This window comes from Neovison vison, chromosome 7, assembly GCF_020171115.1.
Source record: "Neovison vison isolate M4711 chromosome 7, ASM_NN_V1, whole genome shotgun sequence".
NCBI lineage: Eukaryota > Metazoa > Chordata > Mammalia > Carnivora > Mustelidae > Neogale > Neogale vison.
Window position 1 is genome coordinate 77,189,925 of NC_058097.1, and position 72,089 is coordinate 77,262,013.

Genomic DNA, 72,089 nt, shown 5'->3' on the forward strand with positions numbered 1-72,089 from the left:
ACCACACCCAGTGTTCCATGAAAGCCGTGCCCTCTATAATACCCACCACCTGGTACCCCAACCTCCCACCCCCCACCACTTCAAGCCCCTCAGACTGTTTTTCAGAGTCCATAGTCTCTCATGGTTCACCTCCCCTTCCAATTTACCCAGATTCCCTACTCCTCTCTAACGCCCCTTGTCCTCCATGCTATTTGTTATGCTACACAAATAAGTGAAACCATATGATAATTGACTCTCTCTGCTTGACTTATTTCACTCAGCATAATCTCTTCCAGTCCCGTCCATGTTGCTACAAAAGTTGGGTATTCATCCTTTCTGATGGAGGCATAATACTCCATAGTGTATATGGACCACATCTTCCTTATCCATTCATCCGTTGAAGGGCATCTTGGTTCTTTCCATAGTTTGGCGACTGTGGCCATTGCTGCTATAAACATTGGGGTACAGATGGCCCTTCTTTTCACGACATCTGTATTTTTGGGGTAAATACCCAGGAGTGCAATTGCAGGGTCATAGGGAAGCTCTATTTTTAATTTCTTGAGGAATCTCCACACTGTTCTCCAAAGAGGCTGCACCAACTTGCATTCCCACCAACAGTGTAAGAGGGTTCCCCTTTCTCCACATCCTCTCCAACACATGTTGTTTCCTGTTTTGTTAATTTTGGCCATTCTAACTGGTGTAAGGTGATATCTCAATGTGGTTTTATTTGAATCTAACTGAGGGCTAATGATGATGAGCATTTTTTCATGTGTCTGATAGCCATTTGCATGTCTTGACTGGAGAAGTGTCTGTTCGTATCTTCTGCCCATTTTTTGATGTGTTTGTCTGTTTCGTGTGGGTTGAGTTTGAGGAGTTCATTACAGATCCTGGATATCAACCTTTTGTCTGTACTGTCATTTGCAAATATCTTCTCCCATTCCGTGGGATGCCTCTTTGTTTTTTTTACTGTTTCCTTTGCTGGGCAGAAGGTTTTGATTTTGATGAAGTCCCAAAAGTTTATTTTCGCTTTTGTTTCCTTTGCCTTTGGAGACGTATCTTGAAAGAAGTTGCTGTGGCTAATATCGAAGAGATTACTGCCTATGTTCTCCTCTAAGCTTCTGATGGATTCCTGTCTCACGTTGAAGTCTTTTTTCCATTTTGAGTTGATCTTTGTGTACGGTGTTAGAGAATGGTCGAGGTTCATTCTTCTACATATAGCTGTCCAGTTTTCCCAGCACCATTTATTGAAGAGACTGTCTTTTTTCCACTGTATATTTTTTCCTGTTTTGTCGAAGATTAATTGACCATAGAGTTGAGGGTCCATATCAGGGCTCTCTACTCTGTTCCACTGGTCTATGTGTCTGTTTTTATGCCAGTACCATGCTGTCTTGGTGATCACAGCTTTGTAATAAAGCTTGAAATCAGGTAAGGTGATGCCGCCAGCTTTATTTTTGTTTTTCAACATTTCCTTAGCAATTCGGGGTCTCTTCTGATTCCATACAAATTTTAGGATTATTTGCTCCAGCTCTTTGAACAATGCCAGTGGAATTTTGATCGGAATGGCATTAAAACTATAGATTGCTCTAGGCAGTATAGACATTTAACAATGTTTATTCTTCCGATCCAAGAGCATGGAATGGTCTTCCATCTTTTTGTGTCTTCTTCAATTTCTTTCATGAGTGTTCTATAGTTCCTCAAGTACAGATACTTTACCTCTTTAGTTAGGTTTATTCCCAGGTATCTTATGGTTCTTGGTGCTATAGTAAATGGAATCGATTCTCTAATTTCCCTTTCTGTATTTTCATTGTTAGTGTATAAGAAAGCCACTGATTTCTGCACATTGACTTTGTATCCTGCCACGTTGCTGAATTGCTGTATGAGTTCTAGTAGTTTGGGGATGGAGTCTTTTGGGTTTTCCATATAAAGAATAATGTCATCTGCGAAGAGAGAGAGTTTGAGTTCTTCATTACCAATTTGGATACCTTTTATTTCTCTCTGTTGTCTGATTGCTGTTGCTAGGACTTCTAATAATATGTTGAACAAGAGTGGTGAGAGTGGGCATCCTTGTCTTGTTCCTGATCTCAATGGGAAGGCTGCAAGCTTTTTCCCATTGAGGATGATATTTGATGTGGGTCTTTCATAGATAGATTTGATGAGGTTCAGGAATGTTCCCTCTATCCCTATACTTTGAAGCGTTTTAATCAGGAACGGATGTTGGATTTTGTCAAATGCTTTTTCTGCATCAATTGAGAGGACCATGTGGTTCTTCTCTCTTCTCATATTAATTTGTTGTATCACATTGATTGATTTGCGAATGTTGAACCATCCTTGTAGTCCAGCGATGAATCCCACCTGATGATGGTGGATAATATTTTTAATGTGCTGTTGGATCCTGTTGGCTAGGATCTTGTTGAGAATCTTAGCATCCATATTCATCAGTGATATTGGTCTGAAATTCTCCTTTTTGGTAGGGTCCTTGCCTGGTTTGGGGATCAGGGTAATGCTGGCTTCATAGAAAGAGTCTGGAAGTTTTCCTTCTGCTTCAATTTTTTGAAACAGCTTCAGGAGAATAGGTGTTATTTCTTCTTGGAAGGTTTGGTAGAATTCCCCAGGGAATCCGTCAGGTCCTGGGCTCTTGTTTTTTGGGAGTTTTTTGATAACTGATTCAATCTCGTTAATAGATATCGGTCTATTCAGGTTGTCGATTTCTTCCTGGTTCAATTTTGGTAGTTTATATTTTTCCAGGAATGCATCCATTTCATCTAGGTTGCTAAGATTTTTGGCATATAACTGTTCGTAATAACTTCTGATGATTGTTTCTACTTCCTTGGCGTTAGTTGTGATCTCTCCCATTTCATTCACAATTTTATGAATTTGGGATTTCTCTCTTTTCTTTCAGATTAGAGTAGCCAGTGGCTTATCGATCTTATTGATTCTTTCAAAAAACCAGCTTCTAGTTTCATTGATACGTTCTACTGTATCTCTGGTTTCTCCCTCATTGATCTCAGCTGTAATATTGATGACTTCCCTGCTTACGTGTGGAGTTGGTTTGATTTGTTGTTGATCCTCCAGTTCTTTAAGGTGTAGAGACAGCTGGTGTGCTCTGGATTTTTCAATTTTTTTCAGCAAGGCTTGGATGGCTATATATTTTCCCCTTAGGACCTCCTTTGCTGTATCCCATAGGTTTTGGACCGAAGTGTCTTCATTCTCATTGGTTTCCATGAATTGTTTCAGTTCCTCTTTGATCTCCTGGTTGATCCAAGCATTCTTAAGCAAGGTGGTCTTTAGCTTCCAGGTGTTTGAGTTCCTTCGGAACTTTTCCTTGTTATTGAGCTCCAGTTTCAAAGCATTGGTGATCTGAGAGTATGCAGGGAATAATCTCAGTCTTTTGGTATCGGTTAAGTCCTGATTTGTGACCCAGTATGTGGTCTATTCTGAAGAAGGTTCCGTGTGCACTTGAGAAGAATGAGTATTCTGCTGTTTTAGGGTGGAATGTTCTGTATATATATATGAGGTCCATCTGGTCCAATGTGTCGTTCAATGCTCTTGTTTCTTTATTGATTTTCTGCTTCGATGATCTGTCTAATTCTGAAAGAGGCGTGTTAAGATCTCCTACGATTAGTGTATTCATATCAATATGACTTTTTATCTTGATTAACAGTTTTCTTAAGTAATTGGCTGCTCCCATATTGGGAGCATAGATATTTACAATTGTTAGATCATCTTGGTGGATAGTCCCTTTAAGGATTATGTAGTGTCCTTCTGTGTCTCTGACTACAGCCTTTAGTTTGAAGTCTAATTTATCTGATATGAGAATTGCTACCGCAGCATTCTTTTGAGTCCCATTGGTATGAAAGATGCTTCTCCACCCCTTCACTTTCAGTCTGCGTGTATCTTTAGGTTCAAAATGGGTCTCTTGTAGACAGCATATGGATGGGTCCTGTCGTTTTATCCAATCTGCAACCCTGTGCCGTTTTATGGGTGCATTGAGGCCATTCACATTGAGAGTGATTATTGATAGATACGTTTTTATTGACATCGAGTTACATTTGAAGTCTTTCTTTCTGTAGACTGTCTCTATATTTCTGTTCAATGCTATTCTTGGGATTTTTCCTCTTTTATAAAACCCCCCTTAATATTTCCTGCAGTATCGGCTTGGTGGTTGCATAGTCTTTTAAGCCTTGCCGGTCTTGGAAACTCTTTATCTCCATCGATTTTGAATGTCAACTTGCTGGATAAAGTATTCTTGGCTGCATGTTCTTCTCATTTAGTGCCCTGAATATATCTTGCCAGCCTCTTCTGGCTTGCCAGGTCTCTGTGGACAGGTCTGACGTTATTCTGATGGGCTTCCCTCTGTAAGTAAGGAGCCTATTTGCCCTGGCGTCTTTCAAGAGATTATACCTACAATTATAATTTCTCAATTTGACTATCAGGTGTCGTGATTTTTTTTGGAGTGTATAATCTTGGGTGGAGACCGTTCAGCCTCTAGTACATGAACGCTGGTTTCATTCGCGAGATTCGGAAAATTTTTATGAAGTACTTGTTCCACGATATCTTCTAGACTTCTCTCTTTCTCCTCCCCTTCAGGAATTCCAATAATTCTGACGTTGGAACGCTTCATGGCATCATTTATTTCCCTGATTCTGCTTTCGTGGGATCTAAGCTGTTTGTTCCAGGCTTCCTCCTGATCCTTTCTCTCTATCTGTTTGTCTTCCAGATCACTAATTCTATCTTCTGTCTCAGTTACCCTAGCTTTGAGAGAGTTTAGATTAGATTGGAACTCATTGAGAGCATTGTGGACCTCCTCCCTGGTAGCTTTAAGCTCCGCCCTAACATTGTGAACATCCTGTCTGGTCGCTTTCAGTTTTGCTCTAATCAATTCTGTTTGGTCATCCATGGCTTTCTCCAACCTAGCTATTGCCGGGATAATTGTTAGCCTGAATTCTCTTTCCGACATATTGTCTATGTTGATAGCTGTTAGCTCTCTTGCAATAGGTCCATCCTCTGTATTTTTCTTCTGTTGGGCATTCCTCCTCCTAGTCATTTTGGTGGGAGAAGACTGAACAGATGTAGCTGGATGTATCAACTCTGGTGCAGACAAGGTGCACCCTCGAACACTTCTGAGCAATCAGGATTCCCCACCCAAATGAGAGACAAAAGAAAAGAAAAAGAAAAAGAATAAAAGGAAAAGAAGAAAAAGAAGAAGAAAAAAAGATAAAAGAGAGAGAGAGAGAGACAGGGAAGATGAAAGAGAAGGTTCAGCCCAGATGGGCCCCAAGGTAAGATTTATGAAGTAGACAAACAAAAAGAGATAGAAAGACTGATACAATTATATGGCAAGAGAAAGAAGAAAAGAAAAAAATTATATATATATATGCAAATAAAGAAAAAACCTCGTCATTAAGAACCACAAGTGTAAAATTTATATGCTATCAGGACAAACTCAAAAAACACAGAAACACTGGTGGAAGAAGATGGGAGAGTTCTTATAAATTCTCAGTGTGTGCGAGGAAGGTTGTTTTGATTCTTCCTGGATGTATCCTGATATCTTTGTTAAAGGACTCAACTTTCCTAAGATAAAGGGGATTAAAAATTGGTTTACCTATAGGGGTAGTGTTGATTGGGGAAAGGGGATTACTTTGAAGTTAACTCTATATGAATATTAGAGGATAAAAATAAAAAGGAATATACTAGACTAAACTAAACTAAAATTTTAAAAAAAGGAATTCAAAAAATAAAAATGCAAAAGAAAAACATAGGTGTATGTATCAAAAAGTTCAGGTTAGAAAGGTATTATGGAATTTGATGTATTGTGCAGCTCGCTGTGGTGGTAAATAGGTTAAAAAATTACCTATGGGTAAATAAAATACATATATATATATATATATATATATATATATATGAACCGGAATAGTGGAAACGAGTGAATAATACAAGTTTTCCTATGAAGTAGTGGTGGTTCTCTTGTAGTCCTTTTTTTTTCTTTCTTGGTTTGTTTTCTGGGGGAGGGGCCTGCCACATGGGTTGTCAGTCAATGATGTTTCCTGAGTTGAGTCCCCCCGCCCCCGTCAAGGGGGTGGGCTCTGGGGAAACTGTTTTTTTTCAGGATTTTGTTCCCTGGCAGTTTTTTTTTTTTTTTGCTTGTTCACTTTTTTTCCTCTCACCTTGACCGCCTTTGATGGTTTTTGTAGTATTAAAAGAAATCAAACCGCACCCTGATCTCTGTCTCAGAGAGAAGCCTCAGTCTGGTTGCAGAAGCTGAATAAAATCCCCCTTGGACGCTGGCTGCGCAGGTTCCAAGTTTCAGACCCTGGGGGCGCAGGATCTTTTGCTCGTCCCCAAAGCCAAGGCAGTGGCAGCTGTCTGGGAGCTTCTGACCGCCAGAGAGGTTCCAAGCAGCGATCGCACACTGAGATGTTGCCGCCGGCCCGGGCTGGGAGTGCCCGGCTTGCGCGCACCTCTTTTCAGAGGCGGCTGTGGGTCGGGCGCGCGTCTGGGGCACTGAGAACAGGGCGCTGGTCCGGAAGCTGCAGGTTGCACTTTTGCGCGCCTCTGTCCGGGGAAGAGTTTCGGGCGCACTCGGCTTAGACTTTGAAACAATGGCGCAGGTCAAGAAGCGCCCCCGGGCCTTAGTAACCCAGGAGAGCTCAAAGGACATGTGCGCGCATCTCAAGCTTTGTGGTAGGGCTAGCGCGCATTCTGCAGACCAGCGCAGCTCCCATCCCCTCACAGGAGCCGGAACCCACGAGCTCTGGGGCGTGCTGGTGGCTTAGGGTCCAGGAGCTGGTTTCTCCGCCGCACTCTCTCTGCCTCCATGCTGGGGAGGCCGTCTGGGACCGGGGACTTAAGCCCCTGTCCCTAGCCGCCCCGATTCCCACAATTTACCCCCGCAATCCTTTGCTCTTTTGGAGTGCTTTCAACCAGTATCCAAGTTAATGCTGGTCCCCAGACGCAGGGCACTCTCACTCGTATTGGGGTATTACTTTCGCACCGGTCGCCTCTGGTGGCTCCCTCCCCCTTTTGTTTATCTTCTGATATCAGTCCGCCGTTCCCATTCCGCTTTACCTGCTCACTGGCGTCTTCTGCCCCTGTAGAGATCCAGACGTATATAATTCTGATCTCAGGCTGATTTCATGGGTGATCGGAGTTCTTTGGAAGGTAATCAGCTCACTTTTGGGTACCAGCAAAAAAGACGCCTCTTCCTAGTACCCCACCATCTAGTCCCCCCCATAACCCTACTTCTAACCCTAATCCTAACTCCAAACCCAAACCTTTCCCCCAAACCTAACCCTGACACTGAACAGAACATTGACCCTAAACCAAATCCTGACCCTGACCATAAACCAGACCCCGGCCCAGACCTTCACCTGACCCTGACCCTAAACCTAACCCTGACAATAGCACTGACCCAAAACTAACCCTTTCCTTGAGCTGAACGTGGACCCTAAACCAAAACCAGATCCTGACCCTAAACCTGACACTGGCCCTGAACTTCACCCTGACCCTGACCCAGACCCTGAACATAAACCTAAACCTGACCCTAACGGTGACCCTGACCCTGACCCAAACACTAACCCTGAAGTTGACTGTGATTCTGACCCTAACTGTAACCTTTAACGTAACCCTTATCCTGACCCTGACATGGACAATGACACAAAACATAACAATGACCCTTCTCTACAACTAACCCCTAAACCTAACGCTGACCCTGACCCTAAACCGGTCCAACCCTAATACTCAAATTAACTCCAATACTCACCCTAACCCCATACTTTAAACCTAACCCTGAACCTATCCCTGAATCTGACCTGAACCTAACCCTGAACTTTGCCGAAACTTGACACTTATCCGAAACTTGACCCTAAACAGAACCCTGGCCCTGACCCTAAACAGAACCCTGGCACTGACCTAAACCTGACCCTAATACTTTCACTGACACTGACCATAAACCTAACTCTGACCCAGACCGTGAGCGTGTCCAGAACACTAACCCTAATGCTAAATTAGTCCTGACCCTAATCATAACTCAGAATCTAAACATAAAGCAGACCTTACCCTAAGCTTGACCCTAACCCTGACCTTGAACCTGACCCTCACACTGAACCTGACACCAAACCTATCCCTGACACTGACCCTTATTCTGACACTAACCCTAACCCTGACACTGACTGTGAGCCTGACCATAAACCTAACACTGAACCTAAACCTAACCCTACCCCTACCCTACGCCTAACGATAATCCTGAACCTAACAATGTCTAACTCTAACCCTCAACCTAACTCTAATCCTAACCTTAACCCTAAGCCTAAAACTAAATGAAAACCCTGACCCTGACTCTGACTGGGAGCCTGACCATATCCTTACCCTAACCCTAACCCTAACTCTAACCCTAAACTTAACCCTGACCCTAACCCTAACCCTGACCATGACTGTGAGCCTAACCCTAACCCTAAACCTAAATGTAACCCTAAATGCTGACTCTAGTATGGACCCAGAACCTAAAACTAATGCTGACCCTGAGTAAAACGAAACCCTACCCAAACCCAAACTCTAACCCTGACGCTACCACAGTCTAACCCTAACCCTAACCGTAACCGTACTTCTAACCCTAATCCTAAAACCAAACCCTAACCTTTCCCTGAACCTAACCCTCTCGCTGAACCTAACCCTAACCCTAACCCTAACCCTAACCATAAACCTGACCAAACCTAACTCTGACACTGACCCGAACCTTGCCAATAAAACAAATCCTGAATATGACCCTAAATATATCCCTGTCCATGAGCTTCACCCTGAACCTAACACTGACGCTGACCCTAAACCAAACGCTCACCCTAACACTGACCCAGACCCTGACGCTCACACTAACACTGACCATGCCTGTGCGCCTGACACTAAACCTAACCATAAACTTAAACCTGAACCTGACCCTAATAGGGGCCATGACCCGAAACCAAATGCTGACCCTAACCCTAACACTAACCCCTAACCCTAACCCTGACCCAGAACCAAACACTGTCTAAACATAGCCCTCAACCTAACTCTAACTGTAACCCTAACCATCCAATGAGGTTTGCCTGCAGGATGAGAGCTCCTCAGAATCTTGGGGAGAGCTACCCACCCTTTCCCATGTGGGGACATGACCTCGGACATCCCCAGAGAGCAAGAGGCTTATGTGTTTGAGCGCTCGCATGCACACACACACACACACACACACACACACAAACACACACATATCTCTGCCCAGCGAGGATTCAGAGGTGGACACCAAGGGAAAAAGGTGGGTAAAAAGGGTGAAAGAAGAAAGAGGTTGGAGACAGCTCGGCCATGGGGACAGCTGGCCATCAGGACTCCTGGCCAGGAACGAAATGCAAAGGTGGGGGAGGGGAGACAGGATGGGATGATGGTCAAGGGGTCCCCAAGGGGACCAGGGGCTTTGAACGGGCACTGGATAGGGACAGTGTTTGGGGTCTGGTGTCCATCACCACCCTGGACTACTGGAGGATGGAAGAGGTAACCAACCTGTGTGAACAAAGCAACAACACGGAAGGCCTCCCCTTACTCTTTTATCAATGGGGCATAGAGACAGGGTGTCCCTAGTCTCCCACAGGCTTGCAGAAGAGCCTGTAGACCTTGAATCTCTATCCAAGACCCACTGTGCTCCCAGTCTTGGGTCAATGCTTTCTAATACCTGGAGGTCCTTCTGAGCAGAAGACAGGCTGGAGGCTCGGGGAGCTGACATTGTGAGCTTGAAGAATGATGCAGAGCACTAGGCCCTTGGCCTGGGGACCAAGGTTAGTTCCCTCCTTGTTGCAGCTTCAGGGTTCCCTTTGGGAAGAGGTTCCAGAGTCCGTGCTCTGCTCAGGGTGACAAGGCCTTACTCAGCACGGAACCAAGCACCAGCACAGGAGAGGGAAACAGGGACAACGGAGAGCCCAACGGAATTGGAACGCACGTATCCAGGCACCCACATTCCAGAGAAAACCACCCTGCCCAGCTCTTTTCTGGAAACAGCTTGAAGGAAACGACAGGTTCTTCTGCTGTCTACCGAAGCCCAGAGAATGCAGGCAGAGGAGAGCTCGCCCGCCAGACAAGTTCCCTCACTGGGCAGGTCATGTCAGGCTTCCCCGTCGCCTCTGGCCCTTTTGGCAAAATAATCGCGAGGTCACATCAAGGGGCTCAGATTCAGAGAATCCCACACCTTCTGATTGACCCGTGTAGCCCTAGGACTCCTCCCCGAGTGTGTGTGTGTGTGTGTGTGTGTGTGTGTGTGAAGAGAGATCATCGGGGGTGGAGATGCCCTGAGCAGGAGCAGGCTTATGAGGGGACTGATGCCTGGTTGTCAGGTCATGTTCACGCCCCAATTTAGGGCAGACTGCTGGGAGCAAATGTGTGGGCTGCACCCTTTTGCCCAGGGTTTATCCTGAGACCCTACAGGGAGGGGTCAATGACCCAGTTGCGGGGCTAAGCCTAATACTAACCCCTGACCCTGACCCTGACTCTGACCCTGACTGTGAGCCAGAACCAAAACTTAAACCTAGCCGTGACCCTACTCTGACCCTTACCCAGATACTGACCCAAACCCTAATCATAAATCTAAGCCTGATGCTGACCCTGATCCAGACCCTGAACCTAAACCTAACCTGACCTTACTCTAACCCTGACTCATCCATAACCCTGACCCTGACTCTGACCCTAATCATAACCCTGACCCTAACCAAATCCTGACCCTAATCCTAACACTGACCAAACTTTGAGCCTAACCTTAACCGTAACCCTAAAGGTAATCCTAACCCTGACCCTAATAGGACGCTGAACCTCAAACTAACGCTGACCCTAACCCTAACAATAACCCCTACCCAAAACAACGCCAACCGTGACACTACGCTGTCTAACCCTAAAATTAAACATAACATTACTGCTAACCCTAACCCTAACCAAAAACTCAAACGGCTCCCCTGGAACTAAACCTGACCCAGAACCGAAATTTGACCCTAAAACGAAGCCTGACCCTGACCCTAAACTGACTCTGGCCTTGACCTTCACTTTGACCCTGACCCTGACCCTGACTCTAAACCTAACCCTGACCCTAACACTGACCCAAAACTAACCCTGCCCCCGTCCCGAACCTGGACCCTAAACCAAAGCCTCACCCTGACCCTTTATCTGACCCTGGCCCTGACCTTCACATTGACCCTGTCCCTGACCCTAATCCAAAGCCTGACACCCTCCTAAGCTTGACCCTATCCCTAAACCTGACCGTGAATGTGTTCCCAACCCTAACCGTAATCCTAAATGTAACCCTATCCCTGATCTAATACCGACCATGAACCTAAACCTAATGCTGAGGCTAACCCTAACACTAAACCCTACCCTAACCCAAACCCTAACCCAGACCTTTATGCTGTCTAACTCTAACCATAACCCTACTTCTAACCCAAATCCTAACTCCAAACCCAAACCTTTCCCCTAAACCTAACCCTGACACTGAACCGAACATTGACCCTAAACCAAATCCTGACCCTGACCATAAACCAGACACCGACCCAGACCTTCACCTGACCCTGACCCTAAACCTAACCCTGGCAATAGCACTGACCCAAAACTATCCCTGTCCGTGAGCTGAACGTGGACCCTAAACCAAAACCAGATCCTGACCCTAAACCTGACACTGGCCCTGAACTTCACCCTGACCCTGACCCAGACCCTGACCATAAAACTAAACCTGACCCTAATGGTGACCCTGTCCCTGACCCAAACACTAACCCTGAAGCTGACTGTGATTTTGACCCTAACTGTAACCCTAAACGTAATCCTGACCCTGACCCTGACATGGACCATGACAGGAAAAATAACAATTACCCTAACCCTACCACTAACCCCTAAACCTAACGCTTACCCTTACCCTAACCCAGTCTTACCCTAACCCTCAAAGTAACTGTAATATTCACCCTAACCCCATTATTTAACCCTAACCCTGACCCTATTTCTGATTCTGATCTAACCTTAACCCTTAACTTTGCCTTAACTTGACCCGGATCTGAACCTTGAACCTAAACAGAATCCTGGCCCTCACCCTAAACCTAACCCTGGACCTGACCCTAAACCTGACCCTAACACTGACACTGACGCTGACTTTAAACCTAACTCTGACCCAGTCCGTGAGCCTGACCAGAACCCTAAACCAAATGCTAACCTGGTCCTGACCCTAATCATAACCCAGAATCTAAATGTAAAACTGACCTTATCCTAACCATGACCCTAACACTGACCCTGACCCTTACACTGAAACTGACCCGAATCCTAACCCTGACCCTGACCATTAATCTGACACTAACCCTAACCCTGACACCGACTGTGAGCCTGACCATAAACCTAAACCTGAAACCTAACACTAACCCTGACCCCTACCCTAAGCCTAACGATAACCCTCACCCTAACAATGTCTAACCCTAAACCTGACCCTAACTCTACACCTAACCTTAACCCTAAGCCAAAAACTAACCGAAAATCCTGACCCTAACACTGACTATGAGTTTGACCCAAACAATAAGCAGCCGTTATCCTGACCCAGACCCTGACCATGAATCAGACCGAACCCTAACCAAAACCAAAGCCTAACGCTGACCCTGATTCGGACCCTGAACATAAACCTATCCCTGACCTTACACTAACCCTGACTCAGACCCTAACCGAAAGCGTGACCCTGACCTAACCTTGAATCTACCCCTAACCCTGACCATGACAGTGAGCCTAACCCTAACCATAACCCTAAATGTAACCGTAAATGCTGACCCTAGTACTGACCCAGAACCTAAAACTAATGCTGACCCTAAAGGTGAAACGAAACCCTACCCTAACCCAAACCCTAACCCTGACCCTAACACAGTCTAACCCTAACCCTAACCATAACCGTACTTCTACAACTAACCCTAAAACCAAACCCTAACCTTTCCCCTGACCCTGACCCTCTCCCTGACCCTAACCCTAACCCTAACCCTGACCCAAACCAAACCCTGACCCTGAACTGAAACTTGCCCCTAAACCATACCTGACACTGACCCTAAATCAGACCCCGTCCCTGACCGTCACCCTGACCCTGACACTAACCCTGACCCTAAACCTAACACGCACCCTAATACTGACCCAGGCCCTGACACTCACACCAACCCTGACCCTGACTGTGAGCCTGATTCTAAACCTAACCATACACGTAAACCTGACCCTGACCCTAACACGGGCCATGACCCGAAACCTAACCTTGACACTAACCCTAACACTAAACCCTAACCTTAACCCTGACCCAAACCCTGTCTAAACCTAACCCTCAACTAACTCTAACCCTAACCCTAATCCTCCCATGAAGTTTGCATGGAGGAAGAGAGCTTCTCAGATCCTTGGGGAGAGCTACCCACCCCATCCCATGTGGGGACATGACTTCAGACATCCCCAGATAGCTAGAGGCATATGTGTTTGAGCGCTCGCATGCAAGACACACATACACACACACACACACACACACACACACATAGACAGCGCTCTGCCCACCTAGGGGTCAGAGGTGGACACTAAGGGAAAATGGAGGGTAAAAAGGGTGAAAGAAGAAAAAGGTGGGAGACAGCTCGGCCATGGGGACAGGGGCATCAGGACTCCTAACCAGGACTGAGATCCAAAGCATGGGGTGGGGAGATAGGACGGGCTGATGCTCAAGGGGTCCCCAAGGGGACCAGGGGCTTTGCAAGGGCACTGGGTGGGGACAGTGTCTGGGGTCTGGTGTCCATCACCACCCTGGACTACTGGAAGTAGGAAGAGATAACCACCCTGTGTGGACAGAGATACAACACCGAAAGCCTCCCCTTACTCTTCTATCAATGGGGCCATAGAGACGGGGTGTCGCTAATCTCCCACAGTCTTGTAGAAGAGCCTGTTGGCCTTGAATCTCTATCCGAGACCCACTGTGATCCCAGTCTTGGGTACATGCTTTCTACTCCCTCGAGGTCCTTCTGAGCAGAAGACAGCCTGGAGGCTCGGGAGGCTGACATTGTGAGCTTGCAGAATGTGGCAGAGCACTAGGCCCCTGCCCTGGGGACCAAGGTCAGGACCCTCCTTGTGGCAGCCTCAGGGTCCCCATTGGGAAGAGTTTCCAGAGTCCGTGCTCTGCTCAGGGTGAGAAGGCCTTACTTACCAAGGAACCAAGCACCAGCACAGGAGAGGGAAACAGGGACAAGGGAGACAACGGCGGTTTCGCCCATCAGCCCTGGAGCCCACAGATCCTACTCCTGTGAGACACACACGAACAGAGACAGACGCAGACGCAGACACAGAGACAAAGACAAAGACAGAGACAGACACTGAACACAGGAGAGAGGGAACCAGCAGAACTGCCAGACGTACCTCCATCAGCTTGGAAATCACAGCCAAACATTTTGTCCCCTTATCAGTCCCACGGGCCATCCATCCTCGGAGGACGGATCCAGGAATGCCCGTGGACCACTGTGTGGGCTGGCCCGTACATGGGAGCAGACGAGGCCCTTGGACCTCAACCTAATGGAAGTCCCGGGAAGTCTGTGTCCACAAGGACAGAAGCCATGCACTGCAACCTTGTCACGGTGGATGGGATTCAGGCAGGAGGAGGGTGGTTTTGCTGGATCCCAGAGCAGATCCAGGACTCTCTGGGCTATGTTCCATTCCCCCGCTCATCCCCAGGCACACCCGTGCCTTGGCAAGTGTGTGCACCAGACTCCTGTGAGAACGGGGATGGAACTCATGGAGAGTACCTACCCCTGATGGCATCCCCAGAAGAAGAAGCCAGAACACCCGCAATGTCCAGTCTGGGAGGCTGAGGAAGCCCTGAGAGCCACAGGGTGTGTGCGGGTTCATAGTCCTGGGCAGGAGCTGGAGCCTGGCCTGAACCCAGCTCTGTGCCCTCCCAGCGGCACAACAGCTGCACCCAGGCCTCCCAGGCATTGGGGGCAGTCTGTGTTGGGATCACTGCATGGACAGGCATGGGGTGGAGTGTTTGCCTTGAGCAGCTGGGGGAGGGGAGCCCTCAGGGAAGTGTGGTGAAAGCAGGAAGTCCGTTAAGGAGCCCCCAGGCATTCGGCTCAGGTCATGATCCCAGCGTCCTGGGATCGAGTCCCGCATCGGGCTCCTTGCTCAGCAGGGAGCCTGCTTCTCCCTCTGCTTCTGCCTGCCATTCTGTCTGCCTGTGATCGCTCTCTCCCTCTCTCTCTGATAAATAAATAAAATCTTTTAAAAAAAAAAAGGAGCCCCCAGGCAGTGGTGACCTCACTTTCCTGACGACAGAGCCCAACAGAATTGGAACCCACATATCCAGGTACCCACATTCCAGAGAAAACACCCCAGCCCAGCTCATTTCTGGGCACATCCTGAAGGAAGTGACATGTCCTTGTGCTGTCTACCGAAGCCTAGAGAATGCTAGCAGAGGAGAGCTCACCCGCCAGACACGCCCCCTCACTGGGCAGGTCATGTCAGACTTTCCCCATGCCTCTGCTCTTTGGCTAAAAGAATCAAAAGGTGACACCGGGGGGCTCAGAGTCAGAGAGTCCCACACCTTCTGATCAAGCCGTGTAGTCCTAGGTCTTCTCCCAGTTTGTGTGAGTGTGTGTGTGTGTGTGTGTGTGTGTAACGAGAGTTCATTGGGGATGGAGTCGCCCCGAGCAGGATTAGGCTGATGAGGGGTCAGATGCCTGGTGGTCAGGTCATCTTCACACCGCAGGTTAAAGCTGGCCAGGTCGATCGGGTGTGGGGGCTGCACTCTTCTGCCCAGGGTTTATCCTAAGACCCTGCAGGGACGGGTCAATGATCCAGGTGCGGGGCTAACCCTAACACTAAGCCCTAACCCTGACACTGACACTGACTGTGAGCCTGACCCAAAACCTAACCCTAGGCCTGACCCTGACCTTGAGGCTGACCGAGATCCTGACCTGGACCCTAATCCTAAATCTAAGCCTGATGCTGACCCTAATCCGGACCTGAACCTAAACATAACCCTGACCTTACCCTAACCCTGACTCATCCGTAACCGTGACCCTGACCGTGGCCCTAATCCTAACCCTGACCCTGACCTAACCCTGATCTTAACCCTAAACCTGACCATGACTGTGAGCCTGACCCTAACACTAACCTTAAAGGTAAGCCTAACCCTGACCCTATTACGGAATCTGAACCTAAACCTAACGCTGATCCAAACCTTAACACTAACCCCTACCCTAAACCAAACCCTAACCCTGTCCCTAATGCTGTCTAATCCTAACCCTAAACATAACCCTACTTCTAATTTTACACCTAACCCCAAGCCCAAATCGTTTCCCTGAACCTAACAATGACCCTGAAACGAAAATTGACCCTAAACCAAAGCCTGACCCTGGCCCTAAACCTGATCCTGGCCCTGATCTTCACCCTGACCCTTACCCTGACCCGGACCCTAAACCTAACCCTGACCCTAACACTGACCCAAATCTAACCCTGTCCCTAACTCGAACCTGGTCTCTATACCAAAGTCTGACGCTGACCCTCAACCTGACCCTGGCCCTGACCTTCACCCTGACCTTGACTTTGACCCAGACCCTAAACTTAATCCTGACCCTCACAGTGACCTTGACCCTGACAGTGACTTGACCCTAACCCTAATCCTAAATGTAACCCTGAAACAGACACTAACATGGGCCCTGACCAAAAACCTAATGCTTAGCTTAACCCTAACACTAACCCCTAACCATAACCCTGACTCTGACCCTAACACGGAATAAACCTAATCCTCAACCTAACTCTAACCCTAGCCCTAACCAGAAACTTTAACACTGACCGTGAGAGTATCCTTGACCCTGTCCATAACCTTAACCCTGAACTTTGCCTATACCTGACCCTGAACCTAACATTGACTCTAAACAGAAACCTTACCATGACCCTAAACCGAACCCTGGCCCTGAACCTAACGCTGACCCTAAAGCTTAACCTGACCCTACCGTAATCCTAACTCTGACCCAGACCAGAACCGTAAACCTAAAGCTAACCCTGATCCTACCGTAATCCTAACCCAGAACCTAAACGTAAAGCTGACCTTACCCTAACCAAGACTCTAACCCTGACCCAGACCCTGACACCACCACTGACACTGAACCTAATCCAAACACTGACCCTGACCCTTACTCTGACACAAGCCCTAACCCTGAAGAGGATGTGAGCCTGACCCCAAACCTAACCCTGAACCTAAACCTATCCCTGACCCCTACCTTAACCCTAATGCTAACCCTGACCCTAATGACGTCTAACCCTAACCCTGACCTAACACTAACCCTAAACGTAACCCTAATCCTAACACTAACCCTAACCCTGACCAGGACCAGGACTGTGAGACTGACCCAAACCATAATCCTAGCCATAACCCTGACCCTGTCCCAGATCATGATCCTGGCCTGAACACTAAGCCTAAACCTAAGCCTGAAGCTGACCCTGATCCACCCTGAACCTAAACCTAACAATGACCCTACCCTAACCATGACTGATCCCTAACCATGACCCTGACCTTGACTCTAATCCTAACCCTCACCCTAACGTAACCATGACCCTAACCCTAACCCTGACAGTGACAGTGAGCTGACCCTAACCCTAACCCTAAAGGTAACCCTAACCCTGATCCTAATATGGACCCTGAACCTATACCTAACACTGACCCTAACCCTAACATTAACCCCTAACCTAACCCAAACCTTAACCCTTACCTTAATACTGTCTGACCCTAACCCTAACCCTAACCCCACTTCTAACCCTAACCCTAACACAAAACCCAAACGTTTCCCCTGAACCTAACCCTGACCCTGAACCGAACCTTGACCCTAAACAAAAGCCTGACACTGACCCTCAAACTGAACCTGGGCCTGACCTTCACCCTGAGCCTGAACCTGACCCTGACCGTAAACATAACCCTGACCCTAACAGTGACCCTGACCCTCACCCTAACCATAACCCTGATACTGACAGTCACCCTGACCTTAACCCTAACCCTAAATGTAACCCTGACCTGACCCTAACACAGGCCCTGACCCGAAACCTAAAGCTGACCCTAACACTAACACAAACCCCTAACCATAACCCTGACTCTGACCCTAACCCGGTCTAAACCTAACCCTCAAACTAACACTAACCCTAACCCTAACCCCAAATTTAATCTTAACCCAGACCCTAAAACTGACCCTGACCATAACCTTCTGCCTGAACTTAGCCTAAACCTGACCCTGAACGTAACCTTGACCCTAAAGAGAAGCCTGACCCTGACCAAACCATAATGCCAAATTTAACCCTAACCCAGAAGCTATCACTGACCCTGACCATAACCTTATCCTTGAACTCTGCCTATGCCTGACCCTGAACGTAACCTTGACCCTTAACAGAAGCCTGACCCTGACCCTAAACCGAATCCAGGCACTGACCTTAACCCTGCCCCTAAAACTGACCCTGATCAGGACCGCAAACCTACTCTGACCCAGACCGTGAGTCGGACCAGAATCCTAAACCTATAGTTAACCCTGATGCTGACCCTAATCCTAACACAGAACCTAAACATAAAGCTGACCATGCCCTAACCATGACGCTAAACCTGACCCTGACCCTAATCCTAACACTGTACCTGACCCTAATCTTAACCTTGACCCTTACTCTGACACTAACCGTAACCCTGACACTGACTGTGAGCCTGACTCTAAACCTAACCCTAACCCGGACCCCTACCCTAAACCTAATACCAACTCTGACCCTAACGACGTCTAACACAAAACCTGACACTAACTCTAACCCTACCCTTAAGCCTAACCATAACAATAAACCCTACCCTAACCCAAACCCGAACCATGACCCTAACTCTGTCTAACCTTAACCCTAACCATAACCCTACTTCTAACCCTAACCCTAACCCTAAACCCAAACCTTTTCCCTGAACCTAACCCTGACCATAACCCTAACACTAACCCTAACCCTGAACCAAACCTAACCCTGACCCTGACCTGAACCTTGCCCGAAACAAAACCTGACCCTGACCCTAAATCTGAACCTGGCCCTGAAATTCATCCTGACCCTGACCCTGACACTAAACTGAACCCTGACCCTAACACTGACCCTAACACTGACCCTGACCCTAACCTTAAACCTTAACCGAACCCTGGACCTGACCCTAACACTAACCCTGGCCCTGACCCTGACATTGTCTCTGAACATAACCCTGGCCCTAACCCTAACTCTAACCTTAACCCTGACCGTGAACCTGACCCTCACCCTGACCCAAACCCCTAAGACAAACCCTAACCTTCCCTGTCCTCCTTCCCACCCACTGACTCAAGCCAGGGCTAAATCTAAGGACAGGCTGGACCTCTGTCTCAGGGAACCACCAGGAAGACCAAGCAGGGGGAGAGAGAAGTGGAAGGGGCCCACTGATTTCCCTGCCCTGACTTGGCCTCCACTGATGTCTCCAAGTCCTCTGGCTCAACCCCACCTTGAGCGGGACCCTGGGAGGGATTCTGAATTCTAGGCCCGCTGGGTGGGGAGTACTCGATGACCTTTGCATCCCCAGATGTCCAACCCGCCTGGCCATGTACCCTGAGCCTTGCTTCCCAGAATAGGCATGGTTTCGGTGCTCAGCAGACTATGGGGCCACAGACCACCTGGCAGTGGTGAGGGACCATGGGGGATCAGTCGGGAACAGTGCCATGGTTGCATACACATCCACCACAAGGCTGGGTAATGGTACAGGTGCTGTGTACATGTCTCCTGTGCACACCTGGCCCTCTCGGAATGGAGGTCTTTGAGCCTGGTGCACCAGTTAGGGGTCAGAGGCGGAGACATCCTGGGAAAATGGAGGGTAACAAGGGGGAAAGAAGAAAGAGGTTGGAAACAGCTCGCCCATGGGGTCAGGGGCATCAAGACTCCTGGCCAGGACCAAGATCCAAAGCATGGGGAGGGGAGACGGGATAGGCTGATGGTCAAGGGATCCCCAAGGGGCCCAGGGGCTTTGCAGGGCACTGGGTGGGGACAGTGTCTGGGGCATGGTGTCCATCACCACCCTGGACTACTGGAAGTAGGAAGAGGTAACCACCCAGTGTGGACAGGGCTACAACACTGAAGGCCTCCCCTAACACTTCTATCAATGGGGCCATAGAGACAGGGTGTCCCTAGTCTCCCAAAGGCTTGTAGAAAAGCCTATTAGCCTGAATCTCTATCCGATACCCACTGTGCTCCCAGGCTTGGGAAAATGCTTTCTACTCCCTCAAGGTCCTTCTGAGCAGAAGAGAGCCTGGAGGTTCGGTGGGCTGATATTGTGGGCTTGCAGAATGTGCAGAGCACTAGGCCCCTGGCCTGTGGACCAAGGTCAGGACCCTCCTTTTTGCAGCCTCAGGATCCCCATTGGGAAGAGGTTCCAGAGTCAGTGTTCTGCTCAGGGTGAGAAGGCCTTACACAGCAAGGAACCAAGCACCAGCACAGGAGAGGGAAACAGGGACAAGGGAGACTTCGGAGGTTTCTCCCATCAGCCCTGGAGCCCACAGATCCTGCTCCTATGAGACACACAAAAACAGAGACAGACGCAGACACAGAGACAAAGACAAAGACAAAGACAAAGAGAGACACTGAACACAGGAGAGAGGGAACCAGCAGAAGTCCCAGACTTTCCTCCATCAGCATGGAAATGACAATCAAACATTTTTTCCCCTTCTCAGTCCCACGGGCCATTCACCCTGGGAGGATGGATTCGGGAATGCCCGGGGACCACTGTGGGGGCTGGCCAGCACATGGGTGCAGACAACACGCTTGGACCTCAACCTAATGGAAGCCCCGGGAAGTCTGTGTGACCAAGGTCAGAGGCCATGCACATGCAACCTTGCCACGGGGCAGGAGGAGGGTGGCTTTGCTTAGATCCCAGAGCAGATCCAGGCCTCTCTGGGCTATGTTCCATTCCCCCGCCCAGCCCCAGGCTCTCAGGTACCTTGCCAACTGTGTGTACATGCCTCCTGGGAGAGCAGGGATAGAACGTATGGAGAGGTCCTACCCCTGATGACATCCCCAGAAGAAGAAGCCAGAATACCCCCAATGTGCAGACAGGGATATTGGGGAGGCCCTGAGAGCCACAGGGTGTGTGCGGGATCACAGTCCTGGGCAGGAGCAGGAGCCCGGTCTGAACCCAGGTCTGTGCCCTCCCAGCAAGGACAACAGCTGCACCGAGGCCTCTCAGCGACTTAGGGGAGGATGTGTGGGGGTCACTGGATAGGCAGGGCATGGGGTGGAGTGTGAGCCTTCAGCAGCTGGGGGAGGGGCACCCTCAGAGAGTTCGGGTGGGAACAGGAGGTCCGGTAAGGAGCCCCCAGACAGTGGTGACCTCACTTCCCTGACGACAGGGCCCAACAGAATTGGAACCCACGTATACAGGCAGCCACATTCCAGAGAAAACCACGCTGCCCAGCTCATTTCTGGGAACATCCTGAAGGAAGCGACATGTTCTTGTGCTGTCTACCGAAGCCCAGAAGATGCAGGCAGAGGAGAGCTTGCTCTCCAGACACGCCCCCTCACTGGGCAGGTCATCTCAGGCTTCCCCACGCCTCTGGCCCTTTGGCAAAAAGAATCAAAAGGTGACACCGGGGGGCTCAGAGTCAGAGAGTCCCAAACCTTCTGATCGACCTATGTGGGCTTCGGTCTTCTTGCCGTGTTTGTGTGTGTGTGTGTGTGTGTGTGTGTGTGTGTGTGTAAGGGAGCTCATCTAGTTGGAGACTACCCGAGCAGAAGCAGGCTGATAAGGGGTCAGGTGAAGGCTGGCTAGGTGGGATATGGTGGGGGGGCCACACTCTTCTGCCCAGGTTTATCAAGAGACCCTGCAGTGATGGGTCAATGACCCAGGTGCGGGACTAACCAAACCGTTAACACCTAACCATGACCTTGACCCTGACTGTGAGCCTGACAAAAACCCTAACCCTAGCCGTGACCTGACCCTGTCCCTGACAGTGATCCTGAACTGAACCCTAAGACTAAACCTAAGCCTGACGCTGACCATTATCCGGACCCTGAACCTAAATCTAACCCTGACCTTACCCTAACCCTGCTCATCCGTAACTCTGACCCTGACCCTAACCCTAATCCTAAACCTGACCCTGACCTAACCATGACTCTAACCCTAATCCTGACCGTGACTGTGAGCATGAAACTAACACTAACCCTAAAGGTAACTCTAAACCTGACCCTAATACGAACCCTGACCTAAATCTATGCTGACTTACCACTTACCACTATCGCCTACGCTAATTCCAACTCCAACCCTAACACTTACCCTAACACTGTATAAGCCTAACCCTAACCATAATCCTACTTCTAACGCTAAACCTAACCAAACCTTTCCTCTGAAACTATCCCTGACCCTGATATGAAACTTGACCCTAAACCAAAGCCTGACCATGACCCTAAACCTGAACCTGACACTGGCCTTCACCCTGATCCTGACCCTGAACCTAAACCTAACCCTGACCCTAACAGTGACCCTGACCCTAACACTAACCCTGACCGTGACTGCGAGCCTGACCCTAACCCTAACCCTAAATATAACCCTGACCGTGACCCTAACACGGGACCTGACCCAAAACCTAACAATGACACTAACCCTAACACAAACCCCTAACCCTAACCCTGACCCTGACCCTAACTCTAACCCTATACCTACCCCTAACCCTAACACTAACACCTAACCCTGACCTTGACACTGACGGTAAGCCTGACCCAAACCCTAAACCTAGACTTGACCCTGACCCTGACCATGACCCTGACCGTGATCCTGATCCGAACCATAGCCTTACCTAAGCCTGACACTGACCCAGATCTGGACCCTGAACCTAAACCTAACCCTGAACTTACCCTAACCCTGACTCATCCTGAACTGTAACCCTGATCCTGATTCTAATCCTAGCCCTGACCATGACCTAATCCTGACTCTAACCCTAACACTGACCGTGACTATGAGCCCAACCCTAACACTAACCCTAAATGTAACACTAAACCTGACCCTAATACGGACCCTGAACCTAAACCTAATGCTGACACTAACCCTAACACTAACCCCTACACTAACTCAAACCCTAACCCTTACCCTAACACTGTCTAACCCTAACCCTAAACATAATCCTACTTCTAACCCTAACTCTAACCCCAAACCCAAACCTTTCCCCTGAACCTAACCCTGACCCTGAACCAAACCTTGACCCTAACAAAATCCTGACCCTGACCCTAAACCTGACCCTGGCACTGACCTTCACCCTTACCCTGACCCTGACCCTAAACCAAACCCTGACATTAACAGTGACCCTGACCCTAAAACTAAACCTGACCCTGACTGTGAGCCTGACCCTAAACCTAACCCTAAATGTAACCCTGACCCTGAACCTAACACGGGCACTGACCCGAAAACTAACGCTGACACTAACGCTAACATTAACCCCTAACCCTAACCATGACCCTGAACTGAAACTTGACCCTAAACCAAAGCCTGACCCTGACCCTAAACCTAACCGTGACACTAACATGGACCCAAATCTAACCCTGTCCCTGACCCGAACCTGGACCTTAACCAAAGCCTGACCCTGACCCTCAACATAACCCTGGCCCTGTCCTTCACCCTGACTCTGAACCTGACCCCAAACCACACCCTGACCCTAATATTGACCGTAACCCTGACTCTAACAGTAACCTTGACCCTGACTGTGATCATCACTCTAACCCTAACTCTGAACATAACCCTGACCCAGAACCTAACACGGGCCCTGACCCATAACCTAACGCTTACCCTAACCCTAACACTAACCCCTAACCCTAATCCTGACCCTGACCCTAACCCGGTCTATCCCTAACCCTCAACCTAACTCTAACATTGACCTTAACCCCAAAATTTATCCCCAACCGCGACCCTATCCCTAACCCTGACCATAAACCTAACTCTTAACTTTGCCTAAACCTGACCCTGACCCTAACCTTTACCCTAAACAGAACCATGACACTGACCCTAAACAGAACCCTGGCCCTGACCCTACCGCTGACCTGAACGCTGATTCTGATGATGACTGTTAACCCCACTCTGAACCAGAACTTGAGCCGGACCAGAACCCTAACCCTAAAGCTAACCCTGATCCTGACCCTAATCCTAACCCAGAACCTAAACGTAAAGCTGACCTTACCTTAATCATGACCCACACCCTGACCCTGACCCTGATCCCAACATTGAACCAGACCCTAATCCTAACCCTGATCCTTACTCTGACACTAACCCTAACCCTGACACTGATGTGAACCAGACCCTAAACCTAACCCTGAACCTAACCCTATCTCTGACCCCAAACCATAACCCTAGCCTTGACAATGGACTTGGCCATGACTCTGATCATTATCCTGACCCGAATGCTAACCCTAAATCTAAGCCTGATGCTGAACCTGATCTGGACCCTGAACCTAAACCTAACCCTAACCTTACCCTAACCATGACTCATCCCTAACTGTGATCCTGACCCTGACGCTAATCATAACCCTGACCCTAACCTAACCCTGACCCAAACACTAAACTTGACCCTGACTGTGAGACTGAGCCTAACCCTAACCCTAAATGTAACCCTGACCCTGACCTTAACTCGGGCCGGACCCGAAACCTAAAGCTAACCCTAACCCTAACACTAACCCTTAACCCTAAACCTGACCCTAACCCGGTCTAACCCTAACCCTCAACCTAACTCTAACCCTAATCTGACCCTAATCCTAAACCTGACACTAATCCTAAACCATAAATCCATAACCCTACTTCTAACCCTAACCCTAACCCCAAACCCAAAACTTTCCCCTGAACCTAACCCGGACCCTGACCCTAATCCTAAAACTGACACTGACCCTTACTCTGACACTACCCTAACCCTGACACTGAAGGTGAACCTGACCATAAACCTAACCCTGAACCTGACAATAATTCTAACCCAGAACCTAAATGTAAAGCTGTCCTTACCCTAACCATGACCCTAATTCTGACCCGGACCATGACCCTGACCCTAACACTGATCCTGACGCTAATCCTAACCCTGACCCTGACCTTACTCTGACACTAACCCTAACACTGCCACTGACTGTGAGCCTGACCCTAAATGTAACCCAGAACCTAACCCTCACACTGACCCCTACCTTAACCCGAAGGCTAACCCTGACCCTAACAACGTCTAACCCTAACCCTACCTTACTCTAACCCTAACCTTAATTCTGACCCTAACACTAACCCCTAACCCTGACGTGGATCTTGACTGTGGGCATGACCCACACCCTAATCATAGCCGTGACACTACCATGACCCTGGGCATGAGCCAGACCCAAACCATAACCCTAAACCTAAGCCTGGGGCTGACCCTGATCTGGACCCTGAACCTAAACCTAAACCTACCTTACCCTAACCCTGACCCAGACCCTAACCGTGACCCTGAACCGGACCTAACACTGACCCAAAACCTAACCCTGACCATACTGTGAGCCTGACCCTAACCCTAACCCTAAAGGTAACCCTTACCCTGACCCAGAACGTAAACATAATGCTGACCCTCTCGGTAACACTAAACCCTACCCTAACCCAAACCCTAACCCTGACCCTAACGCTGTCTAACCCTAACCCTAACCATAACCGTACTACTAACCCTAACCCTAACACCAAACCCAAACCTTTCCCCTGAACTTAACCCTGAAACTGAACCGAAACTTGACCCTAAACCAAAGCCTGACCCTGACACTAAAACCAAACCTGGCCCTGACCTTCAACCTGACCCTGACCCTGAACCTAAACCTAACCCTGACCCTAACACTGACCTAAATCTAACCCTGTCCCTGACCTGAACCTGGACCCTAAACCAAAGCCTGACCCTGACCATAAAACTGAACCTGGCCCTGACCTACACACTGTCGCCGACACTGACCCTGACCCTAAACTTAACCCTGAACCTAACAGTGACATTGAACCTGACCCTAGAACTAACCCTGACCCTAGCACTAACCCTGACCCTGTGAGCCTGGCCCTAACCCTAACACTAATAGTAACCCTAACCCTGACCCTAACACGGGTCTTGAAACAAAACCTAACGCTAACACTAACACTAACACTAACCCCTAACCATAACCCTGACCCTGACCTTAACACGGTCTAAGCCTATCCCTCAACATAACTCTAACCCTAACCCTAACCCAAAACTTACACGCTAACTCTGACCCTATACTTGACCCTAACCATAACCCAAACCACGAACTTTGCCCGAACCTGACCCTGATCCTAAACTTGACACTAAACAGAACCCTGACCCAACCCAAAAGTGAACCCTGGCTCTGACCTAGCCCTGATCCTAACACTGACCCTGAAGCTGGACATAAACCTAAATCTGTCCCAGACCGTGAGCCTGACCAGAACCTTAACCCTAAAACTTACCTTGATCCTGACCCTAATCCTAACCCAGAACCTAAACGTAAAGCTGACCTTACCCTAAACTTGACCCTAACCCTGATGTTGACACTGACCCTAACACTGAACCTGACCCTAAAACTAACCCTGACACTGACCTTTAATCTGACACAAACCCTTACCCAGACACTGACTGTGAGCCTGACCCTAAACCTTACCCTGAACCTAACCCTAACCCTGACCCCTACCCTAACCCTAACCTTAACCCTGACCCTAAAGATGTCTAACCCTAATCCTCACCCTAACTCTAACCCTAACCTTACCCTAACCCTAACACTAACCCCTAACTCTGACCGTGACTGTGAGCCTGACCCAAACCCTAATCCTAGCCCTGACCCTGACCCTCACCCACTAAATCAGCCTGATATCAGAATTATACACGTCTGGATCTGTACTGGAGCAGACGACGCCAGTGGGCAGGTAAAGCAGAGTGGGAAAGTCGGACTGATATCGGAAGATAAACAAACAGGCGAGGTAGCCAACAGAGGTGACCCGTTGGAAAGTAATATCCCAATACGAGAGTGCCCTGCGCCTGGGGACCAGTATTAACTCGGGAGTCTGGTAGAAAGCACTCAAAAAGAGCAAAGGATCACCGGGGGGGATATTGCGGGAATCGGGGTGTTAGGGTCGGGGCTTAAGTCCCCAGACCCAGGACAGCCACCCCTGGCACAGAGCCAGAGAGAGTGTGACAGAGAAACCAGGTCTAGATCCCTGAACCACCAGCGTGCCTGAGAGTGCATGGCGCCCGGCTCCCTTGAAGGGCTGGGAGCCTCGCCAGCCAACAGAAGCACAGCCTTTTTGCAGTCCCCACGCAAGCGCGCTGCCGTGTCATCAGAGTCCGAGTCCTGCCTGGCGCCCTCCCGAGAGAGGTGCACAGAAACGCCAGACGGGTGCTCTCCGGAAAGACCAGGCACTCCCAGCCCAGGCCAGCGGGAAAATCTCAGTGTGCGATCGCTGCTTGGAACTTCTCTGGCGGTCTAGAGCTGCCCAGACAGCTGCCGCTGCCGCTGCCGTGGTTTTGGGTACAAGCAAAAAATCCTGAGTCCCCGGTGACTGCGACAGGGAACCTGCTCTGCCAGCTGCCAAGGGGGGATTTATATGGGCTCTGCAGCCAGACTGAGGCTTCTCTCTGAGAGGGAGGTCCGGGTGCAGTTTGCTTTCCTCTAAACCTACAAAAACCATCAAAAGCAGTCAAGGTGAGAGATAAAAACAAAAGTGAACAAATATAAAAACCTCCAGAGATCAAAACCCTGAAAAAACCAGTTTCCTCAGATCCCACCCCCTTGAGGGGGGCGGGAGGACTTAGCTGAGAGAACTTCAGGGACTGAAAACCCATGTGGCAAGCCCCTCCCCCAGAAAACATACTGGGAAAGGAAAAAATAAATGACAAGAGTACAACCACCACTACTTCATAATTTATATTATTAATTCGATCCCACTATTCTGGTTCATTTTTTTATATGGTTAATTTTTTATTATTATATAGATAATTTTTTAACCTATTTGCCATCACAGTGAGATGTGCAGTACATCAAATTCCATAATAACCTTCTCACCTGAACTTTTTGATACATACACCTGTGTTTTCCTTTTGCATTTCTATTTAAATTTTTTTTTAATTTTAGTTTAAGTTTAGTTTATTCTTTTTTAATTTTTATTTTCTAATATTCATATAGAGTTAAACTTCAAGGTAATCCCATTTCCCCAATCAATGCCACCCCTATAGGTAAACCAACTCCTAATCCCCCCTTATCTAAAGAAAGTTGAGTCCTTTAACAAAGATATCAAGATACATCCAGGAAGAATCAAAACAAACTTCCTCACTCACACTGAGAATTTACAACCACTCTCCCATCTTTTTCTTCCACCATTATTTCTGGGTTTTGTGCTTGTCCTGATAGTATATAAATCTTACACTCTTCTTTTTGACAAGGTTCTTCCTTTATTTGCAGCTTTTTTTCTCTTGTCATATACTTTTATCAGTCTTTTTGTTTGTCTGTGTCTGTTTGTATACTTCGTAAATCTTACCTTGGGGCCCATTTGGGCGAAACATTCTCTTTTATCTCACCTTTCTTTCCTGTCTCTCTCCCTCTCTCTTTTCTTCTTTTCCTTTTCTTTTTCCTCTTATTTGAGTGGGGAACCCTGATTGCTCAGAAGCATTCCAGGATGCACCCTGAGTGCACAACAGTTGATACATCCAGCTACACCAGTTCAGGCATCTCTCACCAAAATAACTAGGAGGAGGAATGCCCAACAGAAGAAAAATACAGAGGATGGACTTTCTGCAACAGAGAAAATGGCTATCAACATATACAATATATTGGAAAGAGAATTCAGGCTAACAATTATCCAAGCAATAGCTAGGTTGGAGAAAGCCATGGATGACCAAACGGAATTGATTAGGGCTGAACTGAAAACGACCAGAGATCATGTTTTCAATATTAGGGAAGAGCTGGAAGCTAGCAGAGATGAACTTCACAATGCTCTCAATGAGTTCCAATCTAATCTAAATTCTCTCAACACTAGAGTAACTGAGACAGAAGATAGAATTAGTGATCTGGAGGACAAACAGATACAGAGAAAGGATCGGGAGGAAGCCTGGAACAAACAGCTTAGAAGCCATGGAAACAGAATCAGGGAGATAAATGATGCCACGAAACATTCCAATGTCAGAATTATTGGAATCCCTGAAGGGGAGGAGAAAGAAAGAAGTCTAGAAGATATAGTGGAATAAGTTCTTCATGAAAATTTTCCAAATCTCGTGAATGGAATCAGAGTTTATGTACTAGAGGCAGAAAGGTTTCCCCCCATGATTACAGATTCTCGAAAGTCCTCGAGACACCTAATAGTAAGGATGAAGAATTATAATTGTAGGCAGAACCTCCTGAAAGCAGCTAGGACAAAGAAGATCCTTAGGTACAGAGGAAAGCCCATCAGAATAATGTCAGACCTGTCCACAGAGACCTGGAAAGCCAGAAAGGGCTGGAAAGATATATTCAGGGCACTGAATGAGAAGAACATGCAGCCAAGAATACTTTATTCAGCAAGACTGACATTCAAAATGGATGGAGAGATAAAGAGTTTCCAAGACCGGCAAGGCTAATAAGATTATGCAACCACCAAGGCGATACTGCAGGAAATATTAAGGGGGCTTCTTTAAAGGAGGAAAAAGCCCAAGAATAGCATTGAACAGAAATATAGAGACAATCTACACAAAGAAAGACTTCAAAGGTAACACGATGTCAATAAAAACCTATCTATCAATAATCACCCTCAATGTGAGTGGCCTAAATGCACCCATAAAAAGGCACATGGTTGCAGATTGGATAAAACGACAGGAGCCATCCATATGTTGTCTACAAGAGACCCATTTTGAACCTCAAGATACACCCAGACTGAAAGTGAAGGGATGGAGAAGCATCTCTCATGCCAATGGGCCTCAAAAGAAGGCTGGGGTAGTGATTCTCATATCCGACAAATTCGATTTTAAACTAAAGACTGTATTCAGAGATACAGAAGGACACTACATCATTCTTAAAGGGACAATCCACCAATATGGTTTAACAATTGTAAATATCTATGCCCCCAATATGGGAGCAGCCAATTACAGAAAAATACTGTTAAACAATATAAAGAGTCATATTGATATGAATACACTAATCGTTGAAGATCTTAACAAGCCTCTCTCAGAAACAGACAGATCATCGAAGCAGAAAATCAGTAAATAAACAAGAGCATTGAATGACACATTGGACCAGATGGACCTCATAGATATACACAGAACATTCCACCCTAAAACAAAAGAATACTCATTCCTCTCTAGTGCACATGGAACTTTCTCCAGAATAGACCACATACTGGGTCACAAATCAGGACTCAACGAAACTAAAGACTGAGATTATTCCCTGCACATTCTCAGATCACAATGCTTTGAAACTGAAGCTCAATCACAAGGCAAAGTTCCGAAGGAACTCAAACACCTGGAAGCTAAAGACCACCTTGCTTAAGAATGCTTGGATCATAGTTTGGCTATTGTGGACATTGCTGCTATAAACATTCGGGTGCACGTGCCCCTTTGGATCACTACGTTTGTATCTTTAGGGTAAATACCCAGTAGTGCAATTGCTGGGTCATAGGGAAGTTTTATTTTCAACATTTTGAGGAACCTCCATGCTGTTTTCCAGAGTGGTTGCACCAGCTTGCATTCCCACCAACAGTGTAGGAGGGTTCCTCTTTCACCGCATCCTCACCAGCATCTGTCATTTCCTGAACCTAAATATGCATCAACAGATGAATGGATAAAGAAGATGTGGTATATATACACAATGGAATACTATGCAGCCATCAAAAGAAACAAAATCTTGCCATTTGCGACAACATGGATGGAACTAGAGCGTATCATGCTTAGCGAAATAAGTCAAGCGGAGAAAGACAACTATCATATGATCTCCCTGATATGAGGAAGTGGTGATGCAACATGGGGACTTAAATGGGTAGGAAAAGAAAACATGAAACAAGATGGGATAGGGAGGGAGATAAACCATAAGTGACTCTTAATCTCACGAAACAAACTGAGGGTTGCTGGGGGGAGGGGGGTTGGGAGAAGGGGGGTAGGGTTATGGACATTGGGGAGGGTATGTGCCCTTGGGTAAATTGGAAGGGAAGGTGAACCATGAGAGACTATGGACTCTGAAAAACAATCTGAGGGGTTTGAAGTGGCAGGGGGGGTGGGAGGTTGGGGTACCAGGTGGTGGGTATTATAGAGGGCACAGCTGGAATGAAGCACTGGGTGTGGAGAAAAAATAATGAATACTGTTTTTCTGAAAATAAATAAATTTGAAAAAAAATTTAAAAATAAAGAATGCTTGGATCAACCAGGAGATCAAAGAAGAGCTGAAGTAATTCATGGAAACCAATGAGAATAAAGACACTTCAATCCAAAACCTATGGGATACAGCAAAGGCAGTCCTAAGGGAGAAATACATAGCCATCCAAGCCTCCCTCAAAAAAATTGAAAAATCCAGACCACAGCAGCTGTCTCTACACCCTAAAGAACTGTAGAATCAACAACTAATCAAACTAACTACACACATAAGAAGGGAAATAATCAAGATTAGAACTGAAATCGATGAGGTAGATACCAGAGATGCAGTAGAACGTATCAATGAAACTAAAATCTGGTTTTTTCAAAGAATCAATAAGATAGATAAACCACTGGTGACACTAATTCAAAAGAAAAGAGAGAAAGATCAAACACATAAAATTATGAATGAAAAAGGAGGGATCACAACAAACACCAAGGAAGTAGAAACAATCATCAGAAGTTATCATCAACAGTTATATGCCAATACGCTAAGCAACTTAGATGAAATGGAAGCATTCCTGGAAAACTATAAACTCCCAAAATTGAACCAGGAAGAAACTGACAACCTGATTAGACCAATATCTAGTAACTAGATTGAAGCGGTGATCAAAAACCTCCCAAAAAACAAGAACCCAGGACCTGATGGATTCCCTGGGGAATTCTACCAAACTTTCAAAGGAGAAATAACACCTATTCTCCTGAAGCTGTTTCAAAAAATTGAAGCAGAAGGAAAACTTCCTGAATATTTCTATGAAGCCAGCATTACCCTGAACCCCAAACCAGGCAAAGACCCTACCAAAAAGGAGAATTTCAGAACAATATCACTGATGAATATGGATGCTAAGATTCTCAACAAGATCCTAGAAAACAAGATCCAACAGCACATTAAAGTTTATCCACTATGACCAGGTGGGATTCATCCCTGGGCTACAAGGATGGTTCAACATTCCCAAATCAATCAATGTGATACAACAAATTAATAAGAGAAGAGAGAAGATCCACATAGTCCTCTTAATTGATGCAGGAAAAGCTTTTGACAAAATCCAACATCTGTTCTTGATTAAAATGCTTCAAAGTATAGGGATAGAGGGAACATTCCTGAACTTCATCAAATCCCTCTATAAAAGACCCACAGCAAATATCATGCTCAATGGGAAAAATCTTTCAGCCTTCCCATTGAGATCAGGAACACGACAAGGATGCCCACTCTCACCACTCTTGTTCAACATACTATTAGAAGTCCTAGCAACAGCAATCAGAAAACAAAGAGAAATAAAGGGTATCCAAATTGGTAATGAAGAAGTCAAACTCTCTCTCTTCGCAGATGACATGATTCTTTATATGGAAAACCCAAAAGACTTCTCCCCCAAACTAGTAGAACTCATACAGCAATTCAGCAATGTGGCAGGATACAAAGTCAATATACAGAAATCAGTGGCTTTCTTGTACACTGACAATGAAAATACAGAAAGAAAAATTAGAGAATCGATTCCATTTACTATAGCACCAAGAACCATAAGATACCTGGAAATAAACGTAACCAAAGAAGAAAAAGAATCTGTACTTGAGGCACTACAGAACACTTATGAAAGAAATTGAAGAAGACACAAAAAGATGGAAGACCATTCCATGCTCTTGGATCGGAAGAATAAACACTGTTAAAATGTCTATACTGCCTAGAGCAATCTATACTTTTAATGCTATTCCGATCAAAATTCCACCAGTATTCTTCAAAGAGCTGGAGCAAATAATTCTAAAATTTGTATGGAATCAGAAGAGACCCCGAATCGCTAAGGAAATATAGAAAAACAAAAATAAAAAGGGGGCATCACGTTACTTAATTTCAAGCTTTACTACAAAGCTGTGATCACCCAGACAGCATGGTACTGGCATAAAAACAGACACATAGACCAGTGGAACAGAGTAGAGAGCCCAGATATGGACCCTCAACACTACAGTCAAATAATCTTTGACAAAACAGGAAAAAATATACAGTGGAGAAAAGACAGTCTCTTCAATAAATGGTGCTGGGAAAGCTGGGAAGCAATATGTAGAAGAATGAAACTCGACCACTCTCTTACACCGTACACAAAGTTAAACTCATAATGGATAAAAGACCTCAACATGAGACAGGAATCCATCAGAATCCTAGAGGAGAACGCAGACAGTAATCTTTCGATATCAGCCACAGCAACTTCTTTCCCAAGATTTGTCTCCAAAGGCAAAGGAAACAAAAGTGAAGATGAACATTTGGGAGTTCATCAAAATCAAAACCTTCTGCACAGCAAAGGAAACAGTCAAGAAAACAAAGAGGCACCTGATGGAATAGGAGAAGATACTTGCAAATGACAGTACAGAAAAAAGGTTGATATGCAGGATCTATAATGAACTCCTGAAACTCAACACACACAAAACAGACAATCATATCAAAAATGGGCAGAAGATATGGACAGACACTTCTCCAATGAAGACATACAAATGGCTATCAGACACATGAAAAAATGTTCATCATCACTAGCCATCAGGGAGATTCAAGTTAAAACTACATTGAGATATCACCTTACACCAGTTAGAATGGCCCAAATCAGCAAGACAGGAAACAACATGTTTTGGAGAGAATGTGGAGAAAGGGGACCCCTCTTACATTGTTGGTGGGAATGCAAATTGGTGCAGCCTCTTTGGAGAACAGTGTGGAGATTCCTCAAGAAATTAAAAATAGAACTTCCCTATGACCCTGACATTGCACTCCTGGGTATTTACCCCAAAGATACAGATGTATTGAAAAAAAGGGCCATCTGTACCCCAATGTTTATAGCAGCAATGGCCACAGTCGCCAAACTGTGGAAAGAACCAAGATGTCCTTCAATGGACGAATGGATAAGGAAGATGTGGTCCATATACACTATGGAGTATTATGCCTCCATCATAAAGGACGAAACCCAACTTTTGTAGCAACGTGGACTGAACTGGAAGAGATTATGCTGAGTGAAATAAGTCAAGCAGAGAGAGTCAATTATCATATGGTTTCACTTATTTGTGGATCATAACACATAGCATGGAGGACATGGGGAGATAGAGAGGAGAAGGGAATTGGGGGAAATTGGAAGGGGAGGTGAACCATGAGAGACTATGGACTCTGAAAAACAATCTGAGGATTTTGAATGGGCTGGGGGTGGGGGGTCGGGGTTCCAGGTGGTGGGTATTATAGAGCGCACGGATTGCATGGAGCACTGGGTGTGGTGCAAAAATAATGAATACTGTTATGCTGAAAATAAAAAATAAATTTAAAAAAAATGGAAAAAAAGAAATATGTTTTCATTCATCTATCCTGAATCTTCAGTGATATGGAATTCCTACAGGAGATGTGCACTCTACTTCCTCATGTCTTCTCTACTCTATGTGAGTGACCTTCTTACTGACTCTCTTGATTTTGGCTGAGATGATGATCCCAGCATTGTGCGATCAACCCCTGTGTCATGCTCTACAAAGTGTGACGATTGCCCATTGTCTCCCTCTCTCTCTCACACCTCCCCGTCAAAATAAATAAATAAATAAATAAATAAAGCATGTCCACTCAGAGATCCATTTGTAAAAATGCCCAATATTCTTTACTCTAGTTTACTGACCCTAAAAAGAATGTGTTGACAGAAAATACTATTTTGGAGAGAATGTCTATTTATAAGATAATCCTGCAATAACTCAGGATTCTGCTAACAGAAGCCACCTGAAGTTCAGATGTTTTGTTTGGAGCAGGGACTTGCAGAACCTTCTCCATATGTGCCACTAAGTAGTTTTCCCCAAGAGGGGAGAGGAGTCAAGATGGCGGAGAAGTAGCAGGCTGAGACTACCTCAGCTAGCAGGAGATCAGCTAGAGAGCTTATCTAAAGATTGCAAACACCTGCAAATACATCGGCAGATCGAAGAGAAGAACAGCAATTCTAGAAACAGAAAAACAACCACTTTCTGAAAGGTAGGACTGGCGGAGAAGTGAATCCAAAGCAACGGGAAGATAGACCCCGGGGGGAGGGGCCGGCTCCCGGCAAGCGGCGGAGCAACGGAGCACAAAATCAGGACTTTTAAAAGTCTGTTCCGCTGAGGGACATCGCTCCGGAGGCTAAACCGGGGCGAAGCCCACGCGGGGTTGGCGTGACCTCAGGTCCCGTGGGGTCACAGAAGGATCAGGGGTGTCTGAGTGTCGCAGAGCTTGCGGTTATTGGAATGGGAAAGCCGGCTGCAGAGACAGAGCCGACAGTAAGCTCGCAGCTCGTAGTTGCCTTGAACCAGTCGCAAGCTCAGTGAGCTCGGAGCGTGGCCGGAGGTTAGGCAGACGCGAGTTACTGGGAGCTGTTCTCTGAGGGCGCACTGGGGAGCGGGGCCCCGGGCTCTCGGCTCCTCTGGGCCGGAGACCAGGAGGCCGCCATTTGTATTCCCGTCCTCCGGAACTCTACGGAAAGCGCTCAGGGAATAAAAGCTCCTGAAAGCAAAGCCGAGCAGATCACTCAGCCCGGCCCCTGGTAAGGGCGGTGTTATTCCGCCTGGGGCAAAGACACTTGAGAATCACTACAACAGGCCCCTCCCCCAGAAGATCAACAAGAAATCCAGGCAAGACCAAGTTCACCTACCAAGGACTGCAGTTTCAATACCAAGGAGAGCAGCAGAATTCCAGAGGAGGAGAAAACAAACTACAGAACTCATGGATTTCTCCCTGTGATCTTTTAGTCTTGCAGTTAATTTAATTTTTTTCTTTTTCATTTTTTTTCTCTTCTTCTCCTAAAATTTTTTATAACTTTTACCCTTTTATTTTTTAATGTTTTTTAACTAGACTATCTAATATATATATATATATATATATATTTCTTTTTTATACTTTTCTTTATTCATTTTCTTTTTTTTTAATTCTTTTTTTTCTTTTTTTCTTTATTTTTGAACCTCTTTTTATCCCCAAATCAGAAGAGATCCTAATCTCTTCAATCTTTTTTTCTTTTTCTTTTTTTTTTTTATTCCCAATTTATTTATTTTCAGAAAAACAGTATTGATTATTTTTTCACCACACCCAGTGCTCCATGCAAGCTGTGCCCTCTATAATACCCACCACCTGGTACCCCAACCTCCCACCCCCCCGCCACTTCAAACCCCTCAGACTGTTTTTCAGAGTCCATAGTCTCTCATGGTTCACCTCCCCTTCCAATTTACCCAAATTCCCTACTACTTTCTAACGCCCCTTGTCCTCCATGCTATTGGTTATGCTCCACAAATGAGTGAAACCATATGATAATTGACTCTCTCTGCTTGACTGATTTCACTCAGCATAATCTCTTCCAGTCCCGTCCATGTTGCTACAAAAGTTGGATATTCGTCCTTTCTGATGGAGGCATAATACTCCATAGTGTATATGGACCACATCTTCCTTATCCATTCATCCGTTGAAGGGCATCTTGGTTCTTTCCATAGTTTGGCGACTGTGGCCATTGCTGCTATAAACATTGGGGTACAGATGGCCCTTCTTTTCACGACATCTGTATCTTTGGGGTAAATACCCAGGAGTGCAATTGCAGGGTCGTAGGGAAGCTCTATTTTTAATTTCTTGAGGAATCTCCACACTGTTCTCCAAAGAGGCTGCACCAACTTGCATTCCCACCAACAGTGTAAGAGGGTTCCCCTTTCTCCACATCCTCTCCAACACATGTTGTTTCCTGTTTTGTTAATTTTGGCCATTCTAACTGGTGTAAGGTGATATCTCAATGTGGTTTTAATTTGAATCTCCCTGAGGGCTAATGATGATGAGCATTTTTTCATGTGTCTGATAGCCATTTGTATTTCTTGATTGGAGAAGTGTCTGTTCATATCTTCTGCCCATTTTTTGATGTGTTTGTCTGTTTCGTGTGGGTTGAGTTTGAGGAGTTCATTATAGATCCTGGATATCAACCTTTTGTCTGTACTGTCATTTGCAAATATCTTCTCCCATTCCGTGGGTTGCCTCTTTGTTTTTTTGACTGTTTCCTTTGCTGTGCAGAAGCTTTTGATTTTGATGAAGTCCCAGAAGTCTATTTTCGCTTTTGTTTCCTTTGCCTTTGGAGACGTATCTTGAAAGAAGTTGCTGTGGCTGATATCGAAGAGATTACTGCCTATGTTCTCCTCTAAGATTCTGATAGATTCCTGTCTCACGTTGAGGTCTTTTATCCATTTTGAGTTGATCTTTGTGTACGGTGTAAGAGAATGGTCGAGTTTCATTCTTCTACATATAGCTGTCCAGTTTTCCCAGCACCATTTATTGAAGAGACTGTCTTTTTTCCACTGTATATTTTTTCCTGTTTTGTCGAAGATTAATTGACCATAGAGTTGAGGGTCCATATCAGGGCTCTCTACTCTGTTCCACTGGTCTATGTGTCTGTTTTTATGCCAGTACCATGCTGTCTTGGTGATCACAGCTTTGTAATAAAGCTTGAAATCAGGTAAGGTGATGCCGCCAGCTTTATTTTTGTTTTTCAACGTTTCCTTAGCGATTCGGGGTCTCTTCTGATTCCATACAAATTTTTGGATTATTTGCTCCAGCTCTTTGAAGAATGCCGGTGGAATTTTGATCGGAATGGCATTAAAAGTATAGATTGCTCTAGGCAGTATAGACATTTTAACGATGTTTATTCTTCTGATCCAAGAGCATGGAATGGTCTTCCATCTTTTTGTGTCTTCTTCAATTTCTTTCATGAGTGTTCTATAGTTCCTCAAGTATAGATCCTTTACCTCTTTAGTTAGGTTTATTCCCAGGTATCTTATGGTTCTTGGTGCTATAGTAAATGGAATCGATTCTCTAATTTCCCTTTCTGTATTTTCCTTGTTAGTGTATAAGAAAGCCACTGATTTCTGCACATTGACTTTGTATCCTGCCACGCTGCTGAATTGCTGTATGAGTTCTAGTAGTTTGGGGGTGGAGTCTTTTGGGTTTTCCATATAAAGAATCATGTCATCTGCGAAGAGAGAGAGTTTGACTTCTTCATTACCAATTTGGATACCTTTTATTTCTCTCTGTTGTCTGATTGCTGTTGCTAGGACTTCTAATACTATGTTGAACAAGAGTGGTGAAAGTGGGCATCCTTGTCTTGTTCCTGATCTCAACGGGAAGGCTGTAAGCTTTTTCCCATTGAGGATGATATTTGCTGTGGGTCTTTCATAGATAGATTTGATGAGGTTCAGGAATGTTCCCTCTATCCCTATACTTTGAAGCGTTTTAATCAGGAACGGATGTTGGATTTTGTCAAATGCTTTTTCTGCATCAATTGAGAGGACCATGTGGTTCTTCTCTCTTCTCCTATTAATTTGTTGTATCACATTGATTGATTTACGAATGTTGAACCATCCTTGTAGCCCAGGGATGAATCCCACCTGATCATGGTGGATAATCTTTTTAATGTGTTGTTGGATCCTGTTGGCTAGGATCTTGTTGAGAATCTTAGCATCCATATTCATCAGTGATATTGGTCTGAAATTCTCCTTTTTGGTATGGTCCTTGCCTGGTTTGGGGATCAGGGTAATGCTGGCTTCATAGAAAGAGTCTGGAAGTTTTCCTTCTGCTTCAATTTTTTGAAACAGCTTCAGGAGAATAGGTGTTATTTCTTCTTGGAAGGTTTGGTAGAATTCCCCAGGGAATCCATCAGGTCCTGGGCTCTTGTTTTTTGGGAGATTTTTAATCACTGCTTCAATCTCGTTATTAGATATCGGTCTATTCAGGTTGTCGATTTCTTCCTGGTTCAATTTTGGTAGTTTATATTTTTCCAGGAATGCATCCATTTCATCAAGGTTGCTAAGCTTATTGGCATATAACTGTTCGTAGTAACTTCTGATGATTGTTTCTACTTCCTTGGTGTTAGTTGTGATCTCTCCCCTTTCATTCATAATTTTATGAATTTGGGCTTTCTCTCTTTTCTTTTGGATTAGTGTAGCCAGTGGCTTATTGATCTTATTGATTCTTTCAAAAAACCAGCTTCTAGTTTCATTGATACGTTCTACTGTATCTCTGGTTTCTCCCTCATTGATCTCAGCTCTAATCTTGATGATTTCCCTTCTTATGTGTGGAGTTGGTTTGATTTGTTGTTGATCCTCCAGTTCTTTAAGGTGTAGAGACAGCTGGTGTGTTCTGGATTTTTCAATTTTTTTGAGCAAGGCTTGGATGGCTATATATTTTCCCCTTAGGACCGCCTTTGCTGTATCCCATAGGTTTTGGACCGAAGTGTCTTCATTCTCATTGGTTTCCATGAATTGTTTCAGTTCTTCTTTGATCTCCTGGTTGATCCAAGCATTCTTAAGCAAGGTGGTCTTTAGCTTCCAGGTGTTTGAGTTCCTTCGGAACTTTTCCTTGTGATTGAGCTCCAGTTTCAAAGCATTGTGATCTGAGAATATGCAGGGAATAATCTCAGTCTTTTGGTATCGGCTGAGTCCTGATTTGTGACCCAGTATGTGGTCTATTCTGGAGAAGGTTCCGTGTGCACTTGAGAAGAATGAGTATTCTGCTGTTTTAGGGTGGAATGTTCTGTATATATATATGAGGTCCATCTGGTCCAATGTGTCGTTCAATGCTCTTGTTTCTTTATTGATTTTCTGCTTCGATGATCTGTCTAATTCTGAAAGAGGCGTGTTAAGATCACCTACGTTTAGTGTATTCATATCAATATGACTCTTTATCTTGATTAACAGTTTTCTTAAGTAATTGGCTGCTCCCATATTGGGAGCATAGATATTTACAATTGTTAGATCATCTTGGTGGATAGTCCCTTTAAGGATTATGTAGTGTCCTTCTGTATCTCTGACTACAGTCTTTAGTTTGAAGTCTAATTTATCTGATATGAGAATCGCTACCCCAGCCTTCTTTTGAGTCCCATTGGCATGAAAGATGCTTCTCCACCCCTTCACTTTCAGTCTGCGTGTATCTTTAGGTTCAAAATGGGTCTCTTGTAGACAGCATATGGATGGGTCCTGTCGTTTTATCCAATCTGCAACCCTGTGCCGTTTTATGGGTGCATTGAGGCCATTCACATTGAGAGTGATTATTGATAGATACGTTTTTATTGACATCGAGTTACCTTTGAAGTCTTTCTTTCTGTAGACTGTCTCTATATTTCTGTTCAATGCTATTCTTGGGATTTTTCCTCTTTTATAGAACCCCCCTTAATATTTCCTGCAGTACCGGCTTGGTGGTTGCATAGTCTTTTAAGTCTTGCCGGTCTTGGAAACTCTTTATCTCTCCATCCATTTTGAATGTCAGTCTTGCTGGATAAAGTATTCTTGGCTGCATGTTCTTCTCATTTAGTGCCCTGAATATATCTTGCCAGCCTCTTCTGGCTTGCCAGGTCTCTGTGGACAGGTCTGACGTTATTCTGATGGGCTTCCCTCTGTAAGTAAGGAGCCTCTTTGCCCTGGCAGCTTTCAAGAGATTATACCTACAATTATAATTTCTCAATTTGACTATCAGGTGTCGTGATGTTTTTTTGGAGTGTATAATCTTGGGTGGAGACCGTTCAGCCTCTAGTACATGAACGCTGGTTTCATTCGCGAGATTCGGAAAGTTTTCATGAAGGACTTGTTCCACGACATCTTCTAGACTTCTTTCTTTCTCCTCCCCTTCAGGAATTCCAATAATTCTGACGTTGGAACGCTTCATGGCATCACTTATTTCCCTAATTCTGCTTTCGTGGGATCTAAGCTGTTTGTTCCAGGCTTCCTCCTGATCCTTTCTCTCTATCTGTTTGTCTTCCAGATCACTAATTCTATCTTCTGTCTCAGTTACCCTAGCTTTGAGAGAGTTTAGATTGGATTGGAACTCATTGAGAGCATTGTGGACCTCCTCCCTGGTAGCTTTAAGCTCCGCCCTAACATTGTGAACATCCTGTCTGGTCGCTTTCAGTTCGGCTCTAATCAATTCTGTTTGGTCATCCATGGCTTTCTCCAACCTAGCTATTGCCTGGATAATTGTTAGCCTGAATTCTCTTTCCGACATATTGTCTATGTTGATAGCCGTTAGCTCTGTTGCGGAAGGTCCATCCTCTGTATTTTTCTTCTGTTGGGCATTCCTCCTCCTAGTCATTTTGGTGGGAGAAGACTGAACAGATGTAGCTGGATGTATCAACTCTGGTGCAGTCAAGGTGCACCCTGGAACACTTCCTGATCTCCGTCTCAGAAGCCTCAGTCTGGGTGCAGAAGCTGAATAAATTCCCCCTTGGATGCTGGCAGTGCAGGTTCCAAGTTAAAGACCCCGGGGGCGCAGGATCTTTTGCTCGTCCCCAAAGCCAAGGCAGTGGCGGCTGTCTGGGAGCTCCTGACCGCCAGAGAGGTTCCAAGCAGCGATCGCACACTGAGATTTTGCCGCTGGCCAGGGCTGGGAGTGCCCGGCTTGCGCGCACCTCTTTTCAGAGGCGGCTGTGGGTCGGGCGCGCGTCTGGGGCACTGAGAACGGGGCGCTGGTCCGTAAGCCGCAGGCTGGGCTTTTGCGCGCCTCTGTCCGGGGAAGAGTTTCGCGGGCGCGAGGCTTAGACTTTGAAACAATGGCCCGGGTCAAGAAGCGCCCCAGGGCCTTAGAAACCCAGGAGAGCTGGAGCGACGTGCACGCGCATCTCAAGCTTTGTGGTAGGGCTAGTGCGCGTTCTGCAGACCGGCTCCCATCCCCTCACAGGAGCCGGAACCTGGCGCTCTGGGGCACGCTGGCGGCTTAGGGACCAGGAGCCGGTTTCTCCGCCGCACTCTCTCTGCCTCCGCGCCGGGGAGGCCGTCTGGGACCGGGGACTCAAGCCCCTGTCCCTAGCCGCCCCGATTCCCACAGTTTGCCCCCGCGATCCTTTGCTCTTTTGGAGTGCTTTCAACCAGTCTCCGAGTTAATGCTGGTCCCCAGACGCAGGGCACTCTCGCTCGTATCGGGGTATTACTTTTGCACCGGTCGCCTCTGGCGGCTCCCTCCCCCTTTTGTTTATCTTCCGATATCAGTCCGCTGTTCCCATTCCGCTTTACCTGCTCACTGGCGTCTTCTGCCCCTGTAGAGATCCAGACGTGTATAATTCTGATCTCAGGCTGATTTCATGGGTGATCAGAGTTCTTTGGTAGGTAATCAGCTCACTTTGGGGTACCAGCTGAAAAGACGCCTCTTCCTAGTACCCCGCCATCTTGTCCCTTCCCAATCTTTTTTTTCTTAATTCTTTTTTAAATTCTTGATTGAATTTTTAATTCAATCTCTTTTATTTAATTCTTTTTTTCTTTTTTTTTCTTTCTTCTTTTTGAACCCCTTTTTATCCCCAAATCATAAGAGATTGGGAGATCCCAATCAAAGGAGATCCCAATCAGAGGAGATCCCTCACCCAATCGTGAGGGGGGAGAAATCCCCCCTCATGATTTGGGATCTCTTCTGATTTGGTTAAAGCATATTTTCCTGGGATGGTTGCCACCCTTTTAGTATTTTACTTGCTCCTTCATATACTCTTAGCTGGACAAAATGACAAGGCGGAAAAATTCACAACAAAAAAAAGAACAAGAGGCAGTACCGAAGGCTAGGGACCTAATCAATACAGACATTGGTAATATGTCAGATCTAGAGTTCAAAATGACAATTCTCAAGGTTATAGCCGGGCTTGAAAAAGGCATGGAAGATATTAGAGAAACCCTCTCCAGAGATATAAAAGCCCTCTCTGGAGAAATAAAAGAACTAAAATCTAACCAAGTTGAAATCAAAAAAGCTATTAATGAAGTTCAATCAAAAATGGAGGCTCTCACTGCTAGGATAAATGAGGCAGAAGAAAGAATAAGCGATATAGAAGACCAAATGACAGAGAATAAAGAAGCTGAGCAAAAGAGGGACAAACAGCTACTGGACCATGAGGGGAGAATTCGAGAGATAAGTGACACCATAAGACGAAACAACATTAGAATAATTGGGATTCCAGAAGAAGAAGAAAGAGAGAGGGGAGCAGAAGGTATACTGGAGAGAATTATTGGGGAGAATTTCCCCAATATGGCAAAGGGAACGAGCATCAAAATTCAGGAGCTTCAGAGAACGCCCTTCAAAATCAATAAGAATAGGCCCACACCCCGTCACCTAATAGTAAAATTTACAAGCTTTAGTGACAAAGAGAAAATCCTGAAAGCTGCCCGGGAAAAGAAGTCTGTAACATACAATGGTAAAAGTATTAGATTGGCAGCTGACTTATCCACAGAGACCTGGCAGGCCAGAAAGAGCTGGCATGATATTTTCAGAGCACTAAACGAGAAAAACATGCAGCCAAGAATACTATATCCAGCTAGGCTATCATTGAAAATAGAAGGAGAGATTAAAAGCTTCCAGGACAAACAAAAACTGAAAGAATTTGCAAACACCAAACCAGCTCTACAGGAAATACTGAAAGGGGTCCTCTAAGCAAAGAGAGAGCCTACAAATGGTAGATCAGAAAGGAACAGAGACAATATACAGTAACAGTCACCTTACAGGCAATACAATGGCACTAAAATCATATCTCTCAATAGTTACCCTGAATGTTAATGGGCTAAATGCCCCAATCAAAAGACACAGGGTATCAGAATGGATAAAAAAACAAAACACATCTATATGTTGCCTCCAAGAAACTCATTTTAAACCCGAAGACACCTCCAGACTTTAAGTGAGGGGGTGGAAAAGAATTTACCATGCTAATGGACATCAGAAAAAAGCAGGAGTGGCAATCCTTATATCAGATCAATTAGATTTTAAGCCAAAGACTATAATAAGAGATGAGGAAGGACACTATATCATACTCAAAGGGTCTGTCCAACAAGAAGATCTAACAATTTTAAATATCTATGCCCCCAATGTGGGCACAGCAAACTATATCAACCAATTAATAACAAAATCAAAGAAACACATCAACAATAATACAATAATAGTAGGGGACTTTAACACTCCCCTCACTGAAATGGACAGATCATCCAAGCAAAAGATCAACAGGGAAATAAAGGCCTTAAATGATACACTGGATTAGATGGACATCACAGATATATTCAGAACATTTCATCCCAAAGCAACAGAATACACATTCTTCTCTAGTGCACATGGAACATTCTCCAGAATAGATCACATCCTCGGTCCTAAATTAGGACTCAACCAGTATCAAAAGATTGGGATCATTCCCTGCATATTTTCAGACCACAATGCTCTGAAGCTAGAACTCCACCACAAGAGGAAGTTTGGAAAGAACACAAATACATGGAGACTAAACAGCATCCTTCTAAAGAATGAATGGGTCAACCGGGAAATTAAAGAAGAATTGAAAAAAATCATGGAAACAAATGATAATGAAAATACAACGGTTCAAAATCTGTGGGACGCAACAAAGTCAGTCCTGAGAGGAAAATATATAGCGGTACAAGGTTTTCTCAAGAAACAAGAAAGGTCTCAGGTACACAACCTAACCCTACACCTAAAGGAGCTGGAGAAAGAACAAGAAAGAAACCCTAAGCCCAGCAGGAGAAGAGAAATCATAAAGATCAGTGCAGAAATCAATGAAATAGAAACCAAAAAAACAATACAACAAATCAACCAAACTAGGAGCTGGTTCTTTGAAAGAATTAATAAAATTGATAAACCCTTGGCCAGACTTATCAAAATGAAAAGAGAAAGGACCCAAATAAATAAAATCATGAATGAAAGAGGAGAGATCAAAACTAACACCAAAGAAATACAAACTATTATAAGAACATACTATGAGCAACTCTATGCCAACAAATTTGACAATCTGCAAGAAATGGATGCATTCCTAGAAACATATAAACTACCAAAATTGTACCAGGAAGAAATAAAAAGCCTGAACAGACCCATAACCAGTAAGGAGATTGAAACAGTCATTAAAAATCTCCAAACAAACAAAAGCCCAGGGCCAGATGGCTTCCCGGGGGAATTCTACCAAACATTTAAAGAAGAACTAATTCCTATTCTCCTGAAACTGTTCCAAAAAATAGAAATGGAAGGAAAACTCCCAAACTCATTTTATGAGGCCAGCATCACCTTGATCCCAAAACCAGACAAGGATCCCATCAAAAAAGAGATCTATAGACCAATATCCTTGATGAACACAGATGCAAAAATTCTCACTAAAATACTAGCCAATAGGATTCAACAGTACATTAAAAGGATTATTCACCACGACCAATTGGGATTTATCCCAGGGCTGCAAGTTTGGTTCAACATCCGCAAATCAGTCAATGTGATACAACACATCAATAAAAGAAAGAACAAGAACCATATGATACTCTCAATAGATGCTGAGAAAGCACTTGACAAAGTACAGCATCCCTTCCTGATCAAAACCCTTCAAAGTGTAGGGATAGAGGGCACATACCTCAATATCATCAAAGCCATCTATGAAAAACCCACTGCAAATATCATTCTCAATGGAGAAAAACTGAAAGCTTTTCCACTAAGGTCAGGAACACGGCAGGGATGTCCATTATCACCACTGCTATTCAACATAGTACTAGAAGTCCTAGCCTCAGCAATCAGACAACAAAAGGAAATTAAAGGCATCCAAATCGGCAAAGAAGAAGTCAAATTATCACTCTTCGCAGATGATATGATACTCTATGTGGAAAACCCAAAAGACCCCACTCCAAAACTGCTAGAACTTATACAGGAATTCAGTAAAGTGTCAGGATATAAGATCAATGCACAGAAATCAGTTGCATTTCTCTACACCAACAAGACAGAAGAAAGAGAAATTAAGAAGTCAATCCCATTTACAATTGCACCCCAAACCATAAGATACCTAGGAATAAACCTAACCAAAGAGGCTAAGAATATATACTCAGAAAACTATAAAGTACTCATGAAAGAAATTGAGGAAGACACAAAGAAATGGAAAAATGTTCCACGCTCCTGGATTGGAACAATAAATATTGTGAAAATGTCTATGCTACCTAAAGCAATCTACACATTTAATGCAATTCTTATCAAAGTACCATCCATCTTTTTCAAAGAAATGGAACAAATAATTTTAAAATTTATATGGAACCAGAAAAGACCTCGAATAGCCAAAGGGATATTGAAAAACAAAGCCAAAGTTGGTGGCATCACAATTCCGGACTTCAAGCTTTATTACAAAGCTGTCATCATCAAGACAGCATGGTACTGGCACAAAAACAGACACATAGACCAATGGAACAGAATAGAGAGCCCAGAAATAGACCCTCAACTCTATGGTCAACTAATCTTCGACAAAGCAGGAAAGAATGTCCAATGGAAAAAAGACAGCCTCTTTAATAAATGGTGTTGGGAAAATTGGACAGCCACGTGCAGAAAAATGAAATTGGACCATTTCCTTACACCACACACAAAAATAGATTCAAAATGGATTAAGGACCTCAATGTGAGAAAGGAATCCATCAAAATCCTTGAGGAGAACACAGGCAGCAACCTCTTCGACCTCAGCCGCAGCAACATCTTCCTAGGAACATCGCCAAAGTCAAGGGAAGCAAGGGCAAAAATGAACTTTTGGGATTTCATCAAAATCAAAAGCTTTTGCACAGCAAAGGAAACAGTTAACAAAACCAAAAGACAACTGACAGAATGGGAGAAGATATTTGCAAACGACATATCAGATAAAGGACTAGTGTCCAAAATCTATAAAGAACTTAACAAACTCAACACCCAAAGAACAAATAATCCGATCAAGAAATGAGCAGAGGACATGAACAGACGTTTCTGCAAAGAAGACATCCAGATGGCCAACAGACACATGAAAAAGTGCTCCATATCACTCTGCATCAGGGAAATACAAATCAAAACCACAATGAGATATCACCTCACACCAGTCAGAATGGCTAAAATCAACAAGTCAGGAAATGACAGATGCTGGCGAGGATGCGGAGAAAGGGGAACCCTCCTACACTGTTGGTGGGAATGCAAGCTGGTGCAACCACTCTGGAAAACAGCATGGAGGTTCCTCAAAATGTTGAAAATAGAACTGCCCTATGACCCAGCAATTGCACTACTGGGAATTTACCCTAAAGATACAAACGTAGTGATCCAAAGGGGCACGTGCACCCGAATGTTTATAGCAGCAATGTCAACAATAGCCAAACTATGGAAAGAACCTAGATGTCCATCAACAGATGAATGGATCAAGAAGAGGTGGTATATATACACAATGGAATACTATGCAGCCATCAAAAGAAACGATATCTTGCCATTTGCGACAACATGGATGGAACTAGAGCGTATCATGCTTAGCGAAATAAGTCAAGCGGAGAAAGACAAATATCATATGATCTCCCTGATATGAGGACGTGGTGATGCAACATGGGGGCTTAAGTGGGTAGGAGAAGAATCCATGAAACAAGATGGGATAGGGAGGGAGACAAACCATAAGTGACTCTTAATCTCACGAAACAAACTGTGGGTTGCTGGGGGGAGGGGGGTTGGGAGAAGGGGGGTAGGGTTATGGACATTGGGGAGGGTATGTGCTTTTGGGTAAATTGGAAGGGGAGATGAACCATGAGAGACTATGGACTCTGAAAAACAATCTGAGGGGTTTGAAGTGGCGGGGGGGTGGGAGGTTGGGGTACCAGGTGGTGGGTATTATAGAGGGCACTGCTTGCATGGAGCACTGGGTGTGGTGAAAAAATAATGAATACTGTTTTTCTGAAAATAAATAAATAGGGAAAAAAAAAGAAGTGCAGGTAGGGTAGGTTTGGGAAAGTGCCCTTTCTTCTGATTATAAAAGAAATCATTACTTCGCAAATTTGGGGTCAATTAAAAGAAAATAAAGAAAACAAAAGTCATCCACCAAACCACAACTCTCTGATGTAATTTCTTCGATCGCATTAAACAGCTTGATATTATAAGTATTTCCTTTTATAGCTTTTTTTCTTAACATAATAATACCAGTATCCTTCCATTTCATTTAAAATCCTTTGAAAATATTATTAATGAAAACACAAATGTGTCCTAACAATATCCCAATTTTTACATTGAGGTTGTTTCTAGTTATTTTATAATCATATATATCACTGGAATAAACATTCGTGTACACACACACAGACACACACACACACACACACACACACACAAAGTAGTTTTCCCCAAGCAACAAACTCTAGATATTCTGGCTAAGGGTACATTTTCTTTTTATTTTTTTTAAAGATTTTATTTATTTATTCGACAGGGAGAGATTACAAGTAGGCAGAGAGGCAGGCAGAGAGAGAGGAGGAAGCTGGCTCCCCACCGAGCAGAGAGCCCGATGTGGGACTCGATCCCAGGACCCTGAGATCATGACCTGAGCCGAAGGCAGCAGCTTAACCCACTGAGCCACCCAGGCGCCAATACATTTTCAATTTAATAAAAAAGAAGAGGGTATCTTTGCCTCCAGAAGAAAGATAGAAGCCAGCAAAAGAGGCACCCAAGATAAGCCCTGAACCTCAACCCAGGTGGAAGTTTCAGAACCAGGACAACTTACTGCTGTAATGCACATCCATCAGGGAGATGACAGGGGTCACACTCCTGTATGTGTTGCACTTGAATCTACACTGAAGAGACAGAGGCCGGATACATTGGATGCTGCCAAGGAGGCCAAGTGTCCTGATCCTTGAGGCACCACCTGTAAAAACAGAGATAGCATTTAGCTGTGGTGTCAGGACCCATACTCAGGAAGACACAATGTCATACAAAACTGAAAGCATGCTCCTCCCTTACAACAGAGAGCACAAGCTCAAAGAGGCCAAAACCACAGGAACCTGAAATTGTTGAAAGACTTAGCATTGCTGCTTGTAGACCTTCAAATAATACATGCATGGTAAATTGGCTACCAGGAGTTCCATGATATCTATTCCAGTCCCAAGCAGGAGGATGTTTGCCAGGTGATGGCCCAGAGGTCACTCACCATTTGCAACTAGTGACGAGAGTCTAAGTAAAGTTCCTGCTGCACCAAGAACCCGAACAGGAGATCTGTAGAAACCTTATTTCAACTGCATTTTGCATGATCATCCTAGGGTTTCTTACTTCTCTTTGAAAGTTCTTTCACTTTTGACAAGCATTCTCATTAATCTACCCTGTAACTTCAGTGACACAGAACTCCCATAGGAGATGTGCATATACTCTACCTTCTCAGTGTCCTTTCTACTCTACATTAGTGACTCTGTTAGTCTGTCTTTCTTTCTTTTTTCACAACTCTATTTGTCTGAAATGAGCCTCTGGTCTTTCATTTCTAAGACACGCCTCTCATGGACCCTGGAACTCAAAAGAAGAAATAAAAAAACCAACAACTAATCACCATCCAAAATGAATGTAAAGTATACCTTGGAGATTGAAGATTGTTTCACTCCTAACCAGCGACTATTCTACTGACCCAAAGGGCAAGCCCTCCAACAACCAGCTTCTAGAGGATTCTGGGACGATTTGGGGTATAGTTCTTATAGGATTTTCCCAAACAGAATACACTGCCAGCCTCCAAGGTGAGGTCCCCAAACCTGATTGTGAATTAAATAGATTCAGAGCTTCACAGGACACATTGTGAGGCACAGAAATGACTGGCAGTGGTGACAGTGGGTACCAGTCAACATAGGTGATGGATTTCAATTCAACGGATTTAGGATGGTTTCTTAGATGCAAGAAGGCAGCCGCAAGCACACTTGGTTTCTTATCATCTATTCTAACTAAGCCTGGCAGGCATAGTGATGGACCATTGCATACAGATTTTGAAAACCTGCGTTGCTGGAACTTTTCATGAGGAATTTCTAGAGTGAAATTTCAGTAGTGTGTCCAAGCCAAAGCCAACCAAGATACTCCCATCAGACTTGACTGCAATACCTGTCAATTTGGGTTGATTCCTCTTCTTGAAGTCCCCCAAATATCCTGAGGTTCCTATACCTGACAACAAGTAACTTTCCCTACTCATCTGGCAAGGTTCCTGGGCACTGTGTCATCGAGGTGTGAAGCCTCTATTTCCAAGGGGCTCCACAAAGCCACCCTTAATTCCTGAAAATTGTCTGGTCATTATCTGAGTCTAATACACGTTACTCTCAAATTAGACATTTCACGCAATCCTTTGGTAAAATAACCAATGTTTCCAGCGGTGTCCTGTTACAAGAAAAAGGTACTTGTGCTGAACCTATGCCAATAATCCTAAGAACCTTGGAAGAAAGAATTCTCCCTGAGAGTTTCTGAATGATGGAGGGTTCAGAGAGGGAGAGAAGTTAAATGCTCCCATTTGCTCACACAGAAATATTTCATCACATTTCTTTAGATCATGGATACTTTCTGATACAGTTTCCCTCAATCTGGAAGAATAAAGATTAAAGAACCAGCAATGTTTCAAACAAGAGTCACAAAGGTAGGCTCATCTTCCTCAACTCACTCAGTCCCCCCCTTATTAATTCTTGTTTGGCTTGAATGCAGCTTTTCCATGAGTTCTGCAAATCTATACCCCGTTGAGTTTGAGGATTCTCATGACCAGACACTAAGACACCATGAGACACATCACCGTGTAAAGTCACAGGCATTTAGTGGTAGAGTAGGAATGAAAGGCCTGTGGTCACACGCTTAATGAGATATGTTTTCACCAAACATTGAAGGCAAGACATCAGCATGGAAGCAGAGAGGACACAAGACCTGCATCTCGGTCCCTAGGGCATGGCCTGTCCATGAGTTTCCGTATCTTCAAGCCAAACACACTCATATCTTCTAAGCTAAGGGTTCTGCTTCTAGAATTTTCTCCCAAGGAGAAAACTAGAGGGGTTTTAAAGGATTTGCAACAGTGTTCATGGAGGCTTCCTGGATGATGGTGAACCATGCAGCCCACCGCCTTGCCCGAGGCCCACAAAACTGTTTAGTGCCCACTTTGTATCCACCATGGTCAGGCAGGTCTAGCCCTTTCTCCCCTGGATGCACAGCACACACTCTCCTGGTGTCCACCAGGCCACTCAGCCTCTGTGTTCCATGTCCTTGATGGATCTCTTTGGAAGATGGTAACCTGCATAGGCATGGAAGGAGCAAATATACTCCTTCTCAACCTTACTCCCTCCTTGCACCCATCCAAGGTTTGTGCAGAGGGAGCAGAGCTGCAGGGACATGCAGATGGGATTCTTCTTCTGCGGAGCTTCCAAGAATCCCCTTGCACAGAGCCTGAGCCTTAGTGCTTAGCAGGATAATTTGGTCTATAACCCCACCACCCACCCAAGCCACAAGGCAGCATTCCACCTGCCAGCCTCCATAGAAAGAACTCCTGCACCCTAGCTAGCTTCCCTTGATCGAACGCCCAAGTGCTGACTGAGGCATTCGAAAGGAGACTGGATTAGGAGACACACACACTCTACCCAGGTGCCTGACTGTGCTCCACACCACACCTTCTACTTCAGGGTTGTGGTGATGGCAGAATTCCCGCTGTGTGCTTATTGCCCTGAGACATGCCAACCCTCCATGTTTCACAGAGTGCAGAGCCGGGCTTCAACCCCCCTGTGATCTGGCTGTCTGATGTGGCTGCCTGGGCCTGACCACCTCCCTCCCTGAATTCAGTCCTTTCCTATGAGCATATGCCTGGGCCCTGAAACTCTGGCTCTCTCCTGGTGCCCCAGGCCCTGGCTGCAGGCCGTTAACAGGCAGTTGAGGATCCACAGACTCTGGCTTGCTGGACCTGTTCTCCCATAAACCCAACCATCATGGTGACCAATGTGGACCCAAGTGACAGATAGGACTGCAGCCCCCACCTTCCTGCTCAACCTCAGGGGGCACTTCTAAAGCAAGGCACATCAGACCCAAATACCTGCTCCCAGCCCCCTCCCCAGCAGCCAAACACCCCTAGGGACAGATGTATAGGGAAGCCAACACAATCTACAATCCAGGCTTTGCATATCACTCAGCCTCTCATGGTACACAGTTGAATCAGAGAAGAATTCAGCACAACAGAACAAACAACACTTGAGTAGTGAGCAAATGTGTTTCTCCCAGGGTGGCAACATTTCCAATACCCTGCAGTCTGACTGGTTGTCAGCCTACCTGTGCTACAGTAAGAGCCCTGCTCTGACATTGATGAGCAAGCCACAGACCAAGAGTAACTCTGCAGGTAAATAGGCCCAAATGTATCCTAGATCTTTTCATTTTGTTGTTTTGATTTTGCTCCAAAGTCAAGGGAGATATCTCTGGGCATGGATAGGGCTCTCCATTCAAGAGCACAGGAGGTAAATAAGCCATATGTTCCCCTCAACACCACTCCTGTGTTAGGCCAGGTCAAGCTACTACCTGTGTGCTACCCTGTGACATCAGCAGGGCCAATGCACAGCCTGCTCCCTGGATGTGGAGAGAACAGGGATGCAGTCCTTGAACCACACATTCTGAAGCCAGAACTCTAAGGGATCAAGGCATTTGGGCAGGTTGTAGCACAGAAACTGGCAGGCATCATGCTGTTTTGAAAGCCACCCAGGCTCCTTTCAGCCTCAGAGAGGGGGTTCAGTGCCTGCTCTGCACTCCAGACTACCCCTGCTCTTTCCTGACTCAGACCTAAGCTGGAACCCCTGTGGTCCCTCCAAGGTCAGGTGGCATAAAAAGGACCTAGAGTGTTTGGGGTGGCCCTGGGAAGGGAACCCACTGATGCAGATCCCAGAATGAGGATGGAGGACATGGCAGGGGTCACTGATATGGGAATCAACAGCAGATTGCTGTGGGAAGAGGGAGCCCAGTGTCTGTGGAGGGTGTTCACATCACTGCCTCAACAGCTGTGTCCCTGGTAAATGACTGAATCTGTCTGTGCCCCACATCTTCTATAGAACTGGGCCTCACAGCCTTTTGTCCCCCATAATTTGGTGAGGAGAAACCAAGACAATGAACAATAAGCACTTCACCAGTGCTTGCAAAAGAAGCGGCATCCATGAAGACATCTCTCCCTAGCATCGCTTGGTAGAAAACGTGTTTTTGAACCCCTGGCTCAGCTGGTCATGTCGTTTTGAACATCAGAGAAAAAGCACCTGGCTTCAGGAAGCCTCCCTCCAACATGGTGACTCAGAGCCACCCTGATCCAGTTAGACAACCTCCTCTCCAGGGACATTCCTGCCAGTCTGGTAAATATCACGCTGTATAGTCACACTACCCTGCAAGCTCTGCCCCAGGAATCTGTGGATCCATCAAGTTTGTGGCTCCCAATTGGGCCCAGCTGTCCACCCCGTGTCACCAGGACAGTGGACCTGGGCCTGTGGCCTTACCTCGCTTGTCGGTGGTGATGATGATGGCCTCTAGGGACTCCCCAAGCACTGCCTCATCTTGTTCAACAGTCTGAAGATGTACACTGACTCTGGAACCAGCTCAGTGGCCGTGAATCGCCCCACCATGGCACCCATCTCCACTGTGGTGGACATGCTGTATTTGCTGTTGGCCAGGCAGTAGATGATCTGATATCCTGTGGGTGGGACAGGAGGACCATGCGTCAGTCTCATCATCCCCTTGAACCCCACATTCCCACCACCCTGCCACCACCACTCTGCCATGTTTCTGCCATGTCCTCCTCCTCTGCCAGCATCTAAGAGGAATGGCACAGCCAAATTGGCAAATGGAGCCTCTTTGTTCTGGGCCTCCGTGACTCTCATTCCCCTTCATCCAACCCACCGCCAAGATGTGGAAACAGTTTCATCTTTAGTGATTCAATACTTACATCAAACACCAGTACTTATCATATCAGCAATTTAAAATATCCCAAAAAAACAAGTTCCAGAAACAGATGCATTTCATGCTAAATTCTACCATTCAGGGAAAAATTCATAGCAGTCATTTGCCCACTTCTACAAAAACGAGAAGAGAAAGCTTCTAAACTCATTTTCTGAGGCCAACATAACCCTAATGCAAAAATAAACGAATGTAAAAATAAACGAGGACCCCCCAAGAAAAGAGTCTTACAGTCCAATATCCCTGATGACCATATATGCAAAAATGTTCAACAAAATACTAGCAACTCAAGTTCACCAATATGCTGAGAAAATCATATACTATGATCAAGTGGGATCTTGCAGGAATGCAATGATGCTTTACAGGTACACACTGACCAAAGTGATACAGCACATTAAGAAAATAAAGAATAAAAAGGATGTGATCAACTTGAGATCCGGGAAAGCATTTGACATACCTTAATATCCGTTTGCAATCAAAATTCTCAACAGTGTGTAGACCAGGAACATACCACAACACCGAAAAGGGCATATATGGGGTGCTTGGGTGGCTCAGGGGGTCAAAGCCTCTCCCTTAAGCTCAGGTCATTATCCCAGGTTCCTGGGATCAAGCCCCGCATCAGGTTCTCTGCTCAGCAGGGAGCCTGCTCCTTCCTCTCTCTGCCTACTTGTGATCTCTCTCTCTCAAATAAATCAATCAAATAAAATCAAATAAATAATAAATAAATAAAGTAAATAAAAATTAAATTAAATTAATAGAATAAAATAAAATAAATATTTTTTAAAAAGGCCATATATGACAATCACACTGATTACATCACATCCAATAGTGAAAAGTTTTAGCTGTTTCTATTTCCTCTAAGATCACCTCAGTTAGGAACATTGCCTATCTTTCCTTGCCACTTTAGTTGAACACAATATTGAAAATCCAAGGCAGACCAATTATGCAAGAAGATAATCAGAAGGCATCAAAACTGGAAAAAAAGAAGTAAAATGGTCACTACTTGCAGATGATATAGAGTATAAGGAAAACCTAAAAGAAGCCATTGAAAAATTGTTCAAACTATGACTAAATTCAGTAAGGGGGCAGAATAAAATATCACTACCCCAAAATCTGTTGTGTTTCTATATGCTAATAACAAATCATCAGAAAATTAGGAAGATAATCCCACCTGAAGTTACATGAAAAAGAATGAAACACCCAGGAATATATTTCACCAAGAGGTAAAGTCTTGTATGATGAAAACGACAAGACGGGAAGGAAAGAAACTGAAGGCAACACACATAAACCAAGAGACACCGCATATTCATGGGTGAGAAAAACTAATAATGGTAAAATGTCCATACTTCTCTAAGCCATCTACAGTTTCATTGCAATTCCTGTCAAAATTCTAAGGACATTTTTCACAGAAAGAGAAGAAAGTTTCTAAAAATTTGTATGATGCCACAAAAGACTCTGAATACCAGAGCAATCTAGAGAAAGAAGAACCACACTGAAGGCATCGTGCTTGCTCATTTCAGACTAATGACAAAGCTAGAGTAATCTAAACAATCTAGCATTGTCATAACAACAGACACACACATCACCAGGAGACAGGAGAGAGCCCAGAAGTAAACACACACATCCATGGTCCGGGACCTTATAACAAAGGAGCTAAGAATAAACAAAATGGAAAAAGAGTCTCTTTTATCAATGGTGCTGGGAAGACTGGAGAGCCACATGCAAAAGAACAAAACAACACCATTCTCTTACAACATACGCAAAAATTAACTCAAAATGGGTCAAACAATTGAATATAAGTCCTGGAACTATAAAACCTGTAGCAGAAAACACAGGGTATGGAAGGCCCTTGATGAAAGGTCTTGGTAGTGGTGCTTTTAAGCGGATACAAAAGTAAAAATAAACGAAGAAGCAAAGTTTGGGCCTACATCTAATTATACAACATCCAAACAACAAAGGAAACCATCAACAAAATAAAATGGTAACCTAAGGTAAAACATTTGTAAATTATATATCCAGTCATGGGTTAATATTCAAAATATAAAGAACTCATGCAACTCAACAACAAAACAAAATAAAACACACACAAGCACCAAAACCCCCACAAGTTATCTAGTGTATCACCCCACAAGTTATCTAGTGTATTAGGAGAAGTTCCAAATAGACATTTTCCTAAAGAAGACATACAGATGTTCTACTTGAACATGCAAAGATGCTCATCATTAATCATCAGGGAAATGCAAATCAAACCAGAATGAGGCCCGACTTAATACCTGTCAGAAGGGCCATTATCAAACACAGGAGAAATAGCGAGTTTTGGTAAAGATGTGGAGTAGAGGAAAACTCTAGTCCATCATTACGGGGAGTATAAATGGGTGCGGCCATTATGGAAAACAGTATGGAAGTTCCTCAAAAAAATGAGAAATAGAGCAACCAAAGGAACAAGGAGTTCCCTTTCTGAGTATTTATCTGAAGGGAATGAAAACACTAATTCACAAAGGTATATTCACCCCTGTGTACACTGCAGGATTATTTACAATAGTGAAAATAAAGAAACAACCTAAATGCCATCAGTGGATGAATGAATAAAGAAATTGTGGTTGATAAACACAGTGGAATTCTACTCAGCCATAATAAAGGATGAAATCTTTTGATTTACAACATCATTGCCCTTGAAAGCATTATGTTAAATAAAACAGGCCAGACAGAAAGACAAATACTAGAAATCACTTACATGTAGAACCTTAGAACAAAACCAAAACAAAAATGTGAGCTCACAGACAGAATGGATGGGGTCTGGAAGAAGTTTGGGGTTGGAGCTGGGAGAAATGGGTGAAGTTGTCAAAAGGGAAAAAGAAAACAAACCCAAATATAGGATCTTTTTTTTTTTCAATTAAGTAATCTGTACCCCCAACATGACTCAAACTCATAACCTGGAGATCAAAAGTCAAACACTCCACCGACCCTGCCAGCCAGGGTCCTGGAATTGTCGCATCGTTCGATACTCAGGGTATGGAGAAAGGGGGAACTAATTTAATTTATGGTATTTTGAGGGCTAGGTATTTTTTGGTAAATGTACAAATGAAAGAACACATTCTTCAGGATCACACACTCAGGACTGTATCTAGTTCTAATATTTATCATGACAGTGAGAAAGTAACTTGCCTTTTTAATTTAATTATTTATTTGAGAGACAGATAAGGGGGGACATAAGCAGGGGAAGGGACAGAGGGAGACGGAGAAGAAGGCTCCCCACTGAGCACGGAGTCTGAACTGGGGTTTGATCCCAGGAACCTGGGTATGTCCTGAGCCAAAGGCAAGCTTCAACAACTGAACCACCCCAGTGTCCCTTCTTAACCTCTTTACTGCCTGTTTCCCCACCTCTGAGGATATTACGAATATTTGCTTTTAGAAAAGCTTCTATTTTTAATTTAATAATAGTTTTTAGATTTGAATGAAATAGAGGTCACTTAGAATAATACGTATGAGAGTAGGCCCTCAAAAATGTTTTTAAAAATCTTATTCTGGGGGTATCTGGGTGGCACAGTCAGTTAAACAGCTGACTCTTGATTTGGGTTCAAATCAAGTTCCCAACTTCTGGGAGAGAGCCCCACACCAGGCTCCACACTCAGCGGGGACTGTGCTGGAGGATTCCCTCTCTCCCTCTGACCCTCCCCTCTCTAGCATATGCTTGTACATGCAATCTCTTTCTGTCTCTACAATAAATAAATATGTCTTAAAAATCTAATCTTGAACATTTGGTGGTTGTATAATCATTTGCATTATTGGGCAGTATCTCCTAGTTTACAAAGCACTTTATACATACTTTCTTAATGGAGTCAGGATATGGTCCTGGGAGAAGAATTTATTGTGTTTATTTATATAGGAAAATAAAGAAAACCAGACTTAGAGGAGGGCTGTGCTTTGCTCATGACTGCAGAGCTAAAAGATGATCTTCTGATTTTCAGTCCAATGGAGAAAGGAAAAAAAATCCAGACACTTTAACAAGAGCCAATGAAGGGCACTAGAAACTGAAAATGGAATTAATGCAGTAAGATGATGCAATAACTATAAATATTTACCCACCCAGCAGTGGAGAACTAAATATGGAGAGCATATATGAACAGACCTAAGAGAAGCAATCAGCACTAATACCATAGGGAACTTTAATACCTCACTCTTCTCTCAATGATACACCATCCAGACAGAAGATCACAAAGGAAACATCAGCCTCAGACAACCCGTTACTTAGATGGACTTGACAGATACACACAGAACCCTTCATGCAAAAGCAGCACATGGAATTCACTTCTCTCAAGTGCACCTAGAACATTCTCCAGCATAGGTCATATGCGAGGCCACAAGACAAGTCAATAAACTCCAGAAGCCTAGGATTTCCCCAAATGATGAGTGAAACCAAATCGACCGTCTTTTCCAAACACAGTGGTATAGAACTAGAAATCAATTACAAGAAGAAAACTGGAAATTCATAAACACAGAGAGTAAACAACATGCTACTGAACAACCAATTGAATTCATGGGCAAACTGAAATAGGAATACAGAAATACTTTGATACAAATGAAACAATAATACAATCTAACAAAAGTTATGGAATGCAGTAAAATGGGTTCTAAAATGGGGCACCTGATTAGTCAGTGTAGCATTGTGACTCTTGATCTTGTGGTTTTGGGTTTCAACCCCACGCTGGGCATAGAGATCGCTTTAATTTTTTGAAGATGTCATTTATTTATTTGACACAGAGGGAGCGAGAGAGAGACTGAGCAAAGTGGAAGGAGCAGCAGGCAGTAGAAGAGGGTGAAAGTGGCTCCCCATGCTAACCAGAGAGCTGATGCAGTGCTCAATTCCAGGACCCTAAATACATGACCTGAGCCAAAGTCCAATGCCTAACAGAACGAGCCCCACAGGTAACCCTTAGAGCTAACTTTTAAAAAAAGTGGTTCTAAGAAGGAAGTTTATAGTGATACAGGCCTAACTCAAGAAACAAGAAACATCTCAAATAAACAACCTAACTTGATATACCTCGAGGAAACAGAAAAAGAACAAATGAAGTCCAACATTAGTAGAACAAAGGAAGGAACACATCGGAACTGAAATAAGTGAAATACAGACTAAAAAAACAACAGAAAGATTTAAAAAATAAATAAATAAAACAACAAGAACAGCAGATCAACAAAGAGCTGGGTCTTTGAAAAGAACAAAGCTGATAGAGTCTCAGCCAGACTCAAGCTAACAAAAAAGAAAGAGGACTCATCATCAGAAATGAAAGAGATGTTCCCTGATACCATAGATATGCAAAGGCTCATAAGAAAGTCCTATGAACAATCACACCCCAACAAGATGGATAATCCCAAAGAAAAGGATACATTCCCAGAAACATACAACCTGCCAAGACTGAATCCTGAAGAAGCAGAAATTCTGAACAGAACAATGCTCATTAGGGAGATTAAATAAGAAACCAAAAACTTCCAACAAGCAAAAGTCCAGGACCCCATGGTTTCACCGGTGAATTCTATGAATCATTCACTGGAAAAAAAGAAAAAATGAATACCAATCCTTCTCCAACTCTGCCAGAAAAACAAGAGGAAGGAATGCTCCCCACCTCATTTTATGAGGTTAGCATGGCCCTTATCGAAACCTCCCAATGTGCCCCAAGAAAATGTCAGACTAGTATGTGTCATAAATATAAACATAAAAATTGTCCCACAAATCAAACTAATGTGCCGCATTCACAAAACGAAGGATCAGCATCATAGAACCATTTCAACATATGCAGAAAAAGCATTTGATAGCGCTGCTATCAAATCACTGCCTCCCCCATCTGAGCTTCTGCTGCCTGGCTGGTCCCCACACACCATACCACGGCCACCCCACTGTGCCATCCCCCCACTGCCACCTTGCTGCACCCCACACACCCGCCTCTGTCCCTTCCACCCCCCCATTGCTGACAGGACGCTGCCACCAGTGCTGCCACCCTCCACCGTGCTACTCCACAGCAGTGCCCCTTTGTCCCACAACAGCTAACCCTCGCCATAGCTGCCCTGATGCCCTGTGTGTTGCAACAGATGCCCTGCTCTGTCACCCCAAGTGGCCCTACCACTCCCTTGTGCACTCCCAGGACTCTGCCAACCTGCTGCGCCACACTCCAGTGCTTCTACTGGCCTGTGTCTGTGTTTCCAACAACACCACCACTGCTACCATGGTCACCCTGCTGCTCCTGCCCGTCTCCACCGCCCCACCCTGCCCCCAAGCCATGCCATGCCACTGTCAGGCAGCTGCTTCCCCGCTGGTCCCTCCCAACCACATCCGGGCAAATCCCTCCCCGCTTCGCCTCCAGGTCTGCTGCCATCCAACTGCACTTCCTTAAGTCACTGCCTTTCTCAAGTCACTGCTGCCTCAGCTCCTCATTGCCATTTCTTCACTGCATACTGTCCCCTTGCTGCCGCAGCTGTGCAGGGCACCTGCCCTGCCCACACAGATATTAACCTGATGCTCTTGCCCTGCTGGTCCCAACAAACACCCCCGAAATGCTACCGCCTGTCGTGCCCCCATCCCTGCTCCAGTGCCTCCAGATTCCCTCCCCGTTGACCTGCTGCTGCCGCCCCACTCATCCCAGCTTTCTCCCAATGCTGCTCCATCCTGGGTGCCCCCGCCTCGTGACCCGGCCGTCTGCAGCACACCCCACATTGTGTCCACATTACCACCACTGCTGTTGCTAAGCTTCTACCCTGTGCCCCAGGCCACTGCTGACCTTCACTGTCCAGTCCCCACTGACATGCATTAAGGCCCTACCCCGCCCTTCATGCCTTTCCTGTGCATTTGCTGTGCCACTGCCTCCCAGTTGGTTCTGTCCCCCCCTTCACCCCACGCCACCATCCACCTGCCACCCCACATGCATCCGTGCAGTCCTGCTTTCCCACCCCGCCCACCACCATGCTCATTACTGTCCTGCTGCCCCACCACATTGCTGCCACCATCCCTCTATGCTCTCCCCGCACCTCTACCCTGCTGGGTGCCCCACACCCCCACTACCAATCCCCTGCCCTCACTGTCATTGCCCCCTTACCACCACCCTGCTTCAGATCTGCTGCCGCCCTGTGTCTCAGTCTTGCCCTATGTCGTGCTGCCGCCCTGTCTTCCATTGCTGCTGGTCTTCATAGTTCAGCCCTATGCAGCCTTGCCCTGTTGACTTGCATGGCTGCCCCACCTGCCACGCTGCCCCCATGCTGTTCCAGCCACCCCTCCCCACAGCTACCATTTAGTGCTACCCCTGTACCCCACTCCGGAGCCTTCCCGATTCCCTATCCCTGTTGCCACGCTGCTGCCACCCCACGAATCCTACTCCACCTTTCTCGCACTTGTACCAACAAGCTGCCCCCACAACATGAGCCGCTCCCATCGTGCTGCACCGCCGCTCACAGTGCCCCCACTTACAACCACCATTGCCTCTCCGCTGCTATCCTGGGTCCCCGGTGCTTCTGCTATCAGTGGTGCCGCCCTATAGACATGCATCAAGCCCAGCAAATCCAGGCCCTTGCTTCGCTGCCTGACCCACCACACCACTACCCCACATTGTTGGCAGGCACTATTAGCAGGCCCAGTAAGCCAGCCAATCTGTTACTGTGTGGCTGCCGCAGGACTGGTTCCACACCCTACCCTTCCCTGCCGCCTATATTCCATCCCAACAGGTGCCACACAGCTGCCCCACTCGGGTGTCACGCAGCTTCCCCTTACCTCAAGAAGCTTCCCCTCCCTGTACCAGTGCTGCCTGGTGACACCCCCAGTCCCTCCCCCGCTGGCCCCGCCAGTTAGAAAAGACTGTTGTAACCTCTCTGCCACCTCCTCACCCCCATGGAGCTTAGCAGCCTTGCCTGCCACACCATGACACTGACGCCCCGCTGATGCCAGGCTGGTCCCTCCCCTCCACCCACCATGACTGAGTACCTATTTCCCCCTCCACTGCTCCACTGCCTCACCGCGGACAAGCGCATTACTGCTTTGCACACCCGCCCCGCTGCCCCCCTCACGCTGCCACCATCTTTCTGCCCCCCACATCTACCCTTGCCACCCTGCTGTGCCCCCCACATACCTCTTTACCACTGCTGCCGCCACTCCACTGTTGCTCTGTGTCCCAGCCTCTACTGTGCTTAGGTGCCCCACCACCTTGACGTAAACAAAGGGCCCGCCCGCCACGCCTGCCCCACTGATGCTGCCCCGCCCACTTTACATGTACTATGGGCCCATCCCCCATGCCTGACCAACTGATGCTTCCCCACCCTCTTTACGTGTACTATGGGCCCACCCCCCATGCCTGCCCCACTGATGCTGCCCGTCCCCTTCATATGTATGATGGACCCGCATACCCCGCCCTCCTAACTACTGTTACCCCGAACCCATTGATGTGCACGCTGGGCCGCCAACTACGCCCTCCTTGACCCCACGATGGCCCCACCTCCTTGACCTGCACGATGGCCCAGCCCACCACACCCACCCCGCCGCTGCTGCCCCACCCCCTAGCCGTGCACAATGCGCCCGCCCACCACACCATCCTAACTGCTGCTGCACTGCTGCCTGGGGCTGCTCCCACCCTCTCACTGCCTCTGTGGCCGCCTAGATTCCACCCATGCTCCACAGGTGCCACACAGCTCCCACTGCTCCCAGGACCACTACTGTCTGCCCCCATCCCTGCTTCTGGTGACCCCTGCTCCCTCCCCTGTGATCCCGTCCCTCTTGCTCAGTGTTGTCTGCTGCCTGCCAACTCCTCAGGCCCATGCAGCCCTGCCAACCGTGCCATGACCTTGACGTCCCGCTGACGCCCGGCTGGTCCGCCTCCCCCCCACAAGCCACGACTGCCTAACGGCTTCCCCCTCCCCCTGCTCCATTGCCTCCCTGCTGCCAGGTGCATTACCATGCTACTTCCAATGGTAGGGTCCGTGATCAAAGGAACGAGACTGATACAAAGCGAAGGTCAAGCAAAACTTTATTTCGCGCCAAGCATCATGAATCGCACTGACCGGTCAGGGCTTTCTTTTATAAAAGATGACAACTTTGACCCCGGTGAGCCTACTCCCAATGAGGTTACTGACATCTAGGTCGTTTCTCACTGTGTCACTGCTGAGGGTCCTGGAGTGCGGGGCAGGGCCGCTAGCATCGCAGGCGTCAAGGGACCACTGAAAACTGGACCGCAGATGTCTCAGGACCGCAGGCGTCGAGGGACCGCTGACAACTGGACCGCAGATTCTCAGGACCGCAGGCGTCGAGGGAACGCTGGCAACTGGACCGCAGATGTCTCAGGACCGCAGGCGTCGAGGGACCGCTGGCAACTGGACCGCAGATGTCTCAGGACCGCAGGCGTCGAGGGACCGCTGGCAACTGGACCGCAGATGTCTCAGGACCGCAGGCGTCGAGGGACCGCTGACAACTGGCCCCCAGATGTCTCAGGACCGCAGGCGTCGAGGGACCGCTGGCAACTGGATCGCAGATGTCTCAGGACCGCAGGCGTCGAGGGACCGCTGACAACTGGACCGCAGATGTCTCAGGACCGCAGGCGTCGAGGGAACGCTGACAACTGGACCGCAGATGTCTCAGGACCGCAGGCGTCGAGGGACCGCTGACAACTGGACCGCAGATGTCTCAGGACCGCAGGCGTCGAGGGACCGCTGACAACTGGACCGCAGACGAATGGACTGCTGGGCCGCCAGAGGCTGCAGGCTGCAGGCGATGGCTCGGGGCCGCCGCCGGAGGCTGGAAGCTGCTGGCGACGGTGCTCGGGGCCGCCGCCGGAGGCTGGAAGCTGCAGGTGGCGGCGCTCGAGGCCGGAGGCTGGAAGCTGCAGGCGGTGGCGCTCGGGGCCGCCGCCGGAGGCTGCAGGCGGCGGCGCTCGGGGCCGCCGCCGGAGGCTGCAGGCGGCGGCGCTCGGGGCCGCCGCCGGAGGCTGCAGGCGGCGGCGCTCGGGGCCGCCGCCGGAGGCTGGAGGCTGGACCGCCAAACGCGGTTATAGCTCTTACAAGAGCTGTTACAGCTCTTCTATACACCGTTGACTCCCCTGCTCTTCTGCGACTTCCACCGCTCTCCGCTCCACTTCACCGCTCTCCGCCGACTTCACCGCTCTCCACCGACTTCACCGCTCTCCGCCGACTTCACCGCTCTCCGCCGACTTCATCCCTCCTGTAGCAGCCGCTGCTCTCCTGCAGGAGCCCCCGGCTCTCCTGCAGGAGCCCCCCCTGGCAGCCTGGCAGAGCAACCTTTATGGGGGTGGTTGAGCCCCGCCCCTACACAGGTGGCCAATTGAATTTCAACCTTCCCAGCGGATATACATTCGGCCTACTGATTGGATGACTCCACTCAGTCTGCCCCACCCTTACATTCCCCCCTTTTCTTTGGAGATTAGTCAAATCCTTGACTTTTCAGATGGTTCTACCTTATATTGAACATATAAGACTAACATTTTATCGCCCCAATTTTCTTTAGTATAGCAACAATACACTCACAGTTTCTTTAGTCTTAGTTTCAGTCCATGGTCAGCAGGGTCCTTTGGCTGCATTTCCCATTTCTGGAGGGCATCCTTACTCTCAGCTCGTTTGACATGACCCGCATGAACCCAGGCCCTGATGCCTTCCACTTTTACTGCCGTGGGGGTGGTTAGGATAACAGTAAATGGTCCCTTCCAACGAGGCTCCAAATTCCCCACTTGATAGCGACGTATCCAAACCAAGTCCCCGGGTTGGTAAGGATGTGGTTCCACCGTCTCTGTTCCAGTGTGGGCAACTCAGATTCCTGTATGGGCTTTTTTTAAGACAGATTGTAATGCCTGCAGTGACTGGAGTACAGACTGATCCGTCATTTCTGCTAGGGCAACCTCCTGTAGCCGAGGACAGAGTGGGGGGGTCTCCCAAACAATATTTCAAATGGGGTCACCTTGCTTAAATAAGGTGTACATCGGGCTCTAAGGAGGGCAAAAGGAAGGAGATCTACCCATCCACCGCCAGTTTCCAGAATTAGTTTTGTCAAGGTCTCTTTAAGAGTCCGATTCATTCTTTCTACTTGCCCCGAACTCTGGGGCCTGTATGCACAATGTAGTTTCCAATTTGTGCCCACAGCCTTGGCCAATGCCTGTGAGACTGAACTTACGAATGCAGGGCCATTGTCTGACCCAATTGCAAGAGGCAGCCCGAACCTAGGAATTATTTCTTCTAGTATCTTTTTTGCTACTACCCCTGCGGTCTCATGCTTGGCAGGAAAAGCCTCCACCCAGCCTGAAAAGGTATCCACAAAAACCAACATATACTTGTGCCCATATTTTCCAGGTTTCATTTCTGTAAAATCTATTTCCCAATAAATTCCTGGTTCCTTACCTCTTTCTCTTTTCCCTCTTCCCATTTTAGTTCTTCCTACATTAACTGCCTGGCATTGGGCACATCTATCAACTACATCCTGAACCATACGACCTAATTTAGAAACCTGGAACTGCTTGCCTATAAGCTCCTTGAGTTTTCGTGTCCCCAAATGAGTACCCTGATGTATCTGGCCTACTAACTTCTTACCTAGTCTTCGAGGAAGAATTATTTTTCCTATTTTTGTCTTGGCCCAGTCCCCTTCATAGTCTAATTCAACCCATTTCTGTAAATACTTTAAATCCTCTTCTGAATAGTTTGGTTTTTCTGGTAGTGCTGGAGCCGGGAGTGCAACTAGTTCTTGCACTTTTTCTCGAGCTGCTTGCTTTGCGGCTTGATCTGCTAAGTAGTTTCCTTTTGAAATCAGATCAGTCCCCTTTTGATGTCCTGGGCAATGCATAACAGCCACCTCTTTCGGGTCCCAAATAGCCTGGAGGAGAGCTAATATTTCTCTTCTGTTTTTAATTCCTTTTCCTTCTGCTGTTAATAGGCCCCTTTCTTTATAAATAGCCCCATGTATGTGCAGTGTAGCAAAGGCATACCTGCTGTCCGTATAGATGTTGGTGGTTTTTCCTTTGGCCATCTGCAGTGCCTTCGTGAGTGCAATTAGTTCCGCTCTCTGTGCCGAAGTTCCATGTGGCAGGGCTGCTGTCCAGAGTCTCTGCTCAGGAGAAACCACCGCGGCCCCTGCATACCTCTTTCCATTGACTATGTAGCTGCTCCCATCTGTGAACAGAGTCATCTCGGCATCTGGGAGGGGAATGTCTCTGAGATCCAGCCTTATTCCCGTGACTTGGGTTAAGACCTCCCCACAATCGTGTGGATGGTCAGCTAGCTCTTCTGGCAGCAGTGTGGCTGGATTTAGCACTGCTGGGGGTCGGAAGGCCACTTTTGGTTCATTGAGGAGAAGGGCCTGATACCCCGTTACTCGGGCGTTCGTCATCCATCGATCTGGTGGAGTCTGGAGAAGGCCCTCAATCGCGTGTGTGGTGGTTATAACAAGATTTTGGCCCAAAGTTAATTTGCTCGCATCCTTAACCAGGAGGGCTGTTGCGGCAATTATGCGGAGGCAAGGAGGGAACCCAGCTGCTACTGGGTCTAGTTTCTTACTAAGGTAGGCCACTGGTCTTCGCCAAGGTCCCAGAGTCTGAGTTAAAACTCCTTTGGCCACTCCCGATTTTTCATCCACGTATAATTGGAAGGGTTTGGTTACATCTGGGATGGCCAATGCTGGGGCACTCAGCAAGGCTGTCTGTAATTCCCAAAATGCTCCCTCTGCTTCAGCTGTCCACTCAATCCTAGTGAGCCCTCCTTTTGTCAGTTCATAGAGCGGTCGGGCAATCTCTGCAAACCGTGGTATCCATAGCCTACAGTAGCCCACTGTTCCAAGAAACTCCCTTACTTGTCGGGACGTGGTGGGACGGGGGTATCGGGTAATCACCTGTTTCCTGGATTCAGACAGTGAACGTACTCCCTCATGGAGGTCAAAGCCTAGATAAGTGGCATAGCTCTGACAGAGCTGTGCTTTCTTTGCTGACACCCGATACCCTTTTTTCTGCAGAGCCTGTAAGAGAGCTCTCGTCCCCCACAAACACGACTCATAGTCCTCGGCGGCTACTAGCAAGTCATCAACGTATTGTAACAGAGTGACTCCTGGATTAGAAATTCTGTACTCACGCAAATCCTCATGCAGGGCCTCATCAAAAATAGTGGGCGAATTCTTGAATCCTTGGGGAAGTCTTGTCCAGGTGAGCTGGCCTTGAAACCCCTCCTGTGGGTCAGACCACTCAAAAGCAAAAAGGGGCTGAGATTCCCTTGCTATAGGTATACAGAAAAATGCATCCTTTAAATCTAAGACAGTATATACAGTTCTTTTGGGGCCCAGGAGGGAGAGTAGGGTATAGGGGTTAGGCACTGTCGGGTGTATATCTTCAACCCGTTTGTTAACTTCCCGCAAGTCCTGAACTGGTCGGTATTCCCCAGTCTCGGCCTTTTTGACGGGGAGCAAAGGAGTGTTCCATGAAGATTTACAAGGAACTAAAATCCCGTCTCCCCGGAGGCGGTTAATGTGTTTCCTGATCCCTTCCTTTGCTTCCTGGGAAAGAGGATATTGCCGGACGCGTATAGCCGTAGCTGTCGCCTTTAATTGTACCACCACTGGAGGTTGTTCTTTAGCCAAGCCAGGGGGCTTCCCTTCTGCCCAGACCTCAGGAAACTCGTTCTGTAGGATTTGGAGGAGGCTTTCCCCCTTTGTCTCCTTTGGTTTTGAGACTGGCTCGTAAAGGCGGTATTCATCCACTGCTGCCATAAGCACCTGTACAGTGGGTTGTCTCAATGTTACAGTCATATCTCCTTCTGAAAACTGAATGCCAGCTCTTAACTTGTGGAGGAGATCTCTTCCCATCAAATTATATGGGGCATTAGGGAGGACCAAAAATCGATGTTTAACTAATCCCGAGGCTAAATTTAAAGTCCTTTCTGTTGTCCATTTATGTCTCTCTGTGCCATTTGCTCCTTGTACCCAAACTTCCTCTCCAGATAGTTTTCCCATAGGTTTAAGTAACGATGAAAATTGGGCCCCTGTGTCTACCAAAAAATCAACTGATTTCCCCTCCACTTCAATTTTTACCCGAGGTTCGGGGAGGGGTTCCGAACCATGGCCCCTTCAATCTCTGGTGGCAAGCATTGCCGTCTTCCTTTTAGGGCACTCCCTGGCCCAATGTCCTTTTTCTTTACAGTAAGCACACTGATTGGAATCTAAGTCTTCCCGCCTGCCTTCTCTCTGCTTAGGTTTTTCCTTCCATTTACTATCCCCTAGCCGTCTCCTCCCCGCCTCATGTAATGTCAAAACCTTAACCAATTTTTTTGTCTCTTTTTCATCCTCTTGTGCATCCCTGTTGTTAAATACCTTTTCTGCTATTCCCACTAACTCAGTCAGATTTTTTTCCTTCAAATCCTTCGATTTTCTGAAGTTTTCTCCTTATATCTGGGGCTGACTGACTTGCAAAAGCAAGATTCATTGCCCTCTGATTTTCAGGTGCCTCAGGATTGATCGGGCTATACATTTTATAGGCTTCAATTAGCCTTTCTAGGAAGGCTCCTGGAGACTCATTCTTACCTTGAGTCACTGTACTAATTTTGGATAAATTTATGGGTCTCCTTGCAGCTGCACGGAGGCCTCCCAATAGAGCCTGGCGGTAGAAACGTAAGCTCTCCTTACCTTCATCAGAGTTTGGATCCCAGTCGGGAGATTCCCTCGGGCAGTAGTCCTCCATCCGGCGGGGATCGAGGTCCCTGCCAAGTCTCTCGCTTATCACCTTATGGGTTTCTCGCATGATGCGATCCCGTTCTTCCCCATTAAAGAGAGCCATAAGGAGCTGTTGAACATCTACCCAGGTGGGTTGATGAGTAAGAAAAACAGTTTCCAAGAGGCTAATTAAATCCTGAGGGTGATCAGAAAAGGATTTGTGTTTGGTTTTCCAGTTATAGATGTCAGAAGAGGAGAAAGGGATATAGCTTAAGTAAGGCCGCCCTCTCCCCTCTGGTAGAGCAACCTCACGAAGGGGCAGCATCGGCGCAGACCGTACCAGTGAGGTAGAGGAAGGCTGAGGAGGATAGGGGAAAGGGGAAGGATCAGGGCAGTTTCGCCGCATGGTGATCCCATAGGTGGACCCCGACCGTGTATGAGGTGGACTTGTAAAGACATTTTGGGACCGAGAGTCAGATTTAGAAGACAAATAAAGGGGGGTGAATTCCGCATCCTCCATATCTGATGGAGGTAGAACGGTCTTCTTCCCTGAATCCCCCTTATCTGCTTGTTCTGGTTTTGGTGCTCCAACCTGCCTTAGAGGGAGAGAAATAATTTCATTAGCGGGTGGAAGATGGGACTTGAGCCATGACGGTGGCTCTTCTATCAGGTATCGCCAGGCCACAATATATGGTACTTGGTCTCGATGTAGATCCAAGACCTCACTCAGGGTAGAATATATCTGAGTCAAGGCAAACGTTCCTTCCGGTGGCCACCCTGTGGAGAAATTGGGCCATTCTAATTGACAGAGTGTTTTTAGTTTTCCTGGATAAACCTTATCACCTGACTGAGGGGCTTTACCTTGAAAATCTTTGAAATGTTCAAGAACAAGACCTAGGGGAGTCACAGGCCCCTTATTCTCTGATTGTCCCATTTCTCCAAATACAACAAACAGCACAACAGACAACAACAAAAGAACAAGACAAAAACAAACGTACACCCAGTGATCCTTATCCAGAGCCTGCTGCTGGGGGGGGCTTTTTTTGGTCCACAAAACACCACACAATAGATAACAAAAGAACCAGACAAAGACAACTGCAGACCCAGCGATTCTTACCCAAAATTTGCCACTTATGGCGGCTATTTTCATCTTCCAACCGCCTAAGGGGACTCGAACCCCTCGACCGCCCAGGGGGACTCGAAACCCCTGACCGCGCAGGGGGACTCGAACCCCCCGACCGCCCAGGGGTACTCGAACCCCCCGACCGCCCAGGGTGACTCGAACCCCCTGTCGATCTATCAGCAGAGGGATGGGGCGTCCCCTCATCCACTCCAGCCCTGGGGAGCATGGCTGCGTCCAGCTTCTCCCCGGTGGGCTATACCCTGGAGCTCCAACCAGACAGACGGATAGGATCCCAATACCTCGGAACCCAATACTTCGAAACCCAATGCCTCGAAACCCAATACCTTGAAACCCAATACCTCGAAACCCAATACCTCGAAACCCAATACCTCCAAACCCAATACCTCGAAACCCAATACCTCGAAACCCAATACCTCCAGAGGCTTTTCTTAAAAATTCTGATGCTGGCTCAGTTCTCGTCGTTTGATCCCGGACGAGCCCCCAAATGTTAGGGTCCGTGATCAAAGGAACGAGACTGATACAAAGCGAAGGTCAAGCAAAACTTTATTTCGCGCCAAGCATCATGAATCGCACTGACCGGTCAGGGCTTTCTTTTATAAAAGATGACAACTTTGACCCCGGCGAGCCTACTCCCAATGAGGTTGCTGACATCTAGGTCGTTTCTCACTGTGTCACTGCTGAGGGTCCTGGAGTGCGGGGCAGGGCCGCTAGCATCGCAGGCGTCAAGGGACCGCTGAAAACTGGACCGCAGATGTCTCAGGACCGCAGGCGTCGAGGGACCGCTGACAACTGGACCGCAGATTCTCAGGACCGCAGGCGTCGAGGGAACGCTGGCAACTGGACCGCAGATGTCTCAGGACCGCAGGCGTCGAGGGACCGCTGGCAACTGGACCGCAGATGTCTCAGGACCGCAGGCGTCGAGGGACCGCTGACAACTGGACCGCAGATGTCTCAGGACCGCAGGCGTCGAGGGACCGCTGACAACTGGCCCGCAGATGTCTCAGGACCGCAGGCGTCGAGGGACCGCTGACAACTGGACCGCAGATGTCTCAGGACCGCAGGCGTCGAGGGACCGCTGACAACTGGCCCGCAGATGTCTCAGGACCGCAGGCGTCGAGGGACCGCTGGCAACTGGACCGCAGATGTCTCAGGACCTCAGGCGTCGAGGGACCGCTGGCAACTGGACCGCAGATGTCTCAGGACCGCAGGCGTCGAGGGAACGCTGACAACTGGACCGCAGATGTCTCAGGACCGCAGGCGTCGAGGGACCGCTGACAACTGGACCGCAGATGTCTCAGGACCGCAGGCGTCGAGGGACCGCTGACAACTGGACCGCAGACGACTGGACTGCTGGGCCGCCGGAGGCTGCAGGCTGCAGGCGATGGCTCGGGGCCGCCGCCGGAGGCTGGAAGCTGCTGACGACGGTGCTCGGGGCCGCCGCCGGAGGCTGGAAGCTGCAGGTGGCGGCGCTCGAGGCCGGAGGCTGGAAGCTGCAGGCGGCGGCGCTCGGGGCCGCCGCCGGAGGCTGCAGGCGACGGCGCTCGGGGCCGCCGCCGGAGGCTGCAGGCGGCGGCGCTCGGGGCCGCCGCCGGAGGCTGCAGGCGGCGGCGCTAGGGGCCGCCGCCGGAGGGTGCAGGCGGCGGCGCTCGGGGCCGCCGCCGGAGGCTGTAGGCGGCGGCGCTCGGGGCCGCCGCCGGAGGGTGCAGGCGGCGGCGCTCGGGGCCGCCGCCGGAGGCTGCAGGCGGCGGCGCTCGGGGCCGCCGCTGGAGGCTGGAGGCTGGACCGCCAAACGCGGTTATAGCTCTTACAATAGCTGTTACAGCTCTTCTATACACCGTTGACTCCCCTGCTCTTCTGCGACTTCCACCGCTCTCCGCTCCACTTCACCGCTCTCCGCCGACTTCACCGCTCTCCGCCGACTTCACCGCTCTCCGCCGATTTCACCGCTCTCCGCCGACTTCACCGCTCTCCGCCGACTTCACCGCTCTCCGCCGACTTCATCCCTCCTGTAGCAGCCGCTGCTCTCCTGCAGGAGCCCCCAGCTCTCCTGCAGGAGCCCCCCCTGGCAGCCTGGCAGAGCAACCTTTATGGGGGTGGTTGAGCCCCGCCCCTACACAGGTGGCCAATTGAATTTCAACCTTCCCAGCGGATATACATACGGCCTACTGATTGGATGACTCCACTCAGTCTGCCCCACCCTTACATTCCACCCTGAATATCTGCCCCACTACCCACGCAGCTCACATTGCTACTGCCACATGCACCCCTGCCACCCTGCTGTGTCCCTCA